Raw genomic sequence first — 72089 nt, 5'->3', positions numbered from 1 at the left:
GAGTTTGCAACTACTTTACTTTTGGAGAAAATTCAAAACATTCATTATTCAATAGGGCCCAAACTATCAAAAACCAGCGGTTTCAATGAACACACATTTCTTGGTAGAATCATGCAGGACTGAAATTTTTGATGTTTTTCTACTCCTCTCATGAGCCCTAACAAGTCTCTAAAAGCATGAGTTTGCAACTACTTTACTTTTGGAGAAAATTCAAAACATTCATTACTCAAAAGAGCCCAATAGCAAAAACCAGCGTTTTGAATGAAGAATCACATTTCTTGGTAGAATCATGCAGGATTGAAATTTTTGATGGTTTTTTACTCCTCTCAACAGCCCAAACAAGTTTCTAAAAGGATGAGTTTGCAACTACTTTACTTTTGGAGAAAATTCAAAACATTCATTATTCAATAGGGCCCAAACTATCAAAAACCAGCGGTTTCAATGAACACACATTTCTTGGTAGAATCATGCAGGACTGAAATTTTTGATGTTTTTCTACTCCTCTCATGAGCCCAAACAAGTCTCTAAAAGCATGAGTTTGCAACTACTTTACTTTTGGAGAAAATTCAAAACATTCATTATTCAATAGACCCCAATAGCAAAAATCAGGTTTTGAATGAAGAATCACATTTCTTGGTAGAATCATGCAGGATTGAAATTTTTGATGGTTTTTTACTCCTCTCAACAGCCCAAACAAGTTTCTAAAAGGATGAGTTTGCAACTACTTTACTTTTGGAGAAAATTCAAAACATTCATTATTCAATAGGGCCCAAACTATCAAAAACCAGCGGTTTCAATGAACACACATTTCTTGGTAGAATCATGCAGGACTGAAATTTTTGATGTTTTTCTACTCCTCTCATGAGCCCAAACAAGTCTCTAAAAGCATGAGTTTGCAACTACTTTACTTTTGGAGAAAATTCAAAACATTCACTATTCAATAGAGCCCAATAGCAAAAATCAGGTTTTGAATGAAGAATCACATTTCTTGGTAAAATCATGCAGGATTGAAATTTTTGATGGTTTTTTACTCCTCTCAACAGCCCAAACAAGTTTCTAAAAGGATGAGTTTGCAACTACTTTACTTTTGGAGAAAATTCAAAACATTCATTATTCAATAGGGCCCAAACTATCAAAAAACAGCGGTTTCAATGAACACACATTTCTTGGTAGAATCATGCAAGACTGAAATTTTTGATGTTTTTCTACTCCTCTCATGAGCCCAAACAAGTCTCTAAAAGCATGAGTTTGCAACTACTTTACTTTTGGAGAAAATTCAAAACATTCATTATTCAATAGAGCCCAATAGCAAAAACCAGCGTTTTGAATGAAGAATCACATTTCTTGGTAGAATCATGCAGGATTGAAATTTTTGATGGTTTTTACTCCTCTCAACAGCCCAAACAAGTTTCTAAAAGGATGAGTTTGCAACTACTTTACTTTTGGAGAAAATTCAAAACATTCATTATTCAATAGGGCCCAAACTATCAAAAACCAGCGGTTTCAATGAACACACATTTCTTGGTAGAATCATGCAGGACTGAAATTTTTGATGTTTTTCTACTCCTCTCAAGAGCCCAAACAAGTCTCTAAAAGCATGAGTTTGCAACTACTTTACTTTTGGAGAAAATTCAAAACATTCATTATTCAATAGAGCCCAATAGCAAAAATCAGGTTTTGAATCAAGAATCACATTTCTTGGTAGAATCATGCAGGATTGAAATTTTTGATGGTTTTTTACTCCTCTCAACAGCCCAAACAAGTTTCTAAAAGGATGAGTTTGCAACTACTTTACTTTTGGAGAAAATTCAAAACATTCATTATTCAATAGGGCCCAAACTATCAAAAACCAGCGGTTTCAATGAACACACATTTCTTGGTAGAATCATGCAGGACTGAAATTTTTGATGTTTTTCTACTCCTCTCATGAGCCCAAACAAGTCTCTAAAAGCATGAGTTTGCAACTACTTTACTTTTGGAGAAAATTCAAAACATTCATTATTCAATAGAGCCCAATAGCAAAAACCAGCGTTTTGAATGAAGAATCACATTTCTTGGTAGAATCATGCAGGATTGAAATTTTTGATGGTTTTTTACTCCTCTCAACAGCCCAAACAAGTTTCTAAAAGGATGAGTTTGCAACTACTTTACTTTTGGAGAAAATTCAAAACATTCATTATTCAATTGGGCCCAAAATATCAAAAACCAGCGGTTTGAATGAACACACATTTCTTGGTAGAATCGTGCAGGACTGAAATTTTTGATGTTTTTCTACTCCTCTCATGAGCCCAAACAAGTCTCTAAAAGGATGAGTTTGCAACTACTTTACTTTTGGAGAAAATTCAAAACATTCATTATTCAATAGAGCCCAATAGCAAAAACCAGCGTTTTGAATGAAGAATCACATTTCTTGGTAGAATCATGCAGGATTGAAATTTTTGATGGTTTTTTACTCCGCTCAACAGCCCAAACAAGTTTCTAAAAGGATGAGTTTGCAACTACTTTACTTTTGGAGAAAATTCAAAACACTCATTATTCAATAGGGCCCAAACTATCAAAAACCAGCGGTTTCAATGAACACACATTTCTTGGTAGAATCATGCAGGACTGAAATTTTTGATGTTTTTCTACTCCTCTCATAAGCCCAAACAAGACTCTAAAAGCTTGAGTTTGCAACTACTTTACTTTTGGAGAAGATTCAAAACATTCATTATTCAATAGAGCCCAATAGCAAAAATCAGGTTTTGAATGAAGAATCACATTTCTTGGTAGAATCATGCAGGATTGAAATTTTTGATGGTTTTTTACTCCTCTCAACAGCCCAAACAAGTTTCTAAAAGGATGAGTTTGCAACTACTTTACTTTTGGAGAAAATTCAAAACATTCATTATTCAATGGGGCCCAAAATATCAAAAACCAGCGGTTTGAATGAACACACATTTCTTGGTAGAATCGTGCAGGACTGAAATTTTTGATGTTTTTCTACTCCTCTCATGAGCCCAAACAAGTCTCTAAAAGGATGAGTTTGCAACTACTTTACTTTTGGAGAAAATTCAAAACATTCATTATTCAATAGAGCCCAATAGCAAAAACCAGCGTTTTGAATGAAGAATCACATTTCTTGGTAGAATCATGCAGGATTGAAATTTTTGATGGTTTTTTACTCCTCTCAACAGCCCAAACAAGTTTCTAAAAGGATGAGTTTGCAACTACTTTACTTTTGGAGAAAATTCAAAACATTCATTATTCAATAGGGCCCAAACTATCAAAAACCAGCGGTTTCCATGAACACACATTTCTTGGTAGAATCATGCAGGACTGAAATTTTTGATGTTTTTCTACTCCTCTCATGAGCCCAAACAAGTCTCTAAAAGCATGAGTTTGCAACTACTTTACTTTTGGAGAAAATTCAAAACATTCATTATTCAATAGAGCCCAATAGCAAAAATCAGGTTTTGAATGAAGAATCACATTTCTTGGTAGAATCATGCAGGATTGAAATTTTTGATGGTTTTTTTACTCCTCTCAACAGCCCAAACAAGTTTCTAAAAGGATGAGTTTGCAACTACTTTACTTTTGGAGAAAATTCAAAACATTCATTATTCAATAGGGCCCAAACTATCAAAAACCAGCGGTTTGAATGAACACACATTTCTTGGTAGAATCATGCAGGACTGAAATTTTTGATGTTTTTCTACTCCTCTCATGAGCCCAAACAAGTCTCTAAAAGCATGAGTTTGCAACTACTTTACTTTTGGAGAAAATTCAAAGCATTCATTACTCAAAAGAGCCCAATAGCAAAAACCAGCGTTTTGAATGAAGAATCACATTTCTTGGTAGAATCATGCAGGATTTAAATTTTTGATGGTTTTTTACTCCTCTCAACAGCCCAAACAAGTTTCTAAAAGGATGAGTTTGCAACTACTTTACTTTTGGAGAAAATTCAAAACATTCATTATTCAATAGGGCCCAAACTATCAAAAACCAGCGGTTTCAATGAACACACATTTCTTGGTAGAATCATGCAGGACTGAAATTTTTGAGGTTTTTCTACTCCTCTCATGAGCCCAAACAAGTCTCTAAAAGCATGAGTTTGCAACTACTTTACTTTTGGAGAAAATTCAAAACATTCATTATTCAATAGAGCCCAAAAGCAAAAATCAGGTTTTGAATGAAGAATCACATTTCTTGGTAAAATCATGCAGGATTGAAATTTTTGATGGTTTTTTACTACTCTCAACAGCCCAAACAAGTTTCTAAAAGGATGAGTTTGCAACTACTTTACTTTTGGAGAAAATTCAAAACATTCATTATTCAATATGGCCCAAACTATCAAAAACCAGCGGTTTCAATGAACACACATTTCTTGGTAGAATCATGCAGGACTGAAATTTTTGATGTTTTTCTACTCCTCTCATGAGCCCAAAAAAGTCTCTAAAAGCATGAGTTTGCAACTACTTTACTTTTGGAGAAAATTCAAAACATTCATTATTCAATAGAGCCCAAAAGCAAAAATCAGGTTTTGAATGAAGAATCACATTTCTTGGTAAAATCATGCAGGATTGAAATTTTTGATGGTTTTTTACTCCTCTCAACAGCCCAAACAAGTTTCTAAAAGGATGAGTTTGCAACTACTTTACTTTTGGAGAAAATTCAAAACATTCATTATTCAATAGGGCCCAAACTATCAAAAACCAGCGGTTTCAATGAACACACATTTCTTGGTAGAATCATGCAGGACTGAAATTTTGATGTTTTTCTACTCCTCTCATGAGCCCAAAAAAGTCTCTAAAAGCATGAGTTTGCAACTACTTTACTTTTGGAGAAAATTCAAAACATTCATTATTCAATAGAGCCCAAAAGCAAAAATCAGGTTTTGAATGAAGAATCACATTTCTTGGTAAAATCATGCAGGATTGAAATTTTTGATGGTTTTTTACTCCTCTCAACAGCCCAAACAAGTTTCTAAAAGGATGAGTTTGCAACTACTTTACTTTTGGAGAAAATTCAAAACATTCATTATTCAATAGGGCCCAAACTATCAAAAACCAGCGGTTTCAATGAACACACATTTCTTGGTAGAATCATGCAGGACTGAAATTTTTGATGTTTTTCTACTCCTCTCATGAGCCATAACAAGTCTCTAAAAGCATGAGTTTGCAACTACTTTACTTTTGGAGAAAATTCAAAACATTCATTACTCAAAAGAGCCCAATAGCAAAAACCAGCGTTTTGAATGAAGAATCACATTTCTTGGTAGAATCATGCAGGATTGAAATTTTTGATGGTTTTTTACTCCTCTCAACAGCCCAAACAAGTTTCTAAAAGGATGAGTTTGCAACTACTTTACTTTTGGAGAAAATTCAAAACATTCATTATTCAATAGGGCCCAAACTATCAAAAACCAGCGGTTTCAAAGAACACACATTTCTTGGTAGAATCATGCAGGACTGAAATTTTTGATGTTTTTCTACTCCTCTCATGAGCCCAAACAAGTCTCTAAAAGCATGAGTTTGCAACTACTTTACTTTTGGAGAAAATTCAAAACATTCATTATTCAATAGAGCCCAATAGCAAAAATCAGGTTTTGAATGAAGAATCACATTTCTTGGTAGAATCATGCAGGATTGAAATTTTTGATGGTTTTTTACTCCTCTCAACAGCCCAAACAAGTTTCTAAAAGGATGAGTTTGCAACTACTTTACTTTTGGAGAAAATTCAAAACATTCATTATTCAATAGGGCCCAAAATATCAAAAACCAGCGGTTTGAATGAACACACATTTCTTGGTAGAATCATGCAGGACTGAAATTTTTGATGTTTTTCTACTCCTCTCATGAGCCCAAACAAGTCTCTAAAAGCATGAGTTTGCAACTACTTTACTTTTGGAGAAAATTCAAAACATTCATTATTCAATAGACCCCAATAGCAAAAATCAGGTTTTGAATGAAGAATCACATTTCTTGGTAGAATCATGCAGGATTGAAATTTTTGATGGTTTTTTTACTCCTCTCAATAGCCCAAACAAGTTTCTAAAAGGATGAGTTTGCAACTACTTTACTTTTGGAGAAAATTCAAAACATTCATTATTCAATAGGGCCCAAAATATCAAAAACCAGCGGTTTGAATGAACACACATTTCTTGGTAGAATAGTGCAGGACTGAAATTTTGGATGTTTTTCTACTCCTCTCATGAGCCCAAACAAGTCTCTAAAAGGATGAGTTTGCAACTACTTTACTTTTGGAGAAAATTCAAAACATTCATTATTCAATAGAGCCCAATAGCAAAAACCAGCGTTTTGAATGAAGAATCACATTTCTTGGTAGAATCATGCAGGATTGAAATTTTTGATGGTTTTTTACTCCTCTCAACAGCCCAAACAAGTTTCTAAAAGGATGAGTTTGCAACTACTTTACTTTTGGAGAAAATTCAAAACATTCATTATTCAATAGGGCCCAAACTATCAAAAACCAGCGGTTTCAATGAACACACATTTCTTGGTAGAATCATGCAGGACTGAAATTTTTGATGTTTTTCTACTCCTCTCATGAGCCCAAACAAGTCTCTAAAAGCATGAGTTTGCAACTACTTTACTTTTGGAGAAAATTCAAAACATTCATTATTCAATAGAGCCCAATAGCAAAAATCAGGTTTTGAATGAAGAATCACATTTCTTGGTAGAATCATGCAGGATTGAAATTTTTGATGGTTTTTTACTCCTCTCAACAGCCCAAACAAGTTTCTAAAAGGATGAGTTTGCAACTACTTTACTTTTGGAGAAAATTCAAAACATTCATTATTCAATAGGGCCCAAAATATCAAAAACCAGCGGTTTGAATGAACACACATTTCTTGGTAGAATCATGCAGGACTGAAATTTTTGATGTTTTTCTACTCCTCTCATGAGCCCAAACAAGTCTCTAAAAGCATGAGTTTGCAACTACTTTACTTTTGGAGAAAATTCAAAACATTCATTATTCAATAGAGCCCAATAGCAAAAATCAGGTTTTGAATGAAGAATCACATTTCTTGGTAGAATCATGCAGGATTGAAATTTTTGATGGTTTTTTTACTCCTCTCAACAGCCCAAACAAGTTTCTAAAAGGATGAGTTTGCAACTACTTTACTTTTGGAGAAAATTCAAAACATTCATTATTCAATAGGGCCCAAACTATCAAAAACCAGCGGTTTGAATGAACACACATTTCTTGGTAGAATCATGCAGGACTGAAATTTTTGATGTTTTTCTACTCCTCTCATGAGCCCAAACAAGTCTCTAAAAGCATGAGTTTGCAACTACTTTACTTTTGGAGAAAATTCAAAGCATTCATTACTCAAAAGAGCCCAATAGCAAAAACCAGCGTTTTGAATGAAGAATCACATTTCTTGGTAGAATCATGCAGGATTGAAATTTTTGATGGTTTTTTACTCCTCTCAACAGCCCAAACAAGTTTCTAAAAGGATGAGTTTGCAACTACTTTACTTTTGGAGAAAATTCAAAACATTCATTATTCAATAGGGCCCAAACTATCAAAAACCAGCGGTTTCAATGAACACACATTTCTTGGTAGAATCATGCAGGACTGAAATTTTTGATGTTTTTCTACTCCTCTCATGAGCCCAAACAAGTCTCTAAAAGCATGAGTTTGCAACTACTTTACTTTTGGAGAAAATTCAAAACATTCATTATTCAATAGAGCCCAAAAGCAAAAATCAGGTTTTGAATGAAGAATCACATTTCTTGGTAAAATCATGCAGTATTGAAATTTTTGATGGTTTTTTACTACTCTCAACAGCCCAAACAAGTTTCTAAAAGGATGAGTTTGCAACTACTTTACTTTTGGAGAAAATTCAAAACATTCATTATTCAATATGGCCCAAACTATCAAAAACCAGCGGTTTCAATGAACACACATTTCTTGGTAGAATCATGCAGGACTGAAATTTTTGATGTTTTTCTACTCCTCTCATGAGCCCAAAAAAGTCTCTAAAAGCATGAGTTTGCAACTACTTTACTTTTGGAGAAAATTCAAAACATTCATTATTCAATAGAGCCCAAAAGCAAAAATCAGGTTTTGAATGAAGAATCACATTTCTTGGTAAAATCATGCAGGATTGAAATTTTTGATGGTTTTTTACTCCTCTCAACAGCCCAAACAAGTTTCTAAAAGGATGAGTTTGCAACTACTTTACTTTTGGAGAAAATTCAAAACATTCATTATTCAATAGGGCCCAAACTATCAAAAACCAGCGGTTTCAATGAACACACATTTCTTGGTAGAATCATGCAGGACTGAAATTTTTGATGTTTTTCTACTCCTCTCATGAGCCCTAACAAGTCTCTAAAAGCATGAGTTTGCAACTACTTTACTTTTGGAGAAAATTCAAAACATTCATTACTCAAAAGAGCCCAATAGCAAAAACCAGCGTTTTGAATGAAGAATCACATTTCTTGGTAGAATCATGCAGGATTGAAATTTTTGATGGTTTTTTACTCCTCTCAACAGCCCAAACAAGTTTCTAAAAGGATGAGTTTGCAACTACTTTACTTTTGGAGAAAATTCAAAACATTCATTATTCAATAGGGCCCAAAATATCAAAAACCAGCGGTTTGAATGAACACACATTTCTTGGTAGAATCATGCAGGACTGAAATTTTTGATGTTTTTCTACTCCTCTCATGAGCCCGAACAAGTCTCTAAAAGCATGAGTTTGCAACTACTTTACTTTTGGAGAAAATTCAAAACATTCATTATTCAATAGACCCCAATAGCAAAAATCAGGTTTTGAATGAAGAATCACATTTCTTGGTAGAATCATGCAGGATTGAAATTTTTGATGGTTTTTTACTCCTCTCAACAGCCCAAACAAGTTTCTAAAAGGATGAGTTTGCAACTACTTTGCTTTTGGAGAAAATTCAAAACATTCATTATTCAATAGGGCCCAAACTATCAAAAACCAGCGGTTTGAATGAACACACATTTCTTGGTAGAATCATGCAGGACTGAAATTTTTGATGTTTTTCTACTCCTCTCATGAGCCCAAACAAGTCTCTAAAAGCATGAGTTTGCAACTACTTTACTTTTGGAGAAAATTCAAAACATTCACTATTCAATAGAGCCCAATAGCAAAAATCAGGTTTTGAATGAAGAATCACATTTCTTGGTAAAATCATGCAGGATTGAAATTTTTGATGGTTTTTTACTCCTCTCAACAGCCCAAACAAGTTTCTAAAAGGATGAGTTTGCAACTACTTTACTTTTGGAGAAAATTCAAAACATTCATTATTCAATAGGGCCCAAACTATCAAAAAACAGCGGTTTCAATGAACACACATTTCTTGGTAGAATCATGCAAGACTGAAATTTTTGATGTTTTTCTACTCCTCTCATGAGCCCAAACAAGTCTCTAAAAGCATGAGTTTGCAACTACTTTACTTTTGGAGAAAATTCAAAACATTCATTATTCAATAGAGCCCAATAGCAAAAACCAGCGTTTTGAATGAAGAATCACATTTCTTGGTAGAATCATGCAGGATTGAAATTTTTGATGGTTTTTACTCCTCTCAACAGCCCAAACAAGTTTCTAAAAGGATGAGTTTGCAACTACTTTACTTTTGGAGAAAATTCAAAACATTCATTATTCAATAGGGCCCAAACTATCAAAAACCAGCGGTTTCAATGAACACACATTTCTTGGTAGAATCATGCAGGACTGAAATTTTTGATGTTTTTCTACTCCTCTCATGAGCCCAAACAAGTCTCTAAAAGCATGAGTTTGCAACTACTTTACTTTTGGAGAAAATTCAAAACATTCATTATTCAATAGAGCCCAATAGCAAAAATCAGGTTTTGAATCAAGAATCACATTTCTTGGTAGAATCATGCAGGATTGAAATTTTTGATGGTTTTTTACTCCTCTCAACAGCCCAAACAAGTTTCTAAAAGGATGAGTTTGCAACTACTTTACTTTTGGAGAAAATTCAAAACATTCATTATTCAATAGGGCCCAAACTATCAAAAACCAGCGGTTTCAATGAACACACATTTCTTGGTAGAATCATGCAGGACTGAAATTTTTGATGTTTTTCTACTCCTCTCATGAGCCCAAACAAGTCTCTAAAAGCATGAGTTTGCAACTACTTTACTTTTGGAGAAAATTCAAAACATTCATTATTCAATAGAGCCCAATAGCAAAAACCAGCGTTTTGAATGAAGAATCACATTTCTTGGTAGAATCATGCAGGATTGAAATTTTTGATGGTTTTTTACTCCTCTCAACAGCCCAAACAAGTTTCTAAAAGGATGAGTTTGCAACTACTTTACTTTTGGAGAAAATTCAAAACATTCATTATTTAATTGCGCCCAAAATATCAAAAACCAGCGGTTTGAATGAACACACATTTCTTGGTAGAATCGTGCAGGACTGAAATTTTTGATGTTTTTCTACTCCTCTCATGAGCCCAAACAAGTCTCTAAAAGGATGAGTTTGCAACTACTTTACTTTTGGAGAAAATTCAAAACATTCATTATTCAATAGAGCCCAATAGCAAAAACCAGCGTTTTGAATGAAGAATCACATTTCTTGGTAGAATCATGCAGGATTGAAATTTTTGATGGTTTTTTACTCCGCTCAACAGCCCAAACAAGTTTCTAAAAGGATGAGTTTGCAACTACTTTACTTTTGGAGAAAATTCAAAACACTCATTATTCAATAGGGCCCAAACTATCAAAAACCAGCGGTTTCAATGAACACACATTTCTTGGTAGAATCATGCAGGACTGAAATTTTTGATGTTTTTCTACTCCTCTCATGAGCCCAAACAAGACTCTAAAAGCTTGAGTTTGCAACTACTTTACTTTTGGAGAAGATTCAAAACATTCATTATTCAATAGAGCCCAATAGCAAAAATCAGGTTTTGAATGAAGAATCACATTTCTTGGTAGAATCATGCAGGATTGAAATTTTTGATGGTTTTTTACTCCTCTCAACAGCCCAAACAAGTTTCTAAAAGGATGAGTTTGCAACTACTTTACTTTTGGAGAAAATTCAAAACATTCATTATTCAATAGGGCCCAAAATATCAAAAACCAGCGGTTTGAATGAACACACATTTCTTGGTAGAATCGTGCAGGACTGAAATTTTTGATGTTTTTCTACTCCTCTCATGAGCCCAAACAAGTCTCTAAAAGGATGAGTTTGCAACTACTTTACTTTTGGAGAAAATTCAAAACATTCATTATTCAATAGAGCCCAATAGCAAAAACCAGCGTTTTGAATGAAGAATCACATTTCTTGGTAGAATCATGCAGGATTGAAATTTTTGATGGTTTTTTACTCCTCTCAACAGCCCAAACAAGTTTCTAAAAGGATGAGTTTGCAACTACTTTACTTTTGGAGAAAATTCAAAACATTCATTATTCAATAGGGCCCAAACTATCAAAAACCAGCGGTTTCCATGAACACACATTTCTTGGTAGAATCATGCAGGACTGAAATTTTTGATGTTTTTCTACTCCTCTCATGAGCCCAAACAAGTCTCTAAAAGCATTAGTTTGCAACTACTTTACTTTTGGAGAAAATTCAAAACATTCATTATTCAATAGAGCCCAATAGCAAAAATCAGGTTTTGAATGAAGAATCACATTTCTTGGTAGAATCATGCAGGATTGAAATTTTTGATGGTTTTTTTACTCCTCTCAACAGCCCAAACAAGTTTCTAAAAGGATGAGTTTACAACTACTTTACTTTTGGAGAAAATTCAAAACATTCATTATTCAATAGGGCCCAAACTATCAAAAACCAGCGGTTTGAATGAACACACATTTCTTGGTAGAATCATGCAGGACTGAAATTTTTGATGTTTTTCTACTCCTCTCATGAGCCCAAACAAGTCTCTAAAAGCATGAGTTTTCAACTACTTTACTTTTGGAGAAAATTCAAAGCATTCATTACTCAAAAGAGCCCAATAGCAAAAACCAGCGTTTTGAATGAAGAATCACATTTCTTGGTAGAATCATGCAGGATTTAAATTTTTGATGGTTTTTTACTCCTCTCAACAGCCCAAACAAGTTTCTAAAAGGATGAGTTTGCAACTACTTTACTTTTGGAGAAAATTCAAAACATTCATTATTCAATAGGGCCCAAACTATCAAAAACCAGCGGTTTCAATGAACACACATTTCTTGGTAGAATCATGCAGGACTGAAATTTTTGATGTTTTTCTACTCCTCTCATGAGCCCAAACAAGTCTCTAAAAGCATGAGTTTGCAACTACTTTACTTTTGGAGAAAATTCAAAACATTCATTATTCAATAGAGCCCAAAAGCAAAAATCAGGTTTTGAATGAAGAATCACATTTCTTGGTAAAATCATGCAGGATTGAAATTTTTGATGGTTTTTTACTACTCTCAACAGCCCAAACAAGTTTCTAAAAGGATTAGTTTGCAACTACTTTACTTTTGGAGAAAATTCAAAACATTCATTATTCAATATGGCCCAAACTATCAAAAACCAGCGGTTTCAATGAACACACATTTCTTGGTAGAATCATGCAGGACTGAAATTTTTGATGTTTTTCTACTCCTCTCATGAGCCCAAAAAAGTCTCTAAAAGCATGAGTTTGCAACTACTTTACTTTTGGAGAAAATTCAAAACATTCATTATTCAATAGAGCCCAAAAGCAAAAATCAGGTTTTGAATGAAGAATCACATTTCTTGGTAAAATCATGCAGGATTGAAATTTTTGATGGTTTTTTACTCCTCTCAACAGCCCAAACAAGTTTCTAAAAGGATGAGTTTGCAACTACTTTACTTTTGGAGAAAATTCAAAACATTTATTATTCAATAGGGCCCAAACTATCAAAAACCAGCGGTTTCAATGAACACACATTTCTTGGTAGAATCATGCAGGACTGAAATTTTTGATGTTTTTCTACTCCTCTCATGAGCCCAAAAAAGTCTCTAAAAGCATGAGTTTGCAACTACTTTACTTTTGGAGAAAATTCAAAACATTCATTATTCAATAGAGCCCAAAAGCAAAAATCAGGTTTTGAATGAAGAATCACATTTCTTGGTAAAATCATGCAGGATTGAAATTTTTGATGGTTTTTTACTCCTCTCAACAGCCCAAACAAGTTTCTAAAAGGATGAGTTTGCAACTACTTTACTTTTGGAGAAAATTCAAAACATTCATTATTCAATAGGGCCCAAACTATCAAAAACCAGCGGTTTCAATGAACACACATTTCTTGGTAGAATCATGCAGGACTGAAATTTTTGATGTTTTTCTACTCCTCTCATGAGCCCTAACAAGTCTCTAAAAGCATGAGTTTGCAACTACTTTACTTTTGGAGAAAATTCAAAACATTCATTACTCAAAAGAGCCCAATAGCAAAAACCAGCGTTTTGAATGAAGAATCACATTTCTTGGTAGAATCATGCAGGATTGAAATTTTTGATGGTTTTTTACTCCTCTCAACAGCCCAAACAAGTTTCTAAAAGGATGAGTTTGCAACTACTTTACTTTTGGAGAAAATTCAAAACATTCATTATTCAATAGGGCCCAAACTATCAAAAACCAGCGGTTTCAATGAACACACATTTCTTGGTAGAATCATGCAGGACTGAAATTTTTGATGTTTTTCTACTCCTCTCATGAGCCCAAACAAGTCTCTAAAAGCATGAGTTTGCAACTACTTTACTTTTGGAGAAAATTCAAAACATTCATTATTCAATAGAGCCCAATAGCAAAAATCAGGTTTTGAATGAAGAATCACATTTCTTGGTAGAATCATGCAGGATTGAAATTTTTGATGGTTTTTTACTCCTCTCAACAGCCCAAACAAGTTTCTAAAAGGATGAGTTTGCAACTACTTTACTTTTGGAGAAAATTCAAAACATTCATTATTCAATAGGGCCCAAAATATCAAAAACCAGCGGTTTGAATGAACACACATTTCTTGGTAGAATCATGCAGGACTGAAATTTTTGATGTTTTTCTACTCCTCTCATGAGCCCAAACAAGTCTCTAAAAGCATGAGTTTGCAACTACTTTACTTTTGGAGAAAATTCAAAACATTCATTATTCAATAGACCCCAATAGCAAAAATCAGGTTTTGAATGAAGAATCACATTTCTTGGTAGAATCATGCAGGATTGAAATTTTTGATGGTTTTTTTACTCCTCTCAATAGCCCAAACAAGTTTCTAAAAGGATGAGTTTGCAACTACTTTACTTTTGGAGAAAATTCAAAACATTCATTATTCAATAGGGCCCAAAATATCAAAAACCAGCGGTTTGAATGAACACACATTTCTTGGTAGAATAGTGCAGGACTGAAATTTTGGATGTTTTTCTACTCCTCTCATGAGCCCAAACAAGTCTCTAAAAGGATGAGTTTGCAACTACTTTACTTTTGGAGAAAATTCAAAACATTCATTATTCAATAGAGCCCAATAGCAAAAACCAGCGTTTTGAATGAAGAATCACATTTCTTGGTAGAATCATGCAGGATTGAAATTTTTGATGGTTTTTTACTCCTCTCAACAGCCCAAACAAGTTTCTAAAAGGATGAGTTTGCAACTACTTTACTTTTGGAGAAAATTCAAAACATTCATTATTCAATAGGGCCCAAACTATCAAAAACCAGCGGTTTCAATGAACACACATTTCTTGGTAGAATCATGCAGGACTGAAATTTTTGATGTTTTTCTACTCCTCTCATGAGCCCAAACAAGTCTCTAAAAGCATGAGTTTGCAACTACTTTACTTTTGGAGAAAATTCAAAACATTCATTATTCAATAGAGCCCAATAGCAAAAATCAGGTTTTGAATGAAGAATCACATTTCTTGGTAGAATCATGCAGGATTGAAATTTTTGATGGTTTTTTACTCCTCTCAACAGCCCAAACAAGTTTCTAAAAGGATGAGTTTGCAACTACTTTACTTTTGGAGAAAATTCAAAACATTCATTATTCAATAGGGCCCAAAATATCAAAAACCAGCGGTTTGAATGAACACACATTTCTTGGTAGAATCATGCAGGACTGAAATTTTTGATGTTTTTCTACTCCTCTCATGAGCCCAAACAAGTCTCTAAAAGCATGAGTTTGCAACTACTTTACTTTTGGAGAAAATTCAAAACATTCATTATTCAATAGAGCCCAATAGCAAAAATCAGGTTTTGAATGAAGAATCACATTTCTTGGTAGAATCATGCAGGATTGAAATTTTTGATGGTTTTTTTACTCCTCTCAACAGCCCAAACAAGTTTCTAAAAGGATGAGTTTGCAACTACTTTACTTTTGGAGAAAATTCAAAACATTCATTATTCAATAGGGCCCAAACTATCAAAAACCAGCGGTTTGAATGAACACACATTTCTTGGTAGAATCATGCAGGACTGAAATTTTTGATGTTTTTCTACTCCTCTCATGAGCCCAAACAAGTCTCTAAAAGCATGAGTTTGCAACTACTTTACTTTTGGAGAAAATTCAAAACATTCATTACTCAAAAGAGCCCAATAGCAAAAACCAGCGTTTTGAATGAAGAATCACATTTCTTGGTAGAATCATGCAGGATTGAAATTTTTGATGGTTTTTTACTCCTCTCAACAGCCCAAACAAGTTTCTAAAAGGATGAGTTTGCAACTACTTTACTTTTGGAGAAAATTCAAAACATTCATTATTCAATAGGGCCCAAACTCAAAAACCAGCGGTTTCAATGAACACACATTTCTTGGTAGAATCATGCAGGACTGAAATTTTTGATGTTTTTCTACTCCTCTCATGAGCCCAAACAAGTCTCTAAAAGCATGAGTTTGCAACTACTTTACTTTTGGAGAAAATTCAAAACATTCATTATTCAATAGAGCCCAATAGCAAAAATCAGGTTTTGAATGAAGAATCACATTTCTTGGTAGAATCATGCAGGATTGAAATTTTTGATGGTTTTTTACTCCTCTCAACAGCCCAAACAAGTTTCTAAAAGGATGAGTTTGCAACTACTTTACTTTTGGAGAAAATTCAAAACATTCATTATTCAATTGGGCCCAAAATATCAAAAACCAGCGGTTTGAATGAACACACATTTCTTGGTAGAATCGTGCAGGACTGAAATTTTTGATGTTTTTCTACTCCTCTCATGAGCCCAAACAAGTCTCTAAAAGGATGAGTTTGCAACTACTTTACTTTTGGAGAAAATTCAAAACATTCATTATTCAATAGAGCCCAATAGCAAAAACCAGCGTTTTGAATGAAGAATCACATTTCTTGGTAGAATCATGCAGGATTGAAATTTTTGATGGTTTTTTACTCCGCTCAACAGCCCAAACAAGTTTCTAAAAGGATGAGTTTGCAACTACTTTACTTTTGGAGAAAATTCAAAACACTCATTATTCAATAGGGCCCAAACTATCAAAAACCAGCGGTTTCAATGAACACACATTTCTTGGTAGAATCATGCAGGACTGAAATTTTTGATGTTTTTCTACTCCTCTCATGAGCCCAAACAAGTCTCTAAAAGCATGAGTTTGCAACTACTTTACTTTTGGAGAAGATTCAAAACATTCATTATTCAATAGAGCCCAATAGCAAAAATCAGGTTTTGAATGAAGAATCACATTTCTTGGTAGAATCATGCAGGATTGAAATTTTTGATGGTTTTTTACTCCTCTCAACAGCCCAAACAAGTTTCTAAAAGGATGAGTTTGCAACTACTTTACTTTTGGAGAAAATTCAAAACATTCATTATTCAATAGGGCCCAAAATATCAAAAACCAGCGGTTTGAATGAACACACATTTCTTGGTAGAATCGTGCAGGACTGAAATTTTGGATGTTTTTCTACTCCTCTCATGAGCCCAAACAAGTCTCTAAAAGGATGAGTTTGCAACTACTTTACTTTTGGAGAAAATTCAAAACATTCATTATTCAATAGAGCCCAATAGCAAAAACCAGCGTTTTGAATGAAGAATCACATTTCTTGGTAGAATCATGCAGGATTGAAATTTTTGATGTTTTTTTACTCCTCTCAACAGCCCAAACAAGTTTCTAAAAGGATGAGTTTGCAACTACTTTACTTTTGGAGAAAATTCAAAACATTCATTATTCAATAGGGCCCAAACTATCAAAAACCAGCGGTTTCAATGAACACACATTTCTTGGTAGAATCATGCAGGACTGAAATTTTTGATGTTTTTCTACTCCTCTCATGAGCCCAAACAAGTCTCTAAAAGCATGAGTTTGCAACTACTTTACTTTTGGAGAAAATTCAAAACATTCATTATTCAATAGAGCCCAATAGCAAAAATCAGGTTTTGAATGAAGAATCACATTTCTTGGTAGAATCATGCAGGATTGAAATTTTTGATGGTTTTTTACTCCTCTCAGCAGCCCAAACAAGTTTCTAAAAGGATGAGTTTGCAACTACTTTACTTTTGGAGAAAATTCAAAACATTCATTATTCAATAGGGCCCAAAATATCAAAAACCAGCGGTTTGAATGAACACACATTTCTTGGTAGAATCGTGCAGGACTGAAATTTTTGATGTTTTTCTACTCCTCTCATGAGCCCAAACAAGTCTCTAAAAGCATGAGTTTGCAACTACTTTACTTTTGGAGAAGATTCAAAACATTCATTATTCAATAGAGCCCAATAGCAAAAATCAGGTTTTGAATGAAGAATCACATTTCTTGGTAGAATCATGCAGGATTGAAATTTTTGATGGTTTTTTACTCCTCTCAACAGCCCAAACAAGTTTCTAAAAGGATGAGTTTGCAACTACTTTACTTTTGGAGAAAATTCAAAACATTCATTATTCAATAGGGCCCAAAATATCAAAAACCAGCGGTTTGAATGAACACACATTTCTTGGTAGAATCGTGCAGGACTGAAATTTTGGATGTTTTTCTACTCTTCTCATGAGCCCAAACAAGTCTCTAAAAGGATGAGTATGCAACTACTTTACTTTTGGAGAAAATTCAAAACATTCATTATTCAATAGAGCCCAATAGCAAAAACCAGCGTTTTGAATGAAGAATCACATTTCTTGGTAGAATCATGCAGGATTGAAATTTTTGATGTTTTTTTACTCCTCTCAACAGCCCAAACAAGTTTCTAAAAGGATGAGTTTGCAACTACTTTACTTTTGGAGAAAATTCAAAACATTCATTATTCAATAGGGCCCAAACTATCAAAAACCAGCGGTTTCAATGAACACACATTTCTTGGTAGAATCATGCAGGACTGAAATTTTTGATGTTTTTCTACTCCTCTCATGAGCCCAAACAAGTCTCTAAAAGCATGAGTTTGCAACTACTTTACTTTTGGAGAAAATTCAAAACATTCATTATTCAATAGAGCCCAATAGCAAAAATCAGGTTTTGAATGAAGAATCACATTTCTTGGTAGAATCATGCAGGATTGAAATTTTTGATGGTTTTTTACTCCTCTCAACAGCCCAAACAAGTTTCTAAAAGGATGAGTTTGCAACTACTTTACTTTTGGAGAAAATTCAAAACATTCATTATTCAATAGGGCCCAAAATATCAAAAACCAGCGGTTTGAATGAACACACATTTCTTGGTAGAATCGTGCAGGACTGAAATTTTTGATGTTTTTCTACTCCTCTCATGAGCCCAAACAAGTCTCTAAAAGGATGAGTTTGCAACTACTTTACTTTTGGGGAAAATTCAAAACATTCATTATTCAATAGAGCCCAATAGCAAAAACCAGCGTTTTGAATGAAGAATCACATTTCTTGGTAGAATCATGCAGGATTGAAATTTTTGATGGTTTTTTACTCCTCTCAACAGCCCAAACAAGTTTCTAAAAGGATGAGTTTGCAACTACTTTACTTTTGGAGAAAATTCAAAACATTCATTATTCAATAGGGCCCAAACTATCAAAAACCAGCGGTTTCAATGAACACACATTTCTTGGTAGAATCATGCAGGACTGAAATTTTTATGTTTTTCTACTCCTCTCATGAGCCCAAACAAGTCTCTAAAAGCATGAGTTTGCAACTACTTTACTTTTGGAGAAAATTCAAAACATTCATTATTCAATAGAGCCCAATAGCAAAAATCAGGTTTTGAATGAAGAATCACATTTCTTGGTAGAATCATGCAGGATTGAAATTTTTGATGGTTTTTTACTCCTCTCAACAGCCCAAACAAGTTTCTAAAAGGATGAGTTTGCAACTACTTTACTTTTGGAGAAAATTCAAAACATTCATTATTCAATAGGGCCCAAACTATCAAAAACCAGCGGTTTCAATGAACACACATTTCTTGGTAGAATCATGCAGGACTGAAATTTTTGATGTTTTTCTACTCCTCTCATGAGCCCAAACAAGTCTCTAAAAGCATGAGTTTGCAACTACTTTACTTTTGGAGAAAATTCAAAACATTCATTATTCAATAGAGCCCAATAGCAAAAATCAGGTTTTGAATGAAGAATCACATTTCTTGGTAAAATCATGCAGGATTGAAATTTTTGATGGTTTTTTACTCCTCTCAACAGCCCAAACAAGTTTCTAAAAGGATGAATTTGCAACTACTTTACTTTTGGAGAAAATTCAAAACATTCATTATTCAATAGGGCCCAAACTATCAAAAACCAGCGGTTTCAATGAACACACATTTCTTGGTAGAATCATGCAGGACTGAAATTTTTGATGTTTTTCTACTCCTCTCATGAGCCCAAACAAGTCTCTAAAAGCATGAGTTTGCAACTACTTTACTTTTGGAGAAGATTCAAAACATTCATTATTCAATAGAGCCCAATAGCAAAAATCAGGTTTTGAATGAAGAATCACATTTCTTGGTAGAATCATGCAGGATTGAAATTTTTGATGGTTTTTTACTCCTCTCAACAGCCCAAACAAGTCTCTAAAAGGATGAGTTTGCAACTACTTTACTTTTGGAGAAAATTCAAAACATTCATTATTCAATATGGCCCAAACTATCAAAAACCAGCGGTTTGAATGAACACACATTTCTTGGTAGAATCATGCAGGACTGAAATTTTTGATGTTTTTCTACTCCTCTCATGAGCCCAAACAAGTCTCTAAAAGCATGAGTTTGCAACTACTTTACTTTTGGAGAAAATTCAAAACAATCATTACTCAAAATAGCCCAATAGCAAAAACCAGCGTTTTGAATGAAGAATCACATTTCTTGGTAGAATCATGCAGGATTGAAATTTTTGATGGTTTTTTACTCCTCTCAACAGCCCAAACAAGTTTCTAAAACGATGAGTTTGCAACTACTTTACTTTTGGAGAAAATTCAAAACATTCATTATTCAATAGGGCCCAAACTATAAAAAACCAGCGGTTTCAATGAACACACATTTCTTGGTAGAATCATGCAGGACTGAAATTTTTGATGTTTTTCTACTCCTCTCATGAGCCCAAACAAGTCTCTAAAAGCATGAGTTTGCAACTACTTTACTTTTGAAGAAAATTCAAAACATTCATTATTCAATAGAGCCCAATAGCAAAAATCAGGTTTTGAATGAAGAATCACATTTCTTGGTAAAATCATGCAGGATTGAAATTTTTGATGGTTTTTTACTCCTCTCAACAGCCCAAACAAGTTTCTAAAAGGATGAGTTTGCAACTACTTTACTTTTGGAGAAAATTCAAAACATTCATTATTCAATAGGGCCCAAACTATCAAAAACCAGCGGTTTGAATGAACACACATTTCTTGGTAGAATCATGCAGGACTGAAATTTTTGATGTTTTTCTACTCCTCTCATGAGCCCAAACAAGTCTCTAAAAGCATGAGTTTGCAACTACTTTACTTTTGGAGAAAATTCAAAACATTCATTATTCAATAGAGCCCAATAGCAAAAATCAGGTTTTGAATGAAGAATCACATTTCTTGGTAGAATCATGCAGGATTGAAATTTTTGATGGTTTTTTACTCCTCTCAACAGCCCAAACAAGTTTCTAAAAGGATGAGTTTGCAACTACTTTACTTTTGGAGAAAATTCAAAACATTCATTATTCAATAGGGCCCAAACTATCAAAAACCAGCGGTTTCAATGAACACACATTTCTTGGTAGAATCATGCAGGACTGAAATTTTTGATGTTTTTCTACTCCTCTCATGAGCCCAAACAAGTCTCTAAAAGCATGAGTTTGCAACTACTTTACTTTTGGAGAAAATTCAAAACATTCATTATTCAATAGAGCCCAATAGCAAAAATCAGGTTTTGAATGAAGAATCACATTTCTTGGTAAAATCATGCAGGATTGAAATTTTTGATGGTTTTTTACTCCTCTCAACAGCCCAAACAAGTTTCTAAAAGGATGAGTTTGCAACTACTTTACTTTTGGAGAAAATTCAAAACATTCATTATTCAATAGGGCCCAAACTATCAAAAACCAGCGGTTTGAATGAACACACATTTCTTGGTAGAATCATGCAGGACTGAAATTTTTGATGTTTTTCTACTCCTCTCATGAGCCCAAACAAGTCTCTAAAAGCATGAGTTTGCAAATACTTTACTTTTGGAGAAAATTCAAAACATTCACTATTCAATAGAGCCCAATAGCAAAAATCAGGTTTTGAATGAAGAATCACATTTCTTGGCAAAATCATGCAGGATTTAAATTTTTGATGGTTTTTTACTCCTCTCAACAGCCCAAACAAGTTTCTAAAAGGATGAGTTTGCAACTACTTTACTTTTGGAGAAAATTCAAAACATTCATTATTCAATAGGGCCCAAACTATCAAAAACCAGCGGTTTCAATGAACACACATTTCTTGGTAGAATCATGCAGGACTGAAATTTTTGATGTTTTTCTACTCCTCTCATGAGCCCAAACAAGTCTCTAAAAGCATGAGTTTGCAACTACTTTACTTTTGGAGAAAATTCAAAACATTCATTATTCAATAGAGCCCAATAGCAAAAATCAGGTTTTGAATGAAGAATCACATTTCTTGGTAAAATCATGCAGGATTGAAATTTTTGATGGTTTTTTACTCCTCTCAACAGCCCAAACAAGTTTCTAAAAGGATGAGTTTGCAACTACTTTACTTTTGGAGAAAATTCAAAACATTCATTATTCAATAGGGCCCAAACTATCAAAAACCAGCGGTTTCAATGAACACACATTTCTTGGTAGAATCATGCAGGACTGAAATTTTTGATGTTTTTCTACTCCTCTCATGAGCCCAAACAAGTCTCTAAAAGCATGAGTTTGCAACTACTTTACTTTTGGAGAAAATTCAAAACATTCATTATTCAATAGAGCCCAATAGCAAAAATCAGGTTTTGAATGAAGAATCACATTTCTTGGTAAAATCATGCAGGATTGAAATTTTTGATGGTTTTTTACTCCTCTCAACAGCCCAAACAAGTTTCTAAAAGGATGAGTTTGCAACTACTTTACTTTTGGAGAAAATTCAAAACATTCATTATTCAATAGGGCCCAAACTATCAAAAACCAGCGGTTTGAATGAACACACATTTCTTGGTAGAATCATGCAGGACTGAAATTTTTGATGTTTTTCTACTCCTCTCATGAGCCCAAACAAGTCTCTAAAAGCATGAGTTTGCAAATACTTTACTTTTGGAGAAAATTCAAAACATTCACTATTCAATAGAGCCCAATAGCAAAAATCAGGTTTTGAATGAAGAATCACATTTCTTGGTAAAATCATGCAGGATTTAAATTTTTGATGGTTTTTTACTCCTCTCAACAGCCCAAACAAGTTTCTAAAAGGATGAGTTTGCAACTACTTTACTTTTGGAGAAAATTCAAAACATTCATTATTCAATAGGGCCCAAACTATCAAAAACCAGCGGTTTCAATGAACACACATTTCTTGGTAGAATCATGCAGGACTGAAATTTTTGATGTTTTTCTACTCCTCTCATGAGCCCAAACAAGTCTCTAAAAGCATGAGTTTGCAACTACTTTACTTTTGGAGAAAATTCAAAACATTCATTATTCAGTAGAGCCCAATAGCAAAAATCAGGTTTTGAATGAAGAATCACATTTCTTGGTAGAATCATGCAGGATTGAAATTTTTGATGGTTTTTTACTCCTCTCAACAGCCCAAACAAGTTTCTAAAAGGATGAGTTTGCAACTACTTTACTTTTGGAGAAAATTCAAAACATTCATTATTCAATAGGGCCCAAAATATCAAAAACCAGCGGTTTCAATGAACACACATTTCTTGGTAGAATCATGCAGGATTGAAATTTTTGATGGTTTTTTACTCCTCTCAACAGCCCAAACAAGTTTCTAAAAGGATGAGTTTGCAACTACTTTATTTTTGGAGAAAATTCAAAACATTCATTATTCAATAGAGCCCAATAGCAAAAATCAGGTTTTGAATGAAGAATCACATTTCTTGGTAGAATCATGCAGGATTGAAATTTTTGATGGTTTTTTACTCCTCTCAACAGCCCAAACAAGTTTCTAAAAGGATGAGTTTGCAACTACTTTACTTTTGGAGAAAATTCAAAACATTCATTATTCAATAGGGCCCAAACTATCAAAAACCAGCGGTTTCAATGAACACACATTTCTTGGTAGAATCATGCAGGACTGAAATTTTTGATGTTTTTCTACTCCTCTCATGAGCCCAAACAAGTCTCTAAAAGCATGAGTTTGCAGCTACTTTACTTTTGGAGAAAATTCAAAACATTCATTATTCAATAGAGCCCAATAGCAAAAATCAGGTTTTGAATCAAGAATCACATTTCTTGGTAGAATCATGCAGGATTGAAATTTTTGATGGTTTTTTACTCCTCTCAACAGCCCAAACAAGTTTCTAAAAGGATGAGTTTGCAACTACTTTACTTTTGGAGAAAATTCAAAACATTCATTATTCAATAGGGCCCAAACTATCAAAAACCAGCGGTTTCAATGAACACACATTTCTTGGTAGAATCATGCAGGACTGAAATTTTTGATGTTTTTCTACTCCTCTCATGAGCCCAAACAAGTCTCTAAAAGCATGAGTTTGCAACTACTTTACTTTTGGAGAAAATTCAAAACATTCATTACTCAAAAGAGCCCAATAGCAAAAACCAGCGTTTTGAATGAAGAATCACATTTCTTGGTAGAATCATGCAGGATTGAAATTTTTGATGGTTTTTTACTCCTCTCAACAGCCCAAACAAGTTTCTAAAAGGATGAGTTTGCAACTACTTTACTTTTGGAGAAAATTCAAAACATTCATTATTCAATAGGGCCCAAACTATCAAAAACCAGCGGTTTCATTGAACACACATTTCTTGGTAGAATCATGCAGGACTGAAATTTTTGATGTTTTTCTACTCCTCTCATGAGCCCAAACAAGTCTCTAAAAGCATGAGTTTGCAACTACTTTACTTTTGGAGAAAATTCAAAACATTCATTATTCAATAGAGCCCAATAGCAAAAATCAGGTTTTGAATGAAGAATCACATTTCTTGGTAAAATCATGCAGGATTGAAATTTTTGATGGTTTTTTACTCCTCTCAACAGCCCAAACAAGTTTCTAAAAGAATTAGTTTGCAACTACTTTACTTTTGGAGAAAATTCAAAACATTCATTATTCAATAGGGCCCAAACTATCAAAAACCAGCGGTTTGAATGAACACACATTTCTTGGTAGAATCATGCAGGACTGAAATTTTTGATGTTTTTCTACTCCTCTCATGAGCCCAAACAAGTCTCTAAAAGCATGAGTTTGCAACTACTTTACTTTTGGAGAAAATTCAAAACATTCATTACTCAAAACAGCCCAATAGCAAAAACCAGCGTTTTGAATGAAGAATCACATTTCTTGGTATAATCATGCAGGATTGAAATTTTTGATGGTTTTTTACACCTCTCAACAGCCCAAACAAGTTTCTAAAAGGATGAGTTTGCAACTACTTTACTTTTGGAGAAAATTCAAAACATTCATTATTCAATAGGGCCCAAACTATCAAAAACCAGCGGTTTCAATGAACACACATTTCTTGGTAGAATCATGCAGGACTGAAATTTTTGATGTTTTTCTACTCCTCTCATGAGCCCAAACAAGTCTCTAAAAGCATGAGTTTGCAACTACTTTACTTTTGGAGAAAATTCAAAACATTCATTATTCAATAGAGCCCAATAGCAAAAATCAGGTTTTGAATGAAGAATCACATTTCTTGGTAGAATCATGCAGGATTGAAATTTTTGATGGTTTTTTACTCCTCTCAACAGCCCAAACAAGTTTCTAAAAGGATGAGTTTGCAACTACTTTACTTTTGGAGAAAATTCAAAACATTCATTATTCAATAGGGCCCAAACTATCAAAAACCAGCGGTTTCAATGAACACACATTTCTTGGTAGAATCATGCAGGACTGAAATTTTTGATGTTTTTCTACTCCTCTCATGAGCCCAAACAAGTCTCTAAAAGCATGAGTTTGCAAATACTTTACTTTTGGAGAAAATTCAAAACATTCACTATTCAATAGAGCCCAATAGCAAAAATCAGGTTTTGAATGAAGAATCACATTTCTTGGTAAAATCATGCAGGATTGAAATTTTTGATGGTTTTTTACTCCTCTCAACAGCCCAAACAAGTTTCTAAAAGGATGAGTTTGCAACTACTTTACTTTTGGAGAAAATTCAAAACATTCATTATTCAATAGGGCCCAAACTATCAAAAACCAGCGGTTTCAATGAACACACATTTCTTGGTAGAATCATGCAGGACTGAAATTTTTGATGTTTTTCTACTCCTCTCATGAGCCCAAACAAGTCTCTAAAAGCATGAGTTTGCAACTACTTTACTTTTGGAGAAAATTCAAAACATTCATTATTCAATAGAGCCCAATAGCAAAAACCAGCGTTTTGAATGAAGAATCACATTTCTTGGTAAAATCATGCAGGATTGAAATTTTTGATGGTTTTTTACTCCTCTCAACAGCCCAAACAAGTTTCTAAAAGGATGAGTTTGCAACTACTTTACTTTTGGAGAAAATTCAAAACATTCATTATTCAATAGGGCCCAAACTATCAAAAACCAGCGGTTTCAATGAACACACATTTCTTGGTAGAATCATGCAGGACTGAAATTTTTGATGTTTTTCTACTCCTCTCATGAGCCCAAACAAGTCTCTAAAAGCATGAGTTTGCAACTACTTTACTTTTGGAGAAAATTCAAAACATTCACTATTCAATAGAGCCCAATAGCAAAAATCAGGTTTTGAATGAAGAATCACATTTCTTGGTAAAATCATGCAGGATTGAAATTTTTGATGGTTTTTTACTCCTCTCAACAGCCCAAACAAGATTCTAAAAGGATGAGTTTGCAACTACTTTACTTTTGGAGAAAATTCAAAACATTCATTATTCAATAGGGCCCAAACTATCAAAAAACAGCGGTATCAATGAACACACATTTCTTGGTAGAATCATGCAGGACTGAAATTTTTGATGTTTTTCTACTCCTCTCATGAGCCCAAACAAGTCTGTAAAAGCATGAGTTTGCAACTACTTTACTTTTGGAGAAAATTCAAAACATTCATTATTCAATAGAGCCCAATAGCAAAAACCAGCGTTTTGAATGAAGAATCACATTTCTTGGTAAAATCATGCAGGATTGAAATTTTTGATGGTTTTTTACTCCTCTCAACAGCCCAAACAAGTTTCTAAAAGAATGAGTTTGCAACTACTTTACTTTTGGAGAAAATTCAAAACATTCATTATTCAATAGGGCCCAAACTATCAAAAACCAGCGGTTTCAATGAACACACATTTCTTGGTAGAATCATGCAGGACTGAAATTTTTGATGTTTTTCTACTCCTCTCATGAGCCCAAACAAGTCTCTAAAAGCATGAGTTTGCAACTACTTTACTTTTGGAGAAAATTCAAAACATTCATTATTCAATAGAGCCCAATAGCAAAAATCAGGTTTTGAATGAAGAATCACATTTCTTGGTAAAATCATGCAGGATTGAAATTTTTGATGGTTTTTTACTCCTCTCAACAGCCCAAACAAGTTTCTAAAAGGATGAGTTTGCAACTACTTTACTTTTGGAGAAAATTCAAAACATTCATTATTCAATAGGGCCCAAACTAACAAAAACCAGCGGTTTCAATGAACACACATTTCTTGGTAGAATCATGCAGGACTGAAATTTTTGATGTTTTTCTACTCCTCTCATGAGCCCAAACAAGTCTCTAAAAGCATGAGTTTGCAAATACTTTACTTTTGGAGAAAATTCAAAACATTCACTATTCAATAGAGCCCAATAGCAAAAATCAGGTTTTGAATGAAGAATCACATTTCTTGGTAAAATCATGCAGGATTGAAATTTTTGATGGTTTTTTACTCCTCTCAACAGCCCAAACAAGTTTCTAAAAGGATGAGTTTGCAACTACTTTACTTTTGGAGAAAATTCAAAACATTCATTATTCAATAGGGCCCAAACTATCAAAAACCAGCGGTTTCAATGAACACACATTTCTTGGTAGAATCATGCAGGACTGAAATTTTTGATGTTTTTCTACTCCTCTCATGAGCCCAAACAAGTCTCTAAAAGCATGAGTTTGCAACTACTTTACTTTTGGAGAAAATTCAAAACATTCATTATTCAATAGAGCCCAATAGCAAAAACCAGCGTTTTGAATGAAGAATCACATTTCTTGGTAAAATCATGCAGGATTGAAATTTTTGATGGTTTTTTACTCCTCTCAACAGCCCAAACAAGTTTCTAAAAGGATGAGTTTGCAACTACTTTACTTTTGGAGAAAATTCAAAACATTCATTATTCAATAGGGCCCAAACTATCAAAAACCAGCGGTTTCAATGAACACACATTTCTTGGTAGAATCATGCAGGACTGAAATTTTTGATGTTTTTCTACTCCTCTCATGAGCCCAAACAAGTCTCTAAAAGCATGAGTTTGCAACTACTTTACTTTTGGAGAAAATTCAAAACATTCACTATTCAATAGAGCCCAATAGCAAAAATCAGGTTTTGAATGAAGAATCACATTTCATGGTAAAATCATGCAGGATTGAAATTTTTGATGGTTTTTTACTCCTCTCAACAGCCCAAACAAGATTCTAAAAGGATGAGTTTGCAACTACTTTACTTTTGGAGAAAATTCAAAACATTCATTATTCAATAGGGCCCAAACTATCATAAAACAGCGGTATCAATGAACACACATTTCTTGGTAGAATCATGCAGGACTGAAATTTTTGATGTTTTTCTACTCCTCTCATGAGCCCAAACAAGTCTCTAAAAGCATGAGTTTGCAACTACTTTACTTTTGGAGAAAATTCAAAACATTCATTATTCAATAGAGCCCAATAGCAAAAACCAGCGTTTTGAATGAAGAATCACATTTCTTGGTAGAATCATGCAGGATTGAAATTTTTGATGGTTTTTACTCCTCTCAACAGCCCAAACAAGTTTCTAAAAGGATGAGTTTGCAACTACTTTACTTTTGGAGAAAATTCAAAACATTCATTATTCAATAGGGCCCAAACTATCAAAAACCAGCGGTTTCAATGAACACACATTTCTTGGTAGAATCATGCAGGACTGAAATTTTTGATGTTTTTCTACTCCTCTCATGAGCCCAAACAAGTCTCTAAAAGCCTGAGTTTGCAACTACTTTACTTTTGGAGAAAATTCAAAACATTCATTATTCAATAGAGCCCAATAGCAAAAATCAGGTTTTGAATGAAGAATCACATTTCTTGGTAGAATCATGCAGGATTGAAATTTTTGATGGTTTTTTACTCCTCTCAACAGCCCAAACAAGTTTCTAAAAGGATGAGTTTGCAACTACTTTACTTTTGGAGAAAATTCAAAACATTCATTATTCAGTAGGGCCCAAAATATCAAAAACCAGAGGTTTGAATGAAGAATCACATTTCTTGGTAGAATCATGCAGGATTGAAATTTTTGATGGTTTTTTACTCCTCTCAACAGCCCAAACAAGTTTCTAAAAGGATGAGTTTGCAACTACTTTACTTTTGGAGAAAATTCAAAACATTCATTATTCAATAGGGCCCAAACTATCAAAAACCAGCGGTTTCAATGAACACACATTTCTTGGTAGAATCATGCAGGACTGAAATTTTTGATGTTTTTCTACTCCTCTCATGAGCCCAAACAAGTCTCTAAAAGCATGAGTTTGCAACTACTTTACTTTTGGAGAAAATTCAAAACATTAATTATTCAATAGAGCCCAATAGCAAAAATCAGGTTTTGAATGAAGAATCACATTTCTTGGTAGAATCATGCAGGATTGAAATTTTTGATGGTTTTTTACTCCTCTCAACAGCCCAAACAAGTTTCTAAAAGGATGAGTTTGCAACTACTTTACTTTTGGAGAAAATTCAAAACATTCATTATTCAATAGGGCCCAAACTATCAAAAACCAGCGGTTTCAATGAACACACATTTCTTGGTAGAATCATGCAGGACTGAAATTTTTGATGTTTTTCTACTCCTCTCATGAGCCCAAACAAGTCTCTAAAAGCATGAGTTTGCAAATACTTTACTTTTGGAGAAAATTCAAAACATTCACTATTCAATAGAGCCCAATAGCAAAAATCAGGTTTTGAATGAAGAATCACATTTCTTGGTAAAATCATGCAGGATTGAAATTTTTGATGGTTTTTTACTCCTCTCAACAGCCCAAACAAGTTTCTAAAAGGATGAGTTTGCAACTACTTTACTTTTGGAGAAAATTCAAAACATTCATTATTCAATAGGGCCCAAACTATCAAAAACCAGCGGTTTCAATGAACACACATTTCTTGGTAGAATCATGCAGGACTGAAATTTTTGATGTTTTTCTACTCCTCTCATGAGCCCAAACAAGTCTCTAAAAGCATGAGTTTGCAACTACTTTACTTTTGGAGAAAATTCAAAACATTCATTATTCAATAGAGCCCAATAGCAAAAACCAGCGTTTTGAATGAAGAATCACATTTCTTGGTAAAATCATGCAGGATTGAAATTTTTGATGGTTTTTTACTCCTCTCAACAGCCCAAACAAGTTTCTAAAAGGATGAGTTTGCAACTACTTTACTTTTGGAGAAAATTCAAAACATTCATTATTCAATAGGGCCCAAACTATCAAAAACCAGCGGTTTCAATGAACACACATTTCTTGGTAGAATCATGCAGGACTGAAATTTTTGATGTTTTTCTACTCCTCTCATGAGCCCAAACAAGTCTCTAAAAGCATGAGTTTGCAACTACTTTACTTTTGGAGAAAATTCAAAACATTCATTATTCAGTAGAGCCCAATAGCAAAAATCAGGTTTTGAATGAAGAATCACATTTCTTGGTAGAATCATGCAGGATTGAAATTTTTGATGGTTTTTTACTCCTCTCAACAGCCCAAACAAGTTTCTAAAAGGATGAGTTTGCAACTACTTTACTTTTGGAGAAAATTCAAAACATTCATTATTCAATAGGGCCCAAAATATCAAAAACCAGCGGTTTCAATGAACACACATTTCTTGGTAGAATCATGCAGGATTGAAATTTTTGATGGTTTTTTACTCCTCTCAACAGCCCAAACAAGTTTCTAAAAGGATGAGTTTGCAACTACTTTATTTTTGGAGAAAATTCAAAACATTCATTATTCAATAGAGCCCAATAGCAAAAATCAGGTTTTGAATGAAGAATCACATTTCTTGGTAGAATCATGCAGGATTGAAATTTTTGATGGTTTTTTACTCCTCTCAACAGCCCAAACAAGTTTCTAAAAGGATGAGTTTGCAACTACTTTACTTTTGGAGAAAATTCAAAACATTCATTATTCAATAGGGCCCAAACTATCAAAAACCAGCGGTTTCAATGAACACACATTTCTTGGTAGAATCATGCAGGACTGAAATTTTTGATGTTTTTCTACTCCTCTCATGAGCCCAAACAAGTCTCTAAAAGCATGAGTTTGCAACTACTTTACTTTTGGAGAAAATTCAAAACATTCATTATTCAATAGAGCCCAATAGCAAAAATCAGGTTTTGAATCAAGAATCACATTTCTTGGTAGAATCATGCAGGATTGAAATTTTTGATGGTTTTTTACTCCTCTCAACAGCCCAAACAAGTTTCTAAAAGGATGAGTTTGCAACTACTTTACTTTTGGAGAAAATTCAAAACATTCATTATTCAATAGGGCCCAAACTATCAAAAACCAGCGGTTTCAATGAACACACATTTCTTGGTAGAATCATGCAGGACTGAAATTTTTGATGTTTTTCTACTCCTCTCATGAGCCCAAACAAGTCTCTAAAAGCATGAGTTTGCAACTACTTTACTTTTGGAGAAAATTCAAAACATTCATTACTCAAAAGAGCCCAATAGCAAAAACCAGCGTTTTGAATGAAGAATCACATTTCTTGGTAGAATCATGCAGGATTGAAATTTTTGATGGTTTTTTACTCCTCTCAACAGCCCAAACAAGTTTCTAAAAGGATGAGTTTGCAACTACTTTACTTTTGGAGAAAATTCAAAACATTCATTATTCAATAGGGCCCAAACTATCAAAAACCAGCGGTTTCATTGAACACACATTTCTTGGTAGAATCATGCAGGACTGAAATTTTTGATGTTTTTCTACTCCTCTCATGAGCCCAAACAAGTCTCTAAAAGCATGAGTTTGCAACTACTTTACTTTTGGAGAAAATTCAAAACATTCATTATTCAATAGAGCCCAATAGCAAAAATCAGGTTTTGAATGAAGAATCACATTTCTTGGTAAAATCATGCAGGATTGAAATTTTTGATGGTTTTTTACTCCTCTCAACAGCCCAAACAAGTTTCTAAAAGAATTAGTTTGCAACTACTTTACTTTTGGAGAAAATTCAAAACATTCATTATTCAATAGGGCCCAAACTATCAAAAACCAGCGGTTTGAATGAACACACATTTCTTGGTAGAATCATGCAGGACTGAAATTTTTGATGTTTTTCTACTCCTCTCATGAGCCCAAACAAGTCTCTAAAAGCATGAGTTTGCAACTACTTTTCTTTTGGAGAAAATTCAAAACATTCATTACTCAAAACAGCCCAATAGCAAAAACCAGCGTTTTGAATGAAGAATCACATTTCTTGGTATAATCATGCAGGATTGAAATTTTTGATGGTTTTTTACACCTCTCAACAGCCCAAACAAGTTTCTAAAAGGATGAGTTTGCAACTACTTTACTTTTGGAGAAAATTCAAAACATTCATTATTCAATAGGGCCCAAACTATCAAAAACCAGCGGTTTCAATGAACACACATTTCTTGGTAGAATCATGCAGGACTGAAATTTTTGATGTTTTTCTACTCCTCTCATGAGCCCAAACAAGTCTCTAAAAGCATGAGTTTGCAACTACTTTACTTTTGGAGAAAATTCAAAACATTCATTATTCAATAGAGCCCAATAGCAAAAATCAGGTTTTGAATGAAGAATCACATTTCTTGGTAGAATCATGCAGGATTGAAATTTTTGATGGTTTTTTACTCCTCTCAACAGCCCAAACAAGTTTCTAAAAGGATGAGTTTGCAACTACTTTACTTTTGGAGAAAATTCAAAACATTCATTATTCAATAGGGCCCAAACTATCAAAAACCAGCGGTTTCAATGAACACACATTTCTTGGTAGAATCATGCAGGACTGAAATTTTTGATGTTTTTCTACTCCTCTCATGAGCCCAAACAAGTCTCTAAAAGCATGAGTTTGCAAATACTTTACTTTTGGAGAAAATTCAAAACATTCACTATTCAATAGAGCCCAATAGCAAAAATCAGGTTTTGAATGAAGAATCACATTTCTTGGTAAAATCATGCAGGATTGAAATTTTTGATGGTTTTTTACTCCTCTCAACAGCCCAAACAAGTTTCTAAAAGGATGAGTTTGCAACTACTTTACTTTTGGAGAAAATTCAAAACATTCATTATTCAATAGGGCCCAAACTATCAAAAACCAGCGGTTTCAATGAACACACATTTCTTGGTAGAATCATGCAGGACTGAAATTTTTGATGTTTTTCTACTCCTCTCATGAGCCCAAACAAGTCTCTAAAAGCATGAGTTTGCAACTACTTTACTTTTGGAGAAAATTCAAAACATTCATTATTCAATAGAGCCCAATAGCAAAAACCAGCGTTTTGAATGAAGAATCACATTTCTTGGTAAAATCATGCAGGATTGAAATTTTTGATGGTTTTTTACTCCTCTCAACAGCCCAAACAAGTTTCTAAAAGGATGAGTTTGCAACTACTTTACTTTTGGAGAAAATTCAAAACATTCATTATTCAATAGGGCCCAAACTATCAAAAACCAGCGGTTTCAATGAACACACATTTCTTGGTAGAATCATGCAGGACTGAAATTTTTGATGTTTTTCTACTCCTCTCATGAGCCCAAACAAGTCTCTAAAAGCATGAGTTTGCAACTACTTTACTTTTGGAGAAAATTCAAAACATTCATTATGCAATAGAGCCCAATAGCAAAAATCAGGTTTTGAATGAATCACATTTCTTGATAAAATCATGCAGGATTGAAATTTTTGATGGTTTTTTACTCCTCTCAACAGCCCAAACAAGTTTCTAAAAGGATGAGTTTGCAACTACTTTACTTTTGGAGAAAATTCAAAACATTCATTATTCAATATGGCCCAAACTATCAAAAACCAGCGGTTTGAATGAACACACATTTCTTGGTAGAATCATGCAGGACTGAAATTTTTGATGTTTTTCTACTCCTCTCATGAGCCCAAACAAGTCTCTAAAAGCATGAGCTTGCAACTACTTTACTTTTGGAGAAAATTCAAAACAATCATTACTCAAAAGAGCCCAATAGCTAAAACCAGCGTTTTGAATGAAGAATCACATTTCTTGGTAGAATCATGCAGGATTGAAATTTTTGATGGTTTTTTACTCCTCTCAACAGCCCAAACAAGTTTCTAAAACGATGAGTTTGCAACTACTTTACTTTTGGAGAAAATTCAAAACATTCATTATTCAATAGGGCCCAAACTATCAAAAACCAGCGGTTTCAATGAACACACATTTCTTGGTAGAATCATGCAGGACTGAAATTTTTGATGTTTTTCTACTCCTCTCATGAGCCCAAACAAGTCTCTAAAAGCATGAGTTTGCAACTACTTTACTTTTGAAGAAAATTCAAAACATTCATTATTCAATAGAGCCCAATAGAAAAAATCAGGTTTTGAATGAAGAATCACATTTCTTGGTAAAATCATGCAGGATTGAAATTTTTGATGGTTTTTTACTCCTCTCAACAGCCCAAACAAGTTTCTAAAAGGATGAGTTTGCAACTACTTTACTTTTGGAGAAAATTCAAAACATTCATTATTCAATAGGGCCCAAACTATCAAAAACCAGCGGTTTGAATGAACACACATTTCTTGGTTGAATCATGCAGGACTGAAATTTTTGATGTTTTTCTACTCCTCTCATGAGCCCAAACAAGTCTCTAAAAGCATGAGTTTGCAACTACTTTACTTTTGGAGAAAATTCAAAACATTCATTATTCAATAGAGCCCAATAGCAAAAATCAGGTTTTGAATGAAGAATCACATTTCTTGGTAGAATCATGCAGGATTTAAATTTTTGATGGTTTTTTACTCCTCTCAACAGCCCAAACAAGTTTCTAAAAGGATGAGTTTGCAACTACTTTACTTTTGGAGAAAATTCAAAACATTCATTATTCAATAGGGCCCAAACTATCAAAAACCAGCGGTTTCAATGAACACACATTTCTTGGTAGAATCATGCAGGACTGAAATTTTTGATGTTTTTCTACTCCTCTCATGAGCCCAAACAAGTCTCTAAAAGCATGAGTTTGCAACTACTTTACTTTTGGAGAAAATTCAAAACATTCATTATTCAATAGAGCCCAATAGCAAAAACCAGCGTTTTGAATGAAGAATCACATTTCTTGGTAAAATCATGCAGGATTGAAATTTTTGATGGTTTTTTACTCCTCTCAACAGCCCAAACAAGTTTCTAAAAGAATGAGTTTGCAACTACTTTACTTTTGGAGAAAATTCAAAACATTCATTATTCAATAGGGCCCAAACTATCAAAAACCAGCGGTTTCAATGAACACACATTTCTTGGTAGAATCATGCAGGACTGAAATTTTTGATGTTTTTCTACTCCTCTCATGAGCCCAAACAAGTCTCTAAAAGCATGAGTTTGCAACTACTTTACTTTTGGAGAAAATTCAAAACATTCATTATTCAATAGAGCCCAATAGCAAAAATCAGGTTTTGAATGAAGAATCACATTTCTTGGTAAAATCATGCAGGATTGAAATTTTTGATGGTTTTTTACTCCTCTCAACAGCCCAAACAAGTTTCTAAAAGGATGAGTTTGCAACTACTTTACTTTTGGAGAAAATTCAAAACATTCATTATTCAATAGGGCCCAAACTAACAAAAACCAGCGGTTTCAATGAACACACATTTCTTGGTAGAATCATGCAGGACTGAAATTTTTGATGTTTTTCTACTCCTCTCATGAGCCCAAACAAGTCTCTAAAAGCATGAGTTTGCAAATACTTTACTTTTGGAGAAAATTCAAAACATTCACTATTCAATAGAGCCCAATAGCAAAAATCAGGTTTTGAATGAAGAATCACATTTCTTGGTAAAATCATGCAGGATTGAAATTTTTGATGGTTTTTTACTCCTCTCAACAGCCCAAACAAGTTTCTAAAAGGATGAGTTTGCAACTACTTTACTTTTGGAGAAAATTCAAAACATTCATTATTCAATAGGGCCCAAACTATCAAAAACCAGCGGTTTCAATGAACACACATTTCTTGGTAGAATCATGCAGGACTGAAATTTTTGATGTTTTTCTACTCCTCTCATGAGCCCAAACAAGTCTCTAAAAGCATGAGTTTGCAACTACTTTACTTTTGGAGAAAATTCAAAACATTCATTATTCAATAGAGCCCAATAGCAAAAACCAGCGTTTTGAATGAAGAATCACATTTCTTGGTAAAATCATGCAGGATTGAAATTTTTGATGGTTTTTTACTCCTCTCAACAGCCCAAACAAGTTTCTAAAAGGATGAGTTTGCAACTACTTTACTTTTGGAGAAAATTCAAAACATTCATTATTCAATAGGGCCCAAACTATCAAAAACCAGCGGTTTCAATGAACACACATTTCTTGGTAGAATCATGCAGGACTGAAATTTTTGATGTTTTTCTACTCCTCTCATGAGCCCAAACAAGTCTCTAAAAGCATGAGTTTGCAACTACTTTACTTTTGGAGAAAATTCAAAACATTCACTATTCAATAGAGCCCAATAGCAAAAATCAGGTTTTGAATGAAGAATCACATTTCATGGTAAAATCATGCAGGATTGAAATTTTTGATGGTTTTTTACTCCTCTCAACAGCCCAAACAAGATTCTAAAAGGATGAGTTTGCAACTACTTTACTTTTGGAGAAAATTCAAAACATTCATTATTCAATAGGGCCCAAACTATCAAAAAACAGCGGTATCAATGAACACACATTTCTTGGTAGATTCATGCAGGACTGAAATTTTTGATGTTTTTCTACTCCTCTCATGAGCCCAAACAAGTCTCTAAAAGCATGAGTTTGCAACTACTTTACTTTTGGAGAAAATTCAAAACATTCATTATTCAATAGAGCCCAATAGCAAAAACCAGCGTTTTGAATGAAGAATCACATTTCTTGGTAGAATCATGCAGGATTGAAATTTTTGATGGTTTTTACTCCTCTCAACAGCCCAAACAAGTTTCTAAAAGGATGAGTTTGCAACTACTTTACTTTTGGAGAAAATTCAAAACATTCATTATTCAATAGGGCCCAAACTATCAAAAACCAGCGGTTTCAATGAACACACATTTCTTGGTAGAATCATGCAGGACTGAAATTTTTGATGTTTTTCTACTCCTCTCATGAGCCCAAACAAGTCTCTAAAAGCCTGAGTTTGCAACTACTTTACTTTTGGAGAAAATTCAAAACATTCATTATTCAATAGAGCCCAATAGCAAAAATCAGGTTTTGAATGAAGAATCACATTTCTTGGTAGAATCATGCAGGATTGAAATTTTTGATGGTTTTTTACTCCTCTCAACAGCCCAAACAAGTTTCTAAAAGGATGAGTTTGCAACTACTTTACTTTTGGAGAAAATTCAAAACATTCATTATTCAGTAGGGCCCAAAATATCAAAAACCAGAGGTTTGAATGAAGAATCACATTTCTTGGTAGAATCATGCAGGATTGAAATTTTTGATGGTTTTTTACTCCTCTCAACAGCCCAAACAAGTTTCTAAAAGGATGAGTTTGCAACTACTTTACTTTTGGAGAAAATTCAAAACATTCATTATTCAATAGGGCCCAAACTATCAAAAACCAGCGGTTTCAATGAACACACATTTCTTGGTAGAATCATGCAGGACTGAAATTTTTGATGTTTTTCTACTCCTCTCATGAGCCCAAACAAGTCTCTAAAAGCATGAGTTTGCAACTACTTTACTTTTGGAGAAAATTCAAAACATTAATTATTCAATAGAGCCCAATAGCAAAAATCAGGTTTTGAATGAAGAATCACATTTCTTGGTAGAATCATGCAGGATTGAAATTTTTGATGGTTTTTTACTCCTCTCAACAGCCCAAACAAGTTTCTAAAAGGATGAGTTTGCAACTACTTTACTTTTGGAGAAAATTCAAAACATTCATTATTCAATAGGGCCCAAACTATCAAAAACCAGCGGTTTCAATGAACACACATTTCTTGGTAGAATCATGCAGGACTGAAATTTTTGATGTTTTTCTACTCCTCTCATGAGCCCAAACAAGTCTCTAAAAGCATGAGTTTGCAAATACTTTACTTTTGGAGAAAATTCAAAACATTCACTATTCAATAGAGCCCAATAGCAAAAATCAGGTTTTGAATGAAGAATCACATTTCTTGGTAAAATCATGCAGGATTGAAATTTTTGATGGTTTTTTACTCCTCTCCACAGCCCAAACAAGTTTCTAAAAGGATGAGTTTGCAACTACTTTACTTTTGGAGAAAATTCAAAACATTCATTATTCAATAGGGCCCAAACTATCAAAAACCAGCGGTTTCAATGAACACACATTTCTTGGTAGAATCATGCAGGACTGAAATTTTTGATGTTTTTCTACTCCTCTCATGAGCCCAAACAAGTCTCTAAAAGCATGAGTTTGCAACTACTTTACTTTTGGAGAAAATTCAAAACATTCATTATTCAATAGAGCCCAATAGCAAAAATCAGGTTTTGAATGAAGAATCACATTTCTTGGTAAAATCATGCAGGATTGAAATTTTTGATGGTTTTTTACTCCTCTCAACAGCCCAAACAAGTTTCTAAAAGGATGAGTTTGCAACTACTTTACTTTTGGAGAAAATTCAAAACATTCATTATTCAATAGGGCCCAAACTAACAAAAACCAGCGGTTTCAATGAACACACATTTCTTGGTAGAATCATGCAGGACTGAAATTTTTGATGTTTTTCTACTCCTCTCATGAGCCCAAACAAGTCTCTAAAAGCATGAGTTTGCAAATACTTTACTTTTGGAGAAAATTCAAAACATTCACTATTCAATAGAGCCCAATAGCAAAAATCAGGTTTTGAATGAAGAATCACATTTCTTGGTAAAATCATGCAGGATTGAAATTTTTGATGGTTTTTTACTCCTCTCAACAGCCCAAACAAGTTTCTAAAAGGATGAGTTTGCAACTACTTTACTTTTGGAGAAAATTCAAAACATTCATTATTCAATAGGGCCCAAACTATCAAAAACCAGCGGTTTCAATGAACACACATTTCTTGGTAGAATCATGCAGGACTGAAATTTTTGATGTTTTTCTACTCCTCTCATGAGCCCAAACAAGTCTCTAAAAGCATGAGTTTGCAACTACTTTACTTTTGGAGAAAATTCAAAACATTCATTATTCAATAGAGCCCAATAGCAAAAACCAGCGTTTTGAATGAAGAATCACATTTCTTGGTAAAATCATGCAGGATTGAAATTTTTGATGGTTTTTTACTCCTCTCAACAGCCCAAACAAGTTTCTAAAAGGATGAGTTTGCAACTACTTTACTTTTGGAGAAAATTCAAAACATTCATTATTCAATAGGGCCCAAACTATCAAAAACCAGCGGTTTCAATGAACACACATTTCTTGGTAGAATCATGCAGGACTGAAATTTTTGATGTTTTTCTACTCCTCTCATGAGCCCAAACAAGTCTCTAAAAGCATGAGTTTGCAACTACTTTACTTTTGGAGAAAATTCAAAACATTCACTATTCAATAGAGCCCAATAGCAAAAATCAGGTTTTGAATGAAGAATCACATTTCATGGTAAAATCATGCAGGATTGAAATTTTTGATGGTTTTTTACTCCTCTCAACAGCCCAAACAAGATTCTAAAAGGATGAGTTTGCAACTACTTTACTTTTGGAGAAAATTCAAAACATTCATTATTCAATAGGGCCCAAACTATCAAAAAACAGCGGTATCAATGAACACACATTTCTTGGTAGATTCATGCAGGACTGAAATTTTTGATGTTTTTCTACTCCTCTCATGAGCCCAAACAAGTCTCTAAAAGCATGAGTTTGCAACTACTTTACTTTTGGAGAAAATTCAAAACATTCATTATTCAATAGAGCCCAATAGCAAAAACCAGCGTTTTGAATGAAGAATCACATTTCTTGGTAGAATCATGCAGGATTGAAATTTTTGATGGTTTTTACTCCTCTCAACAGCCCAAACAAGTTTCTAAAAGGATGAGTTTGCAACTACTTTACTTTTGGAGAAAATTCAAAACATTCATTATTCAATAGGGCCCAAACTATCAAAAACCAGCGGTTTCAATGAACACACATTTCTTGGTAGAATCATGCAGGACTGAAATTTTTGATGTTTTTCTACTCCTCTCATGAGCCCAAACAAGTCTCTAAAAGCCTGAGTTTGCAACTACTTTACTTTTGGAGAAAATTCAAAACATTCATTATTCAATAGAGCCCAATAGCAAAAATCAGGTTTTGAATGAAGAATCACATTTCTTGGTAGAATCATGCAGGATTGAAATTTTTGATGGTTTTTTACTCCTCTCAACAGCCCAAACAAGTTTCTAAAAGGATGAGTTTGCAACTACTTTACTTTTGGAGAAAATTCAAAACATTCATTATTCAGTAGGGCCCAAAATATCAAAAACCAGAGGTTTGAATGAAGAATCACATTTCTTGGTAGAATCATGCAGGATTGAAATTTTTGATGGTTTTTTACTCCTCTCAACAGCCCAAACAAGTTTCTAAAAGGATGAGTTTGCAACTACTTTACTTTTGGAGAAAATTCAAAACATTCATTATTCAATAGGGCCCAAACTATCAAAAACCAGCGGTTTCAATGAACACACATTTCTTGGTAGAATCATGCAGGACTGAAATTTTTGATGTTTTTCTACTCCTCTCATGAGCCCAAACAAGTCTCTAAAAGCATGAGTTTGCAACTACTTTACTTTTGGAGAAAATTCAAAACATTAATTATTCAATAGAGCCCAATAGCAAAAATCAGGTTTTGAATGAAGAATCACATTTCTTGGTAGAATCATGCAGGATTGAAATTTTTGATGGTTTTTTACTCCTCTCAACAGCCCAAACAAGTTTCTAAAAGGATGAGTTTGCAACTACTTTACTTTTGGAGAAAATTCAAAACATTCATTATTCAATAGGGCCCAAACTATCAAAAACCAGCGGTTTCAATGAACACACATTTCTTGGTAGAATCATGCAGGACTGAAATTTTTGATGTTTTTCTACTCCTCTCATGAGCCCAAACAAGTCTCTAAAAGCATGAGTTTGCAAATACTTTACTTTTGGAGAAAATTCAAAACATTCACTATTCAATAGAGCCCAATAGCAAAAATCAGGTTTTGAATGAAGAATCACATTTCTTGGTAAAATCATGCAGGATTGAAATTTTTGATGGTTTTTTACTCCTCTCAACAGCCCAAACAAGTTTCTAAAAGGATGAGTTTGCAACTACTTTACTTTTGGAGAAAATTCAAAACATTCATTATTCAATAGGGCCCAAACTATCAAAAACCAGCGGTTTCAATGAACACACATTTCTTGGTAGAATCATGCAGGACTGAAATTTTTGATGTTTTTCTACTCCTCTCATGAGCCCAAACAAGTCTCTAAAAGCCTGAGTTTGCAACTACTTTACTTTTGGAGAAAATTCAAAACATTCATTATTCAATAGAGCCCAATAGCAAAAATCAGGTTTTGAATGAAGAATCACATTTCTTGGTAGAATCATGCAGGATTGAAATTTTTGATGGTTTTTTACTCCTCTCAACAGCCCAAACAAGTTTCTAAAAGGATGAGTTTGCAACTACTTTACTTTTGGAGAAAATTCAAAACATTCATTATTCAGTAGGGCCCAAAATATCAAAAACCAGAGGTTTGAATGAAGAATCACATTTCTTGGTAGAATCATGCAGGATTGAAATTTTTGATGGTTTTTTACTCCTCTCAACAGCCCAAACAAGTTTCTAAAAGGATGAGTTTGCAACTACTTTACTTTTGGAGAAAATTCAAAACATTCATTATTCAATAGGGCCCAAACTATCAAAAACCAGCGGTTTCAATGAACACACATTTCTTGGTAGAATCATGCAGGACTGAAATTTTTGATGTTTTTCTACTCCTCTCATGAGCCCAAACAAGTCTCTAAAAGCATGAGTTTGCAACTACTTTACTTTTGGAGAAAATTCAAAACATTAATTATTCAATAGAGCCCAATAGCAAAAATCAGGTTTTGAATGAAGAATCACATTTCTTGGTAGAATCATGCAGGATTGAAATTTTTGATGGTTTTTTACTCCTCTCAACAGCCCAAACAAGTTTCTAAAAGGATGAGTTTGCAACTACTTTACTTTTGGAGAAAATTCAAAACATTCATTATTCAATAGGGCCCAAACTATCAAAAACCAGCGGTTTCAATGAACACACATTTCTTGGTAGAATCATGCAGGACTGAAATTTTTGATGTTTTTCTACTCCTCTCATGAGCCCAAACAAGTCTCTAAAAGCATGAGTTTGCAAATACTTTACTTTTGGAGAAAATTCAAAACATTCACTATTCAATAGAGCCCAATAGCAAAAATCAGGTTTTGAATGAAGAATCACATTTCTTGGTAAAATCATGCAGGATTGAAATTTTTGATGGTTTTTTACTCCTCTCAACAGCCCAAACAAGTTTCTAAAAGGATGAGTTTGCAACTACTTTACTTTTGGAGAAAATTCAAAACATTCATTATTCAATAGGGCCCAAACTATCAAAAACCAGCGGTTTCAATGAACACACATTTCTTGGTAGAATCATGCAGGACTGAAATTTTTGATGTTTTTCTACTCCTCTCATGAGCCCAAACAAGTCTCTAAAAGCATGAGTTTGCAACTACTTTACTTTTGGAGAAAATTCAAAACATTCATTATTCAATAGAGCCCAATAGCAAAAACCAGCGTTTTGAATGAAGAATCACATTTCTTGGTAAAATCATGCAGGATTGAAATTTTTGATGGTTTTTTACTCCTCTCAACAGCCCAAACAAGTTTCTAAAAGGATGAGTTTGCAACTACTTTACTTTTGGAGAAAATTCAAAACATTCATTATTCAATAGGGCCCAAACTATCAAAAACCAGCGGTTTCAATGAACACACATTTCTTGGTAGAATCATGCAGGACTGAAATTTTTGATGTTTTTCTACTCCTCTCATGAGCCCAAACAAGTCTCTAAAAGCATGAGTTTGCAACTACTTTACTTTTGGAGAAAATTCAAAACATTCATTACTCAAAAGAGCCCAATAGCAAAAACCAGCGTTTTGAATGAAGAATCACATTTCTTGGTAGAATCATGCAGGATTGAAATTTTTGATGGTTTTTTACTCCTCTCAACAGCCCAAACAAGTTTCTAAAAGGATGAGTTTGCAACTACTTTACTTTTGGAGAAAATTCAAAACATTCATTATTCAATAGGGCCCAAACTATCAAAAACCAGCGGTTTCATTGAACACACATTTCTTGGTAGAATCATGCAGGACTGAAATTTTTGATGTTTTTCTACTCCTCTCATGAGCCCAAACAAGTCTCTAAAAGCATGAGTTTGCAACTACTTTACTTTTGGAGAAAATTCAAAACATTCATTATTCAATAGAGCCCAATAGCAAAAATCAGGTTTTGAATGAAGAATCACATTTCTTGGTAAAATCATGCAGGATTGAAATTTTTGATGGTTTTTTACTCCTCTCAACAGCCCAAACAAGTTTCTAAAAGAATTAGTTTGCAACTACTTTACTTTTGGAGAAAATTCAAAACATTCATTATTCAATAGGGCCCAAACTATCAAAAACCAGCGGTTTGAATGAACACACATTTCTTGGTAGAATCATGCAGGACTGAAATTTTTGATGTTTTTCTACTCCTCTCATGAGCCCAAACAAGTCTCTAAAAGCATGAGTTTGCAACTACTTTACTTTTGGAGAAAATTCAAAACATTCATTACTCAAAACAGCCCAATAGCAAAAACCAGCGTTTTGAATGAAGAATCACATTTCTTGGTATAATCATGCAGGATTGAAATTTTTGATGGTTTTTTACACCTCTCAACAGCCCAAACAAGTTTCTAAAAGGATGAGTTTGCAACTACTTTACTTTTGGAGAAAATTCAAAACATTCATTATTCAATAGGGCCCAAACTATCAAAAACCAGCGGTTTCAATGAACACACATTTCTTGGTAGAATCATGCAGGACTGAAATTTTTGATGTTTTTCTACTCCTCTCATGAGCCCAAACAAGTCTCTAAAAGCATGAGTTTGCAACTACTTTACTTTTGGAGAAAATTCAAAACATTGGGGCGTGGCCAGCGTCTGAGCTGAATGGAAGCCTGAGCTCTGAGCTCCTCCACAGGGCAGCCTACCAAGCGCTATTAACAAGCGACTTACAAGCCAGGACTGGCTGAAAACTTGTGGGAACCTCCATAGGCACCAGCGGTGCCCCCACATAATGGATCCGCTTAATAGAAAAGCAGGAAAATCAAAAAATCTGGAGCGCTCTCCCCTCATGCTGAGGAGCCAAGATGGCGCCCGCCACACAGCAGCCACAGCCTGCAGCCCCAGCCTGAGCGGCGCACAGCGGGAGAGAACGCCACAGAGACTGAAACACGCAGTATTCAAGTCAGGGGGTAAGTCTGCCCCCATCCCTGCAAAAACCGCCGCTCCATATATTAAAGAAAGCGCTAAATTCAGTGTTAAAAGTAGCGCTGAGAAGAAGGAGGCAAAATATCGCGAGATTAACCGGGAAACAGACGGGATTGCGCAGCAAGTACGCAAATTGCGTACCTTAAGCAAAAATCTTGCGCAGCCTGTGAAATCTTGCACAGCAGCAACGCTCACAGCCGCTATGGAGGCCACAAATACAATAAGGGCCTCCTCATCTTGTCCAGATATCTCCACAATTTCAGACACCCCTCTAACGCCACCACAGAGGGAACTGTCCCCTGCCTCACAAAATAGCTGCAGATTAAGCAGTAGCTCGGCTGAGCTGCAAAGTGAGACGCAGATGGAGGACTTCTGCACTCCAGATAACCCCATGCCTGAAAACTTTTTACATGTTTTGACTGAGGTAGAGGCTACCAACAAAGCAGCTTCAGAAATGTTCATAAAAAATATGGTGTGCCTTCTTGCAAAGACATTCCAAAAACAACTAGAGGGATATAATACAAACCTCCAAAACAATATAGACAGTCTGGGTCAGAGGGTGAATCACTTGGAGTCGAAAATGGAGGAGATAGTCCAGTCTCACAACAATTTGATAGACGAACATTATGCCTTAGAGAAAGAAGTTACCTTCCTAAAGTCAAGACTGATAGAACAAGAGGACAGGAGTAGGAGAAACAACCTTAAATTCAGAGGAATACCTGAGAATGTCAAGGACAGAGATCTTGATTCATATGTGCAAAAAATGCTCCATGCTATGCTCCCAGGTGCTTCCAAAGGAGACCTCTTAATAGAACGCATACACAGACTACCTAAGTCCAAATATGCCCCTGAAAGAGCTCCGCGGGATGTTATTGCATTCTTTCACTATTTTCTGACAAAGGAGGACATTTTGAGGAAGAGCAAGCAGTCACCCATCTTACCAAGACCATATGAGGGTATTAAGATCTTTGCAGACTTTTCAAAAGCCACGTTGCAAAAAAGGAGAGACTTTTTCCCTATCACTGCACACCTACGGGAGCACAGGGTGCTATACAGATGGGGCTTTCCTACAAAAATATTGGTCATGAAGGAAAACACTACTTTTGCCTTATCTAACATTGATAACTGTGATAGATTCTTTCAGGACCTTGGTATTCCTCCAATGAAGAACTCATCTTTATCCTACAATCAAGAGAGGAGCAACTCTTCACGACAGCCAAGACGTTTGTCACAGTCCTGGACCACACAAAAGAAAAGATAATGGACTTGGTAGGTGTTGACCCTGGCTCTTGGCCTGAACTTTCATCCCCAAACACTAACCGAGAGATTTCTCTTGGTATCATTTCTTTTGAGAAATTCACCTTCCTTGTTAACAAGTTTGTTTTGTTCTAGGTTATTCCAGGTTATAACATGTTTCTATTCACAGGCACACCAGGCACTGACAACAAATTTCTAGAGAAATACCACTCTTCTTGGATATATGTCCAGATGGACTATTCTATCTTATTGAGTTATTTAACACATTTCTTTCTTTTTGATATATTATGGAGTTGAAAATCCTATCATTTAATGTAAATGGGCTTAATAGTCCCTTTAAAAGGTATGCTCTGTGGAAGGAGATCAAAAGATTGAAAGCAAATGTTGCTATGATACAGGAAACCCACCTCCTGGAAACTGATAATAACAGATTTAAAAACAAAGATTATCCTCAGATTTTCTTCTCCAACAACGAGGGAGGGAAAAAAGCTGGGGTGGCCATTGCCTTCCACAGAGACCTACCAGTGGTTATTTCAGATGTTTATAAAGACAATAAAGGCAGATATTTAATCATCAATTTTACCTTGGAGGGAATGGAATACACTGTGGTTAATGTATACGCCCCTAATGTGAGACAAATTAGCTTTCTCAATAAAGTCAAAAGAAAATTATCCAAATTTAGCAAGGGACAAATCATATGGGGGGGAGACTTTAATTGTATTGTTGACCCAAGCACTGATTGCTCATCCTCTGCTCCATACTACAGAAGTGTGAATTTGGGGAAGTGGCTGAGCAATGCTAACCTGCACGACAGTTGTAAAATATTGAACCCTAATTCTAGAGAATACACCAGATTCTGCCCACACAACAGATCTTATACCAAAATAGATCATATATTTACCAGTTTTTCCTTACTAGATTCGTATATAGATTTCCAAACTGGCCCCATCACATGGTCGGACCATGCTCCAATTCTATTAACATTACAGGTTTCCTCTTCGACTCAAAGACACTACAATTGGAGATATAGCAAATTTGTAGTAGACTCCCCAGATAATATAGCAACAATAAAAAACACTATAATGAATTATTTTAAAGAAAATGACTCCCAGGAAATCTCCCCTGAAACCTTATGGTTAGCACATAAATGTGTCATTAGAGGCCACTTAATTCAGATGGCCTCAAGACAAAAGAGGGAAAGAGAGAGCAAACAGAGGCTGTTACTAGAACAAATCAAAAAACTTGAAGACCAGGCCAAAGTGGAAAAATCTTTTACTAAATACAAGGAGTTATACTCCCTTAGATTGGAATTTAGAAATCTTCTCATAAATATTTACGAAAAAAAGACTCTGTTTAACAGGGCAGGGTTCTACATAAATAACAACAAAAACTCAAAAACTATGGCAAATAGATTCAAACCCATAAATAAAAAGCATTTAATTAAAAAACTTTCCCAGAACTCAGTGAATATAGAAAAGCCAAGGGACATAGCTTTGGCTTTTGAAAAATACTACTCAAACCTTTACAATATAGGGAAAAATGGGACTTATCCCCCTCCTACAGAGGAGATGATAGATAATTTCCTGGGAGGAGTAGAGTTGAGATCTCTGTCTTCTGAGCAAAGGGAAATGCTTGATGCACCCTTCTCTGAGGGAGAGGTCTCTCTGGCAATAAAAAATCTCAAATGTAATAAGGCTCCTGGTCCAGACGGATTCCCTGTGGAATATTATAAAACATTTCAGGAAAATCTGGTCCCCTATTTAACAAACACCCTAAATTTTATAAAATCAAAAGGAACATGTAGTGCAGATATGCTGAGAGCCACCATAGTGGTAATCCCCAAACCGGACAAAGATCCCACCAAGATAGAAAACTATAGACCCATATCCCTCCTGAATGCAGACATCAAGGTCTATGCAAAAATACTGGCAGAAAGGGTGCAGGATGTTATCCAATATCTCATACATCCCGATCAAGTGGGTTTTGTAAAATTTAGACAGACTTCTGACAGTTCAAGAAGTGTCTTGCACCATATACACTTTTGTAACAAGAAAAAAATTCCCAGTCTGTTTGTGGCCCTTGATGCGGAGAAAGCTTTTGACCGCATCAATTGGACATATGCATTCGCAGTATTAAAGAAGATGGGTTTTGGTGAGGAGATGTTGAAAAGTGTTCAGGCTCTGTACTCCCAACCGTCTGCCTCTGTGCTGGTCAATAGCACGATGTCAGGGAAATTTGACATAACAAACGGAACAAGACAGGGATGCCCTCTGTCCCCAATTATTTTTATCCTGAGTCTGGAACCACTGGCTCAAAGGATAAGGGACTCGAGTGAGGTGAGGGGAGTACGGTTGGGAGATGTAGAGCATAAAATAAATTTATATGCAGACGATATCATACTCACACTGACAGATCCTGTTGAGTCGTTGAAGGCGACTTGGGACATCATAGAGTTGTTTGGTTCAATATCATATTATAAACTCAATGTAAAAAAGACTAACGTTTTGTCACTATTTATTTCAGCCCCTATAAAACAGCAATTACAAGATAAGTACCCTTTTACTTGGGACTGCACTAAAATCCCATATCTAGGAATTTGGCTCACAAGCGACCTCACACACACAAGTGAGGTAAACATAGATAGCCTTTTGAAATCCCTTGACACTAAGTTGGGAGAATTGTCAAAAACCCCAGCCACTTGGTTGGGAAGAATAGTACTATATAAGATGTTCTGCCTCCCAAAGGTGTTGTTTTTGTACAGGAATGTCCCTCTGCCTTTATCAATGCAACACATACAAAAATTAACTCATCAAATGAACAGATTTATTTGGAATAATAAAAAGCCTAGGGTAAAGAAACACACACTACTTAAATCTAGAGAAAATGGGGGGATAGCCCTTCCAGACTTGGAGGCGTATTACTTTGCCACCACAACTGAATTGACAAAAATGTGGCTCACAGAACAGACAGAATTGGGATGGCCAAAAATTGAAAGAGATTTAATGCCTAATAAAGAACCGACACTTTATGTTTCCTATTTTCTTCTGCACAGAGGAGAGATTGGAGACATAGAAAACCCAATACTCAGAGCCTCTGTGCAGAGCTGGTCACATATGTGCAGGAGAAGGTTTAATGTCTCCCCTGTTTCAACCAAAAGACTGAGACTTCACTTTTTGGCACCTGTCAAGGTTTCTTTGAGACCCATGTTTGATAACTGGAAAACATTCCCCATTGCTTATGTGGATGATTTATTGGACAATAATAAAGTCATGCCTTTTGAGTTGGTCAAGGCTAAATTTAAAATCCCTAATACGGAATATATGAAATACCTCATACTCAAAGAGGAATATAACAAATTTAAGAGATATTTCTGCAAGATAGTTTTGGTCAACCATACCATTTATAATTTCCTAACCAGCACAACCCCCAGGCACAAGAGCTCTCTTAAACCCCTGTATAACTTCCTGACCGGCAAATACACCTTTTCTAAGGGTGGATGCTTTGAAAAATGGGAGACTACTCTGCAGAAGCAGATTTGTGCCCCACAGTGGACATTGTCTTTTAAGACTGCAGTGAGGTCTACAAATTGCATGAACATTTTGGAAACACATTACAAACTAGTCCACAGATATTACTTGACCCCAAACAGGATTAAACATTTTGGGGAAGGGGGATCTGATCTGTGTTGGCGGGGATGCGGGTCTCAGGCTGACTTACTCCATATTTTCTGGGGATGCCCGGTACTGAAACCATACTGGCTTAAGGTCTCCAATTTGATTTCGATCATATGCAACTGGCGTGTTCAGTTGCACCCTGCCTTGGCCTTACTACTCATAGATATTTGCAGATTCAAAACAACAAAGTATTTGGTTGCCCACATACTCATGTCTGCAATATACCTTATAGCGAAAGGTTGGAACAACAAGCAACCTCCGAACATTGCCACATTGATCATGTTGGTGGACAAACATTGTGTTTATGAAAAAATTCATTATATTAACAATATGTCAATAAAGTTATTTGACGACAGATGGCATAGATGGTTGAAACTCAAATCTAAGATAGAAGAAGAATTTATATCTTGATATCTTGATTTTTGCTCTTTTTGTGTGCCAAAATTTCACATGTATTTGGTGTTTGCCTGTACTGTTGTAATTGTTTTTCAAATCTATTTCAATTAATGTTAATTGTACATACTTTAAATGATGATATGATGTTCAGATACCATATGATGATGTCCTGATGTACATTATCTTGACTCTATTCGAACATGATATATATGAGGTATGTTTATACATTCCTATTATTTTGAAAACTCAATAAAAATATTGTTTAAGAAAATTCAAAACATTCATTATTCAATAGAGCCCAATAGCAAAAATCAGGTTTTGAATGAAGAATCACATTTCTTGGTAGAATCATGCAGGATTGAAATTTTTGATGGTTTTTTACTCCTCTCAACAGCCCAAACAAGTTTCTAAAAGGATGAGTTTGCAACTACTTTACTTTTGGAGAAAATTCAAAACATTCATTATTCAATAGGGCCCAAACTATCAAAAACCAGCGGTTTCAATGAACACACATTTCTTGGTAGAATCATGCAGGACTGAAATTTTTGATGTTTTTCTACTCCTCTCATGAGCCCAAACAAGTCTCTAAAAGCATGAGTTTGCAAATACTTTACTTTTGGAGAAAATTCAAAACATTCACTATTCAATAGAGCCCAATAGCAAAAATCAGGTTTTGAATGAAGAATCACATTTCTTGGTAAAATCATGCAGGATTGAAATTTTTGATGGTTTTTTACTCCTCTCAACAGCCCAAACAAGTTTCTAAAAGGATGAGTTTGCAACTACTTTACTTTTGGAGAAAATTCAAAACATTCATTATTCAATAGGGCCCAAACTATCAAAAACCAGCGGTTTCAATGAACACACATTTCTTGGTAGAATCATGCAGGACTGAAATTTTTGATGTTTTTCTACTCCTCTCATGAGCCCAAACAAGTCTCTAAAAGCATGAGTTTGCAACTACTTTACTTTTGGAGAAAATTCAAAACATTCATTATTCAATAGAGCCCAATAGCAAAAACCAGCGTTTTGAATGAAGAATCACATTTCTTGGTAAAATCATGCAGGATTGAAATTTTTGATGGTTTTTTACTCCTCTCAACAGCCCAAACAAGTTTCTAAAAGGATGAGTTTGCAACTACTTTACTTTTGGAGAAAATTCAAAACATTCATTATTCAATAGGGCCCAAACTATCAAAAACCAGCGGTTTCAATGAACACACATTTCTTGGTAGAATCATGCAGGACTGAAATTTTTGATGTTTTTCTACTCCTCTCATGAGCCCAAACAAGTCTCTAAAAGCATGAGTTTGCAACTACTTTACTTTTGGAGAAAATTCAAAACATTCACTATTCAATAGAGCCCAATAGCAAAAATCAGGTTTTGAATGAAGAATCACATTTCTTGGTAAAATCATGCAGGATTGAAATTTTTGATGGTTTTTTACTCCTCTCAACAGCCCAAACAAGATTCTAAAAGGATGAGTTTGCAACTACTTTACTTTTGGAGAAAATTCAAAACATTCATTATTCAATAGGGCCCAAACTATCAAAAAACAGCGGTATCAATGAACACACATTTCTTGGTAGAATCATGCAGGACTGAAATTTTTGATGTTTTTCTACTCCTCTCATGAGCCCAAACAAGTCTGTAAAAGCATGAGTTTGCAACTACTTTACTTTTGGAGAAAATTCAAAACATTCATTATTCAATAGAGCCCAATAGCAAAAACCAGCGTTTTGAATGAAGAATCACATTTCTTGGTAAAATCATGCAGGATTGAAATTTTTGATGGTTTTTTACTCCTCTCAACAGCCCAAACAAGTTTCTAAAAGAATGAGTTTGCAACTACTTTACTTTTGGAGAAAATTCAAAACATTCATTATTCAATAGGGCCCAAACTATCAAAAACCAGCGGTTTCAATGAACACACATTTCTTGGTAGAATCATGCAGGACTGAAATTTTTGATGTTTTTCTACTCCTCTCATGAGCCCAAACAAGTCTCTAAAAGCATGAGTTTGCAACTACTTTACTTTTGGAGAAAATTCAAAACATTCATTATTCAATAGAGCCCAATAGCAAAAATCAGGTTTTGAATGAAGAATCACATTTCTTGGTAAAATCATGCAGGATTGAAATTTTTGATGGTTTTTTACTCCTCTCAACAGCCCAAACAAGTTTCTAAAAGGATGAGTTTGCAACTACTTTACTTTTGGAGAAAATTCAAAACATTCATTATTCAATAGGGCCCAAACTAACAAAAACCAGCGGTTTCAATGAACACACATTTCTTGGTAGAATCATGCAGGACTGAAATTTTTGATGTTTTTCTACTCCTCTCATGAGCCCAAACAAGTCTCTAAAAGCATGAGTTTGCAAATACTTTACTTTTGGAGAAAATTCAAAACATTCACTATTCAATAGAGCCCAATAGCAAAAATCAGGTTTTGAATGAAGAATCACATTTCTTGGTAAAATCATGCAGGATTGAAATTTTTGATGGTTTTTTACTCCTCTCAACAGCCCAAACAAGTTTCTAAAAGGATGAGTTTGCAACTACTTTACTTTTGGAGAAAATTCAAAACATTCATTATTCAATAGGGCCCAAACTATCAAAAACCAGCGGTTTCAATGAACACACATTTCTTGGTAGAATCATGCAGGACTGAAATTTTTGATGTTTTTCTACTCCTCTCATGAGCCCAAACAAGTCTCTAAAAGCATGAGTTTGCAACTACTTTACTTTTGGAGAAAATTCAAAACATTCATTATTCAATAGAGCCCAATAGCAAAAACCAGCGTTTTGAATGAAGAATCACATTTCTTGGTAAAATCATGCAGGATTGAAATTTTTGATGGTTTTTTACTCCTCTCAACAGCCCAAACAAGTTTCTAAAAGGATGAGTTTGCAACTACTTTACTTTTGGAGAAAATTCAAAACATTCATTATTCAATAGGGCCCAAACTATCAAAAACCAGCGGTTTCAATGAACACACATTTCTTGGTAGAATCATGCAGGACTGAAATTTTTGATGTTTTTCTACTCCTCTCATGAGCCCAAACAAGTCTCTAAAAGCATGAGTTTGCAACTACTTTACTTTTGGAGAAAATTCAAAACATTCACTATTCAATAGAGCCCAATAGCAAAAATCAGGTTTTGAATGAAGAATCACATTTCATGGTAAAATCATGCAGGATTGAAATTTTTGATGGTTTTTTACTCCTCTCAACAGCCCAAACAAGATTCTAAAAGGATGAGTTTGCAACTACTTTACTTTTGGAGAAAATTCAAAACATTCATTATTCAATAGGGCCCAAACTATCAAAAAACAGCGGTATCAATGAACACACATTTCTTGGTAGATTCATGCAGGACTGAAATTTTTGATGTTTTTCTACTCCTCTCATGAGCCCAAACAAGTCTCTAAAAGCATGAGTTTGCAACTACTTTACTTTTGGAGAAAATTCAAAACATTCATTATTCAATAGAGCCCAATAGCAAAAACCAGCGTTTTGAATGAAGAATCACATTTCTTGGTAGAATCATGCAGGATTGAAATTTTTGATGGTTTTTACTCCTCTCAACAGCCCAAACAAGTTTCTAAAAGGATGAGTTTGCAACTACTTTACTTTTGGAGAAAATTCAAAACATTCATTATTCAATAGGGCCCAAACTATCAAAAACCAGCGGTTTCAATGAACACACATTTCTTGGTAGAATCATGCAGGACTGAAATTTTTGATGTTTTTCTACTCCTCTCATGAGCCCAAACAAGTCTCTAAAAGCCTGAGTTTGCAACTACTTTACTTTTGGAGAAAATTCAAAACATTCATTATTCAATAGAGCCCAATAGCAAAAATCAGGTTTTGAATGAAGAATCACATTTCTTGGTAGAATCATGCAGGATTGAAATTTTTGATGGTTTTTTACTCCTCTCAACAGCCCAAACAAGTTTCTAAAAGGATGAGTTTGCAACTACTTTACTTTTGGAGAAAATTCAAAACATTCATTATTCAGTAGGGCCCAAAATATCAAAAACCAGAGGTTTGAATGAAGAATCACATTTCTTGGTAGAATCATGCAGGATTGAAATTTTTGATGGTTTTTTACTCCTCTCAACAGCCCAAACAAGTTTCTAAAAGGATGAGTTTGCAACTACTTTACTTTTGGAGAAAATTCAAAACATTCATTATTCAATAGGGCCCAAACTATCAAAAACCAGCGGTTTCAATGAACACACATTTCTTGGTAGAATCATGCAGGACTGAAATTTTTGATGTTTTTCTACTCCTCTCATGAGCCCAAACAAGTCTCTAAAAGCATGAGTTTGCAACTACTTTACTTTTGGAGAAAATTCAAAACATTAATTATTCAATAGAGCCCAATAGCAAAAATCAGGTTTTGAATGAAGAATCACATTTCTTGGTAGAATCATGCAGGATTGAAATTTTTGATGGTTTTTTACTCCTCTCAACAGCCCAAACAAGTTTCTAAAAGGATGAGTTTGCAACTACTTTACTTTTGGAGAAAATTCAAAACATTCATTATTCAATAGGGCCCAAACTATCAAAAACCAGCGGTTTCAATGAACACACATTTCTTGGTAGAATCATGCAGGACTGAAATTTTTGATGTTTTTCTACTCCTCTCATGAGCCCAAACAAGTCTCTAAAAGCATGAGTTTGCAAATACTTTACTTTTGGAGAAAATTCAAAACATTCACTATTCAATAGAGCCCAATAGCAAAAATCAGGTTTTGAATGAAGAATCACATTTCTTGGTAAAATCATGCAGGATTGAAATTTTTGATGGTTTTTTACTCCTCTCAACAGCCCAAACAAGTTTCTAAAAGGATGAGTTTGCAACTACTTTACTTTTGGAGAAAATTCAAAACATTCATTATTCAATAGGGCCCAAACTATCAAAAACCAGCGGTTTCAATGAACACACATTTCTTGGTAGAATCATGCAGGACTGAAATTTTTGATGTTTTTCTACTCCTCTCATGAGCCCAAACAAGTCTCTAAAAGCATGAGTTTGCAACTACTTTACTTTTGGAGAAAATTCAAAACATTCATTATTCAATAGAGCCCAATAGCAAAAACCAGCGTTTTGAATGAAGAATCACATTTCTTGGTAAAATCATGCAGGATTGAAATTTTTGATGGTTTTTTACTCCTCTCAACAGCCCAAACAAGTTTCTAAAAGGATGAGTTTGCAACTACTTTACTTTTGGAGAAAATTCAAAACATTCATTATTCAATAGGGCCCAAACTATCAAAAACCAGCGGTTTCAATGAACACACATTTCTTGGTAGAATCATGCAGGACTGAAATTTTTGATGTTTTTCTACTCCTCTCATGAGCCCAAACAAGTCTCTAAAAGCATGAGTTTGCAACTACTTTACTTTTGGAGAAAATTCAAAACATTCACTATTCAATAGAGCCCAATAGCAAAAATCAGGTTTTGAATGAAGAATCACATTTCTTGGTAAAATCATGCAGGATTGAAATTTTTGATGGTTTTTTACTCCTCTCAACAGCCCAAACAAGATTCTAAAAGGATGAGTTTGCAACTACTTTACTTTTGGAGAAAATTCAAAACATTCATTATTCAATAGGGCCCAAACTATCAAAAAACAGCGGTATCAATGAACACACATTTCTTGGTAGAATCATGCAGGACTGAAATTTTTGATGTTTTTCTACTCCTCTCATGAGCCCAAACAAGTCTGTAAAAGCATGAGTTTGCAACTACTTTACTTTTGGAGAAAATTCAAAACATTCATTATTCAATAGAGCCCAATAGCAAAAACCAGCGTTTTGAATGAAGAATCACATTTCTTGGTAAAATCATGCAGGATTGAAATTTTTGATGGTTTTTTACTCCTCTCAACAGCCCAAACAAGTTTCTAAAAGAATGAGTTTGCAACTACTTTACTTTTGGAGAAAATTCAAAACATTCATTATTCAATAGGGCCCAAACTATCAAAAACCAGCGGTTTCAATGAACACACATTTCTTGGTAGAATCATGCAGGACTGAAATTTTTGATGTTTTTCTACTCCTCTCATGAGCCCAAACAAGTCTCTAAAAGCATGAGTTTGCAACTACTTTACTTTTGGAGAAAATTCAAAACATTCATTATTCAATAGAGCCCAATAGCAAAAATCAGGTTTTGAATGAAGAATCACATTTCTTGGTAAAATCATGCAGGATTGAAATTTTTGATGGTTTTTTACTCCTCTCAACAGCCCAAACAAGTTTCTAAAAGGATGAGTTTGCAACTACTTTACTTTTGGAGAAAATTCAAAACATTCATTATTCAATAGGGCCCAAACTAACAAAAACCAGCGGTTTCAATGAACACACATTTCTTGGTAGAATCATGCAGGACTGAAATTTTTGATGTTTTTCTACTCCTCTTATGAGCCCAAACAAGTCTCTAAAAGCATGAGTTTGCAAATACTTTACTTTTGGAGAAAATTCAAAACATTCACTATTCAATAGAGCCCAATAGCAAAAATCAGGTTTTGAATGAAGAATCACATTTCTTGGTAAAATCATGCAGGATTGAAATTTTTGATGGTTTTTTACTCCTCTCAACAGCCCAAACAAGTTTCTAAAAGGATGAGTTTGCAACTACTTTACTTTTGGAGAAAATTCAAAACATTCATTATTCAATAGGGCCCAAACTATCAAAAACCAGCGGTTTCAATGAACACACATTTCTTGGTAGAATCATGCAGGACTGAAATTTTTGATGTTTTTCTACTCCTCTCATGAGCCCAAACAAGTCTCTAAAAGCATGAGTTTGCAACTACTTTACTTTTGGAGAAAATTCAAAACATTCATTATTCAATAGAGCCCAATAGCAAAAACCAGCGTTTTGAATGAAGAATCACATTTCTTGGTAAAATCATGCAGGATTGAAATTTTTGATGGTTTTTTACTCCTCTCAACAGCCCAAACAAGTTTCTAAAAGGATGAGTTTGCAACTACTTTACTTTTGGAGAAAATTCAAAACATTCATTATTCAATAGGGCCCAAACTATCAAAAACCAGCGGTTTCAATGAACACACATTTCTTGGTAGAATCATGCAGGACTGAAATTTTTGATGTTTTTCTACTCCTCTCATGAGCCCAAACAAGTCTCTAAAAGCATGAGTTTGCAACTACTTTACTTTTGGAGAAAATTCAAAACATTCACTATTCAATAGAGCCCAATAGCAAAAATCAGGTTTTGAATGAAGAATCACATTTCTTGGTAAAATCATGCAGGATTGAAATTTTTGATGGTTTTTTACTCCTCTCAACAGCCCAAACAAGTTTCTAAAAGAATGAGTTTGCAACTACTTTACTTTTGGAGAAAATTCAAAACATTCATTATTCAATAGGGCCCAAACTATCAAAAACCAGCGGTTTCAATGAACACACATTTCTTGGTAGAATCATGCAGGACTGAAATTTTTGATGTTTTTCTACTCCTCTCATGAGCCCAAACAAGTCTCTAAAAGCATGAGTTTGCAACTACTTTACTTTTGGAGAAAATTCAAAACATTCATTATTCAATAGAGCCCAATAGCAAAAATCAGGTTTTGAATGAAGAATCACATTTCTTGGTAAAATCATGCAGGATTGAAATTTTTGATGGTTTTTTACTCCTCTCAACAGCCCAAACAAGTTTCTAAAAGGATGAGTTTGCAACTACTTTACTTTTGGAGAAAATTCAAAACATTCATTATTCAATAGGGCCCAAACTAACAAAAACCAGCGGTTTCAATGAACACACATTTCTTGGTAGAATCATGCAGGACTGAAATTTTTGATGTTTTTCTACTCCTCTCATGAGCCCAAACAAGTCTCTAAAAGCATGAGTTTGCAAATACTTTACTTTTGGAGAAAATTCAAAACATTCACTATTCAATAGAGCCCAATAGCAAAAATCAGGTTTTGAATGAAGAATCACATTTCTTGGTAAAATCATGCAGGATTGAAATTTTTGATGGTTTTTTACTCCTCTCAACAGCCCAAACAAGTTTCTAAAAGGATGAGTTTGCAACTACTTTACTTTTGGAGAAAATTCAAAACATTCATTATTCAATAGGGCCCAAACTATCAAAAACCAGCGGTTTCAATGAACACACATTTCTTGGTAGAATCATGCAGGACTGAAATTTTTGATGTTTTTCTACTCCTCTCATGAGCCCAAACAAGTCTCTAAAAGCATGAGTTTGCAACTACTTTACTTTTGGAGAAAATTCAAAACATTCATTATTCAATAGAGCCCAATAGCAAAAACCAGCGTTTTGAATGAAGAATCACATTTCTTGGTAAAATCATGCAGGATTGAAATTTTTGATGGTTTTTTACTCCTCTCAACAGCCCAAACAAGTTTCTAAAAGGATGAGTTTGCAACTACTTTACTTTTGGAGAAAATTCAAAACATTCATTATTCAATAGGGCCCAAACTATCAAAAACCAGCGGTTTCAATGAACACACATTTCTTGGTAGAATCATGCAGGACTGAAATTTTTGATGTTTTTCTACTCCTCTCATGAGCCCAAACAAGTCTCTAAAAGCATGAGTTTGCAACTACTTTACTTTTGGAGAAAATTCAAAACATTCACTATTCAATAGAGCCCAATAGCAAAAATCAGGTTTTGAATGAAGAATCACATTTCATGGTAAAATCATGCAGGATTGAAATTTTTGATGGTTTTTTACTCCTCTCAACAGCCCAAACAAGATTCTAAAAGGATGAGTTTGCAACTACTTTACTTTTGGAGAAAATTCAAAACATTCATTATTCAATAGGGCCCAAACTATCAAAAAACAGCGGTATCAATGAACACACATTTCTTGGTAGATTCATGCAGGACTGAAATTTTTGATGTTTTTCTACTCCTCTCATGAGCCCAAACAAGTCTCTAAAAGCATGAGTTTGCAACTACTTTACTTTTGGAGAAAATTCAAAACATTCATTATTCAATAGAGCCCAATAGCAAAAACCAGCGTTTTGAATGAAGAATCACATTTCTTGGTAGAATCATGCAGGATTGAAATTTTTGATGGTTTTTACTCCTCTCAACAGCCCAAACAAGTTTCTAAAAGGATGAGTTTGCAACTACTTTACTTTTGGAGAAAATTCAAAACATTCATTATTCAATAGGGCCCAAACTATCAAAAACCAGCGGTTTCAATGAACACACATTTCTTGGTAGAATCATGCAGGACTGAAATTTTTGATGTTTTTCTACTCCTCTCATGAGCCCAAACAAGTCTCTAAAAGCCTGAGTTTGCAACTACTTTACTTTTGGAGAAAATTCAAAACATTCATTATTCAATAGAGCCCAATAGCAAAAATCAGGTTTTGAATGAAGAATCACATTTCTTGGTAGAATCATGCAGGATTGAAATTTTTGATGGTTTTTTACTCCTCTCAACAGCCCAAACAAGTTTCTAAAAGGATGAGTTTGCAACTACTTTACTTTTGGAGAAAATTCAAAACATTCATTATTCAGTAGGGCCCAAAATATCAAAAACCAGAGGTTTGAATGAAGAATCACATTTCTTGGTAGAATCATGCAGGATTGAAATTTTTGATGGTTTTTTACTCCTCTCAACAGCCCAAACAAGTTTCTAAAAGGATGAGTTTGCAACTACTTTACTTTTGGAGAAAATTCAAAACATTCATTATTCAATAGGGCCCAAACTATCAAAAACCAGCGGTTTCAATGAACACACATTTCTTGGTAGAATCATGCAGGACTGAAATTTTTGATGTTTTTCTACTCCTCTCATGAGCCCAAACAAGTCTCTAAAAGCATGAGTTTGCAACTACTTTACTTTTGGAGAAAATTCAAAACATTAATTATTCAATAGAGCCCAATAGCAAAAATCAGGTTTTGAATGAAGAATCACATTTCTTGGTAGAATCATGCAGGATTGAAATTTTTGATGGTTTTTTACTCCTCTCAACAGCCCAAACAAGTTTCTAAAAGGATGAGTTTGCAACTACTTTACTTTTGGAGAAAATTCAAAACATTCATTATTCAATAGGGCCCAAACTATCAAAAACCAGCGGTTTCAATGAACACACATTTCTTGGTAGAATCATGCAGGACTGAAATTTTTGATGTTTTTCTACTCCTCTCATGAGCCCAAACAAGTCTCTAAAAGCATGAGTTTGCAAATACTTTACTTTTGGAGAAAATTCAAAACATTCACTATTCAATAGAGCCCAATAGCAAAAATCAGGTTTTGAATGAAGAATCACATTTCTTGGTAAAATCATGCAGGATTGAAATTTTTGATGGTTTTTTACTCCTCTCAACAGCCCAAACAAGTTTCTAAAAGGATGAGTTTGCAACTACTTTACTTTTGGAGAAAATTCAAAACATTCATTATTCAATAGGGCCCAAACTATCAAAAACCAGCGGTTTCAATGAACACACATTTCTTGGTAGAATCATGCAGGACTGAAATTTTTGATGTTTTTCTACTCCTCTCATGAGCCCAAACAAGTCTCTAAAAGCATGAGTTTGCAACTACTTTACTTTTGGAGAAAATTCAAAACATTCATTATTCAATAGAGCCCAATAGCAAAAACCAGCGTTTTGAATGAAGAATCACATTTCTTGGTAAAATCATGCAGGATTGAAATTTTTGATGGTTTTTTACTCCTCTCAACAGCCCAAACAAGTTTCTAAAAGGATGAGTTTGCAACTACTTTACTTTTGGAGAAAATTCAAAACATTCATTATTCAATAGGGCCCAAACTATCAAAAACCAGCGGTTTCAATGAACACACATTTCTTGGTAGAATCATGCAGGACTGAAATTTTTGATGTTTTTCTACTCCTCTCATGAGCCCAAACAAGTCTCTAAAAGCATGAGTTTGCAACTACTTTACTTTTGGAGAAAATTCAAAACATTCACTATTCAATAGAGCCCAATAGCAAAAATCAGGTTTTGAATGAAGAATCACATTTCTTGGTAAAATCATGCAGGATTGAAATTTTTGATGGTTTTTTACTCCTCTCAACAGCCCAAACAAGATTCTAAAAGGATGAGTTTGCAACTACTTTACTTTTGGAGAAAATTCAAAACATTCATTATTCAATAGGGCCCAAACTATCAAAAAACAGCGGTATCAATGAACACACATTTCTTGGTAGAATCATGCAGGACTGAAATTTTTGATGTTTTTCTACTCCTCTCATGAGCCCAAACAAGTCTGTAAAAGCATGAGTTTGCAACTACTTTACTTTTGGAGAAAATTCAAAACATTCATTATTCAATAGAGCCCAATAGCAAAAACCAGCGTTTTGAATGAAGAATCACATTTCTTGGTAAAATCATGCAGGATTGAAATTTTTGATGGTTTTTTACTCCTCTCAACAGCCCAAACAAGTTTCTAAAAGAATGAGTTTGCAACTACTTTACTTTTGGAGAAAATTCAAAACATTCATTATTCAATAGGGCCCAAACTATCAAAAACCAGCGGTTTCAATGAACACACATTTCTTGGTAGAATCATGCAGGACTGAAATTTTTGATGTTTTTCTACTCCTCTCATGAGCCCAAACAAGTCTCTAAAAGCATGAGTTTGCAACTACTTTACTTTTGGAGAAAATTCAAAACATTCATTATTCAATAGAGCCCAATAGCAAAAATCAGGTTTTGAATGAAGAATCACATTTCTTGGTAAAATCATGCAGGATTGAAATTTTTGATGGTTTTTTACTCCTCTCAACAGCCCAAACAAGTTTCTAAAAGGATGAGTTTGCAACTACTTTACTTTTGGAGAAAATTCAAAACATTCATTATTCAATAGGGCCCAAACTAACAAAAACCAGCGGTTTCAATGAACACACATTTCTTGGTAGAATCATGCAGGACTGAAATTTTTGATGTTTTTCTACTCCTCTTATGAGCCCAAACAAGTCTCTAAAAGCATGAGTTTGCAAATACTTTACTTTTGGAGAAAATTCAAAACATTCACTATTCAATAGAGCCCAATAGCAAAAATCAGGTTTTGAATGAAGAATCACATTTCTTGGTAAAATCATGCAGGATTGAAATTTTTGATGGTTTTTTACTCCTCTCAACAGCCCAAACAAGTTTCTAAAAGGATGAGTTTGCAACTACTTTACTTTTGGAGAAAATTCAAAACATTCATTATTCAATAGGGCCCAAACTATCAAAAACCAGCGGTTTCAATGAACACACATTTCTTGGTAGAATCATGCAGGACTGAAATTTTTGATGTTTTTCTACTCCTCTCATGAGCCCAAACAAGTCTCTAAAAGCATGAGTTTGCAACTACTTTACTTTTGGAGAAAATTCAAAACATTCATTATTCAATAGAGCCCAATAGCAAAAACCAGCGTTTTGAATGAAGAATCACATTTCTTGGTAAAATCATGCAGGATTGAAATTTTTGATGGTTTTTTACTCCTCTCAACAGCCCAAACAAGTTTCTAAAAGGATGAGTTTGCAACTACTTTACTTTTGGAGAAAATTCAAAACATTCATTATTCAATAGGGCCCAAACTATCAAAAACCAGCGGTTTCAATGAACACACATTTCTTGGTAGAATCATGCAGGACTGAAATTTTTGATGTTTTTCTACTCCTCTCATGAGCCCAAACAAGTCTCTAAAAGCATGAGTTTGCAACTACTTTACTTTTGGAGAAAATTCAAAACATTCACTATTCAATAGAGCCCAATAGCAAAAATCAGGTTTTGAATGAAGAATCACATTTCTTGGTAAAATCATGCAGGATTGAAATTTTTGATGGTTTTTTACTCCTCTCAACAGCCCAAACAAGATTCTAAAAGGATGAGTTTGCAACTACTTTACTTTTGGAGAAAATTCAAAACATTAATTATTCAATAGGGCCCAAACTATCAAAAAACAGCGGTATCAATGAACACACATTTCTTGGTAGAATCATGCAGGACTGAAATTTTTGATGTTTTTCTACTCCTCTCATGAGCCCAAACAAGTCTCTAAAAGCATGAGTTTGCAACTACTTTACTTTTGGAGAAAATTCAAAACATTCATTATTCAATAGAGCCCAATAGCAAAAACCAGCGTTTTGAATGAAGAATCACATTTCTTGGTAGAATCATGCAGGATTGAAATTTTTGATGGTTTTTACTCCTCTCAACAGCCCAAACAAGTTTCTAAAAGGATGAGTTTGCAACTACTTTACTTTTGGAGAAAATTCAAAACATTCATTATTCAATAGGGCCCAAACTATCAAAAACCAGCGGTTTCAATGAACACACATTTCTTGGTAGAATCATGCAGGACTGAAATTTTTGATGTTTTTCTACTCCTCTCATGAGCCCAAACAAGTCTCTAAAAGCCTGAGTTTGCAACTACTTTACTTTTGGAGAAAATTCAAAACATTCATTATTCAATAGAGCCCAATAGCAAAAATCAGGTTTTGAATGAAGAATCACATTTCTTGGTAGAATCATGCAGGATTGAAATTTTTGATGGTTTTTTACTCCTCTCAACAGCCCAAACAAGTTTCTAAAAGGATGAGTTTGCAACTACTTTACTTTTGGAGAAAATTCAAATCATTCATTATTCAGTAGGGCCCAAAATATCAAAAACCAGAGGTTTGAATGAAGAATCACATTTCTTGGTAGAATCATGCAGGATTGAAATTTTTGATGGTTTTTTACTCCTCTCAACAGCCCAAACAAGTTTCTAAAAGGATGAGTTTGCAACTACTTTACTTTTGGAGAAAATTCAAAACATTCATTATTCAATAGGGCAAAAACTATCAAAAACCAGCGGTTTGAATGAACACACATTTCTTGGTAGAATCATGCAGGACTGAAATTTTTGATGTTTTTCTACTCCTCTCATGAGCCCAAACAAGTCTCTAAAAGCATGAGTTTGCAACTACTTTACTTTTGGAGAAAATTCAAAACATTCATTACTCAAAAGAGCCCAATAGCAAAAACCAGTGTTTTGAATGAAGAATCACATTTCTTGGTAGAATCATGCAGGATTGAAATTTTTGATGGTTTTTTACTCCTCTCAACAGCCCAAACAAGTTTCTAAAAGGATGAGTTTGCAACTACTTTACTTTTGGAGAAAATTCAAAACATTCATTATTCAATAGGGCCCAAACTATCAAAAACCAGCGGTTTCAATGAACACACATTTCTTGGTAGAATCATGCAGGACTGAAATTTTTGATGTTTTTCTACTCCTCTCATGAGCCCAAACAAGTCTCTAAAAGCATGAGTTTGCAACTACTTTACTTTTGGAGAAAATTCAAAACATTCATTACTCAAAAGAGCCCAATAGCAAAAACCAGCGTTTTGAATGAAGAATCACATTTCTTGGTATAATCATGCAGGATTGAAATTTTTGATGGTTTTTTACACCTCTCAACAGCCCAAACAAGTTTCTAAAAGGATGAGTTTGCAACTACTTTACTTTTGGAGAAAATTCAAAACATTCTTTATTCAATAGGGCCCAAACTATCAAAAACCAGCGGTTTCAATGAACACACATTTCTTGGTAGAATCATGCAGGACTGAAATTTTTGATGTTTTTCTACTCCTCTCATGAGCCCAAACAAGTCTCTAAAAGCATGAGTTTGCAACTACTTTACTTTTGGAGAAAATTCAAAACATTCATTATTCAATAGAGCCCAATAGCAAAAATCAGGTTTTGAATGAAGAATCACATTTCTTGGTAAAATCATGCAGGATTGAAATTTTTGATGGTTTTTTACTCCTCTCAACAGCCCAAACAAGTTTCTAAAAGGATGAGTTTGCAACTACTTTACTTTTGGAGAAAATTCAAAACATTCATTATTCAATAGGGCCCAAACTATCAAAAACCAGCGGTTTCAATGAACACACATTTCTTGGTAGAATCATGCAGGACTGAAATTTTTGATGTTTTTCTACTCCTCTCATGAGCCCAAACAAGTCTCTAAAAGCATGAGTTTGCAACTACTTTACTTTTGGAGAAAATTCAAAACATTCATTATTCAATAGAGCCCAATAGCAAAAACCAGCGTTTTGAATGAAGAATCACATTTCTTGGTAAAATCATGCAGGATTGAAATTTTTGATGGTTTTTTACTCCTCTCAACAGCCCAAACAAGTTTCTAAAAGGATGAGTTTGCAACTACTTTACTTTTGGAGAAAATTCAAAACATTCATTATTCAATAGGGCCCAAACTATCAAAAACCAGCGGTTTCAATGAACACACATTTCTTGGTAGAATCATGCAGGACTGAAATTTTTGATGTTTTTCTACTCCTCTCATGAGCCCAAACAAGTCTCTAAAAGCATGAGTTTGCAACTACTTTACTTTTGGAGAAAATTCAAAACATTCACTATTCAATAGAGCCCAATAGCAAAAATCAGGTTTTGAATGAAGAATCACATTTCTTGGTAAAATCATGCAGGATGGAAATTTTTGATGGTTTTTTACTCCTCTCAACAGCCCAAACAAGTTTCTAAAAGGATGAGTTTGCAACTACTTTACTTTTGGAGAAAATTCAAAACATTCATTATTCAATAGGGCCCAAACTATCAAAAACCAGCGGTTTCAATGAACACACATTTCTTGGTAGAATCATGCAGGACTGAAATTTTTGATGTTTTTCTACTCCTCTCATGAGCCCAAACAAGTCTCTAAAAGCATGAGTTTGCAACTACTTTACTTTTGGAGAAAATTCAAAACATTCATTATTCAATAGATCCCAATAGCAAAAACCAGCGTTTTGAATGAAGAATCACATTTCTTGGTAGAATCATGCAGGATTGAAATTTTTGATGGTTTTTACTCCTCTCAACAGCCCAAACAAGTTTCTAAAAGGATGAGTTTGCAACTACTTTACTTTTGGAGAAAATTCAAAACATTCATTATTCAATAGGGCCCAAACTATCAAAAACCAGCGGTTTCAATGAACACACATTTCTTGGTAGAATCATGCAGGACTGAAATTTTTGATGTTTTTCTACTCCTCTCATGAGCCCAAACAAGTCTCTAAAAGCCTGAGTTTGCAACTACTTTACTTTTGGAGAAAATTCAAAACATTCATTATTCAATAGAGCCCAATAGCAAAAATCAGGTTTTGAATGAAGAATCACATTTCTTGGTAGAATCATGCAGGATTGAAATTTTTGATGGTTTTTTACTCCTCTCAACAGCCCAAACAAGTTTCTAAAAGGATGAGTTTGCAACTACTTTACTTTTGGAGAAAATTCAAAACATTCATTATTCAGTAGGGCCCAAAATATCAAAAACCAGAGGTTTGAATGAAGAATCACATTTCTTGGTAGAATCATGCAGGATTGAAATTTTTGATGGTTTTTTACTCCTCTCAACAGCCCAAACAAGTTTCTAAAAGGATGAGTTTGCAACTACTTTACTTTTGGAGAAAATTCAAAACATTCATTATTCAATAGAGCCCAATAGCAAAAATCAGGTTTTGAATGAAGAATCACATTTCTTGGTAGAATCATGCAGGATTGAAATTTTTGATGGTTTTTTACTCCTCTCAACAGCCCAAACAAGTTTCTAAAAGGATGAGTGTGCAACTACTTTACTTTTGGAGAAAATTCAAAACATTCATTATTCAATAGGGCCCAAACTATCAAAAACCAGCGGTTTGAATGAACACACATTTCTTGGTAGAATCATGCAGGACTGAAATTTTTGATGTTTTTCTACTCCTCTCATGAGCCCAAACAAGGCTCTAAAAGCATGAGTTTGCAGCTACTTTACTTTTGGAGAAAATTCAAAACATTCATTATTCAATAGAGCCCAATAGCAAAAATCAGGTTTTGAATGAAGAATCACATTTCTTGGTAGAATCATGCAGGATTGAAATTTTTGATGGTTTTTTACTCCTCTCAACAGCCCAAACAAGTTTCTAAAAGGATGAGTTTGCAACTACTTTACTTTTGGAGAAAATTCAAAACATTCATTATTCAATAGGGCCCAAACTATCAAAAACCAGCGGTTTGAATGAACACACATTTCTTGGTAGAATCATGCAGGACTGAAATTTTTGATTTTTTTCTACTCCTCTCATGAGCCCAAACAAGTCTCTAAAAGCATGAGTTTGCAACTACTTTACTTTTGGAGAAAATTCAAAACATTCATTATTCAATAGAGCCTAATAGCAAAAATCAGGTTTTGAATCAAGAATCACATTTCTTGGTAGAATCATGCAGGATTGAAATTTTTGATGGTTTTTTACTCCTCTCAACAGCCCAAACAAGTTTCTAAAAGGATGAGTTTGCAACTACTTTACTTTTGGAGAAAATTCAAAACATTCATTATTCAATAGGGCCCAAACTATCAAAAACCAGCGGTTTCAATGAACACACATTTCTTGCTAGAATCATGCAGGACTGAAATTTTTGATGTTTTTCTACTCCTCTCATGAGCCCAAACAAGTCTCTAAAAGCATGAGTTTGCAACAACTTTACTTTTGGAGAAAATTCAAAACATTCATTACTCAAAAGAGCCCAATAGCAAAAATCAGGTTTTGAATGAAGAATCACATTTCTTGGTAAAATCATGCAGGATTGAAATTTTTGATGGTTTTTTACTCCTCTCAACAGCCCAAACAAGTTTCTAAAAGAATGAGTTTGCAACTACTTTACTTTTGGAGAAAATTCAAAACATTCATTATTCAATAGGGCCCAAACTATCAAAAACCAGCGGTTTGAATGAACACACATTTCTTGGTAGAATCATGCAGGACTGAAATTTTTGATGTTTTTCTACTCCTCTCATGAGCCCAAACAAGTCTCTAAAAGCATGAGTTTGCAACTACTTTACTTTTGGAGAAAATTCAAAACATTCATTACTCAAAAGAGCCCAATAGCAAAAACCAGCGTTTTGAATGAAGAATCACATTTCTTGGTAGAATCATGCAGGATTGAAATTTTTGATGGTTTTTTACTCCTCTCAACAGCCCAAACAAGTTTCTAAAAGGATGAGTTTGCAACTACTTTACTTTTGGAGAAAATTCAAAACATTCATTATTCAATAGGGCCCAAACTATCAAAAACCAGCGGTTTCAATGAACACACACTTCTTGGTAGAATCATGCAGGACTGAAATTTTTGATGTTTTTCTACTCCTCTCATGAGCCCAAACAAGTCTCTAAAAGCATGAGTTTGCAACTACTTTACTTTTGGAGAAAATTCAAAACATTCATTACTCAAAAGAGGCCAATAGCAAAAATCAGGTTTTGAATGAAGAATCACATTTCTTGGTAAAATCATGCAGGATTGAAATTTTTGATGGTTTTTTACTCCTCTCAACAGCCCAAACAAGTTTCTAAAAGAATGAGTTTGCAACTACTTTACTTTTGGAGAAAATTCAAAACATTCATTATTCAATAGGGCCCAAACTATCAAAAACCAGCGGTTTGAATGAACACACATTTCTTGGTAGAATCATGCAGGACTGAAATTTTTGATGTTTTTCTACTCCTCTCATGAGCCCAAACAAGTCTCTAAAAGCATGAGTTTGCAACTACTTTACTTTTGGAGAAAATTCAAAACATTCATTACTCAAAAGAGCCCAATAGCAAAAACCAGCGTTTTGAATGAAGAATCACATTTCTTGGTAGAATCATGCAGGATTGAAATTTTTGATGGTTTTTTACTCCTCTCAACAGCCCAAACAAGTTTCTAAAAGGATGAGTTTGCAACTACTTTACTTTTGGAGAAAATTCAAAACATTCATTATTCAATAGGGCCCAAACTATCAAAAACCAGCGGTTTCAATGAACACACATTTCTTGGTAGAATCATGCAGGACTGAAATTTTTGATGTTTTTCTACTCCTCTCATGAGCCCAAACAAGTCTCTAAAAGCATGAGTTTGCAACTACTTTACTTTTGGAGAAAATTCAAAACATTCATTATTCAATAGAGCCCAATAGCAAAAATCAGGTTTTGAATGAAGAATCACATTTCTTGGTAAAATCATGCAGGATTGAAATTTTTGATGGTTTTTTACTCCTCTCAACAGCCTAAACAAGTTTCTAAAAGGATGAGTTTGCAACTACTTTACTTTTGGAGAAAATTCAAAACATTCATTATTCAATAGGGCCCAAACTATCAAAAACCAGCGGTTTGAATGAACACACATTTCTTGGTAGAATCATGCAGGACTGAAATTTTTGATGTTTTTCTACTCCTCTCATGAGCCCAAACAAGTCTCTAAAAGCATGAGTTTGCAACTACTTTACTTTTGGAGAAAATTCAAAACATTCATTACTCAAAAGAGCCCAATAGCAAAAACCAGCGTTTTGAATGAAGAATCACATTTCTTGGTAGAATCATGCAGGATTGAAATTTTTGATGGTTTTTTACTCCTCCCAACAGCCCAAACAAGTTTCTAAAAGGATGAGTTTGCAACTACTTTACTTTTGGAGAAAATTCAAAACATTCATTATTCAATAGGGCCCAAACTATCAAAAACCAGCGGTTTCAATGAACACACATTTCTTGGTAGAATCATGCAGGACTGAAATTTTTGATGTTTTTCTACTCCTCTCATGAGCCCAAACAAGTCTCTAAAAGCATGAGTTTGCAACTACTTTACTTTTGGAGAAAATTCAAAACATTCATTATTCAATAGAGCCCAATAGCAAAAATCAGGTTTTGAATGAAGAATCACATTTCTTGGTAGAATCATGCAGGATTGAAATTTTTGATGGTTTTTTACTCCTCTCAACAGCCCAAACAAGTTTCTAAAAGGATGAGTTTGCAACTACTTTACTTTTGGAGAAAATTCAAAACATTCATTATTCAATAGGGCCCAAACTATCAAAAACCAGCGGTTTCAATGAACACACATTTCTTGGTAGAATCATGCAGGACTGAAATTTTTGATGTTTTTCTACTCCTCTCATGAGCCCAAACAAGTCTCTAAAAGCATGAGTTTGCAACTACTTTACTTTTGGAGAAAATTCAAAACATTCATTATTCAATAGAGCCCAATAGCAAAAACCAGCGTTTTGAATGAAGAATCACATTTCTTGGTAGAATCATGCAGGATTGAAATTTTTGATGGTTTTTTACTCCTCTCAACAGCCCAAACAAGTTTCTAAAAGGATGAGTTTGCAACTACTTTACTTTTGGAGAAAATTCAAAACATTCATTATTCAATAGGGCCCAAACTATCAAAAACCAGCGGTTTGAATGAACACACATTTCTTGGTAGAATCATGCAGGACTGAAATTTTTGATGTTTTTCTACTCCTCTCATGAGCCCAAACAAGTCTCTAAAAGCATGAGTTTGCAACTACTTTACTTTTGGAGAAAATTCAAAACATTCATTATTCAATAGAGCCCAATAGCAAAAATCAGGTTATGAATGAAGAATCACATTTCTTGGTAAAATCATGCAGGATTGAAATTTTTGATAGTTTTTTACTCCTCTCAACAGCCTAAACAAGTTTCTAAAAGGATGAGTTTGCAACTACTTTACTTTTGGAGAAAATTCAAAACATTCATTATTCAATAGGGCCCAAACTATCAAAAACCAGCGGTTTGAATGAACACACATTTCTTGGTAGAATCATGCAGGACTGAAATTTTTGATGTTTTTCTACTCCTCTCATGAGCCCAAACAAGTCTCTAAAAGCATGAGTTTGCAACTACTTTACTTTTGGAGAAAATTCAAAACATTCATTACTCAAAAGAGCCCAATAGCAAAAACCAGCGTTTTGAATGAAGAATCACATTTCTTGGTAGAATCATGCAGGATTGAAATTTTTGATGGTTTTTTACTCCTCCCAACAGCCCAAACAAGTTTCTAAAAGGATGAGTTTGCAACTACTTTACTTTTGGAGAAAATTCAAAACATTCATTATTCAATAGGGCCCAAACTAACAAAAACCAGCGGTTTCAATGAACACACATTTCTTGGTAGAATCATGCAGGACTGAAATTTTTGATGTTTTTCTACTCCTCTCATGAGCCCAAACAAGTCTCTAAAAGCATGAGTTTGCAAATACTTTACTTTTGGAGAAAATTCAAAACATTCACTATTCAATAGAGCCCAATAGCAAAAATCAGGTTTTGAATGAAGAATCACATTTCTTGGTAAAATCATGCAGGATTGAAATTTTTGATGGTTTTTTACTCCTCTCAACAGCCCAAACAAGTTTCTAAAAGGATGAGTTTGCAACTACTTTACTTTTGGAGAAAATTCAAAACATTCATTATTCAATAGGGCCCAAACTATCAAAAACCAGCGGTTTCAATGAACACACATTTCTTGGTAGAATCATGCAGGACTGAAATTTTTGATGTTTTTCTACTCCTCTCATGAGCCCAAACAAGTCTCTAAAAGCATGAGTTTGCAACTACTTTACTTTTGGAGAAAATTCAAAACATTCATTATTCAATAGAGCCCAATAGCAAAAACCAGCGTTTTGAATGAAGAATCACATTTCTTGGTAAAATCATGCAGGATTGAAATTTTTGATGGTTTTTTACTCCTCTCAACAGCCCAAACAAGTTTCTAAAAGGATGAGTTTGCAACTACTTTACTTTTGGAGAAAATTCAAAACATTCATTATTCAATAGGGCCCAAACTATCAAAAACCAGCGGTTTCAATGAACACACATTTCTTGGTAGAATCATGCAGGACTGAAATTTTTGATGTTTTTCTACTCCTCTCATGAGCCCAAACAAGTCTCTAAAAGCATGAGTTTGCAACTACTTTACTTTTGGAGAAAATTCAAAACATTCACTATTCAATAGAGCCCAATAGCAAAAATCAGGTTTTGAATGAAGAATCACATTTCATGGTAAAATCATGCAGGATTGAAATTTTTGATGGTTTTTTACTCCTCTCAACAGCCCAAACAAGATTCTAAAAGGATGAGTTTGCAACTACTTTACTTTTGGAGAAAATTCAAAACATTCATTATTCAATAGGGCCCAAACTATCAAAAAACAGCGGTATCAATGAACACACATTTCTTGGTAGATTCATGCAGGACTGAAATTTTTGATGTTTTTCTACTCCTCTCATGAGCCCAAACAAGTCTCTAAAAGCATGAGTTTGCAACTACTTTACTTTTGGAGAAAATTCAAAACATTCATTATTCAATAGAGCCCAATAGCAAAAATCAGGTTTTGAATGAAGAATCACATTTCTTGGTAAAATCATGCAGGATTGAAATTTTTGATGGTTTTTTACTCCTCTCAACAGCCCAAACAAGTTTCTAAAAGGATGAGTTTGCAACTACTTTACTTTTGGAGAAAATTCAAAACATTCATTATTCAATAGGGCCCAAACTATCAAAAACCAGCGGTTTCAATGAACACACATTTCTTGGTAGAATCATGCAGGACTGAAATTTTTGATGTTTTTCTACTCCTCTCATGAGCCCAAACAAGTCTCTAAAAGCATGAGTTTGCAACTACTTTACTTTTGGAGAA

This window comes from Dendrobates tinctorius, unplaced genomic scaffold, assembly GCF_039654945.1.
Source record: "Dendrobates tinctorius isolate UK_male_01 unplaced genomic scaffold, ASM3965494v1 ptg000033l, whole genome shotgun sequence".
Lineage (NCBI taxonomy): Eukaryota > Metazoa > Chordata > Amphibia > Anura > Dendrobatidae > Dendrobates > Dendrobates tinctorius.
Note: the sequence above shows the minus strand (reverse complement) of the source record.